Consider the following 72089-nt stretch of genomic DNA (forward strand, 5'->3'; position numbering starts at 1 on the left):
CAGTTTCTCTGCCTGTAAAATAGGGGTTAATAATACTTACCTTAGATGAAGATTAAATGAAAAAATCTGTGAAAAACATTTAGCTTGGGTGGTGCTCAGTGCCTAACATAGAGGAAGCACTCAGTTACTACAGTTATTATTAACTATTTTCCTTTACATACGACCATAATCTTGGCTCCATTCACCTGCTTCAAGTCTCAGGAAGACATTTCATCCATACCTTGTTGAGTCTTTCCCAGCCCTTTCTATGGATGTACACAAAGGCATTCAGGGAAGATAGTCAACTATTGAGTTCATATATTTTGGTTTGAAATTTTTAGCATGAAGACAAGTAAAGGAAGAAATAAACCAGTAAACCAAACCTGGCTTAATGAGTTGGGTTTTTAAATGATAGAAATATCCTGTTGGAGCAGAACTGGCCAGTGCGGATCCCAGAGGCTGGAGAAGGACTACAAAGAAATAACCTGGAAATTGCCAACTGGGGCAGTGCTAGCACAGTCAGACTGGAGCTGGGGACAGCAAAATAGCTGGTTGGCAGTGGCCACTGTTATGAACCTAAACTCTGCCTAAGCTAGTTGCGGTTCCTTCCAGAGAGTGTCTAAGGGGCTCCCTCCTTTCCCCATCCTAACCTTAATGGAGATGGAACCTTGGCAAAGGGCACAGAATGTGGAGTTAGGCGAAGAGATGGATATAGTGAGGAATATGTCCCACCTCAATAGAACTGGTTTGTAGATGAGGCTTTGTTTTTCTTGGTTACTGAACCTAGATGCTCAAGAAACTGTCAAGAACAGAAGTAAACCCTGACTTTTTGGCCCTTTTACATGAACTGTGTCATCCAAGTGCCCGGGCTTTCCCTTCCCCTCCCTAAAGGGTCTAATATGTCATACTTATTAGTAAATTAGTATCATCCACCAAGGTAGACAGTGTTTCTTGGAATGGTGCATTATGCTATATATTTGGATAGAACTAGTGTAGCAAGTTTAAGTGAAAGAAGAAAACAGAAACCACAACTGGGCGCATCAAATAACTCAAACACAGTCCCAGTCTCCACAAACTAAAATCTTCTCTTAAAACTCATATTCTGTTAACATAGAGAAAAACCAGGACTATTCTTGTCTTTTCCATAGTGAAAAAGAATTTGCTATAATCTGGATGTCAACATTTTGAAAGCTAAAAATAAGACATCTTTCTTTTATAGTTAACTTGCCCCCAAAGAGTTAAGACACTGAAAACAATGTTAGATACTGAGCACGAGCCTCATTTTTCAAGAGAATCTCTCAGAGATGAATCTCGATATATTTGGGACATAAAAAAATAACCCACTTTCTCATCATTTTTAGACTCTTACTTCTTTAACCACCAAATGATCAATGAACTTAACCTAACTGGAGATAGCAATGATATAACAGACTCTGACAGATAAAGAATTTTACCTCTAAGTATCTCTTTGGACACTGACTACACTTCCTGTAATTCAAGTTCACCTGGCATTCAATGCTTCCCTGGAATAGAGTTACCAAATCTATGAAGACAATTATAGGAAAGAAAGATCTTCATATTTCTATTTCTTTGAGACCTGGAAGATCTATTTCCTGAATTCCTATGTTTCCTTCCCCTTCCCCAAACACTTAACAGATTTGGGGAGGAACTTAACTGGTCTTTACATATCATAAAATGCAGTTCTAATGTGTGCTATTCCCATTACATGAGGAAATGTCTACCACAATGTTGTATGTGCAAAGGAAAGTGTGTATATGTATGTGGTGGTCATATGTCTAGTCCCACTCTCTCTTTTCTTTACATATTAAAACACATAGGTTTTATATACAAATATGAGATTTGTATCAAGACTGACCCTTGTATCAGCACATTCATTACAGTGAGTCGCAGCCTTTTATGCTATTGAAATTTTCCTTATTCAGCCTTCTTCACATATATTTATATATGTATAGATACATATATGCATATACATAGAGTACATTATGTAAAGATATGAATCTGTACACACATACATATATATGAGGGTACTTCAAAATTTTGTGGAGAAATAGAATTGAAACATAATACAAATCTTTCCATGAACTTTTTTATGTACCCTCATATATGCTGAATATACAAGTGTGTGTGTGTGTGTGTATATATATGTATATGTGTATATGTATATGTATATGTATATGTGTATATACATATGTGTATATACATATACATATATGTATATGTGTATATATATATACACATATATATATATCAGTCACAAGTGGATAGAAGTGTTAGGATTGATGAGAAAGTGCTCAGACATTAAGAAAAGGGCAAGCTGCCATTTAAGGACAACTGCTGGTTTGGGGCATCTTTTTTGAGCATTTGTTACACCTTTGCCTAGCCCAAAGCTTGCCTGATCATCACCTAGGACTGAGGTGACAAGAAAGCTCAAAAGTCCTTGGCAGAATTTCGGAGCAGCTTTCTACACCACAGGAAGCTGACACCTGCAGTAAATGCTGAAATTCACCAAGTAATAAGTATTCCTGCAATGGTTTGAAGTGAATTCAACTCCAAGGAAGGATGTCTCTCCACGTAATTGAAATCCTGTCTCTGAAGTGAAGGGCTGCTAAAAGAATCTGAGAAAAATAGAATATTTCCCTAGTAATTCTAAATTTTCTAAGCTAATCCACTTAACATGTTGGGAAATCTTTGACTTTTATTGCAAAAGTTTGGATGTGGCTTATTAAGTAAGACAGCATCTTTTCTGAAAAGTGCACAATTACAGAAAACTATAACCCAGGACAGTTTTAAATGTGAAAATTAAAAGTGGGAAAGGGAAGAAGAGGAAGGAAAGCATAGGAGAACGTGAAAGAAAAGGGAGAGTAGGAAACTCAGCCAGTGGTTAGGTTCAAATCTCATTCACTGTTTTCACTCTTGGATGCTATGAAAGCCAGGGACACTGGAATCGCCTTAGACATGACGATACCATTTCTCTATTGCTCAAATTTCTTTTTCTAATGAAAGATTTCTTGCAGAGAGGATATGTTGAGAAAGAAAAGGGAAATGAAAATTAGAAGTTTTTTCAAACAATAAAATGAGTTTAAAACTGTGTACTCAAAGAAATGCTTGTACTGGAACTGCAGCTGTAAATTTCTGTTCCAGTAGAAAAAGAAAAAAGAAAAAAGAAAAAAGAGAAAGCGAGAGAGATGTTCAGTTAACCCAGTGATTCTCAAACAATAGTGCAGCAGCAGCATCTGAGGGCTCGTTAAAGCACAAATTGCTGACCCAATTTCCAAACTTTCTGAATCAGTAGGTCTGTGGCGATGCCAGAGAATTAGCATTTCTTACAAGTTCCCAGATATGCTGATGATGTTGGTCCTGAGACCACACTTTGAGAATCACTGAATTAACTGAAGGTCTGATAAGTGCTAGGCTCTATGTCAGGTACTGAGGATAACACCAAGATGGGTCCTAATGGAAAGGTTGTCCTTGGCATTAAGGATCTTTCCTTGAGTTGCTGTGAGTCTTTATTAGAAATGCCATAAGAGAGGGCCGGCCCGTGGCTCACTTGGGAGAGTGCGGTGCTGATAACACCAAGGCCCCGGGTTCGGATCCCATATACGGATGGCCGGTTCGCTCACTGGCTGAGCGTGGTGCTGACAACACCAAGTCAAGGGTTAAGATCCCCTTACCGGTCATCTTTAAAAAAAAAAAAAAAAAGAAATGCCATAAGAGAGATCCAAATACAGTGCTATGAGAATTCCCTAGGGGGCAGGGGTGGAGGGTGGGGAGATTACTTCCATTTAGAAGATATTTCCATCCCTTCTGTAAACAATTACTACAGCCTTTGCACATTATCTGCAACCAATCCTCTCTTCCCACCACTCTGTAAGCAACTCCTTATGAAAGTCTTAATAAATTTACCCATGCTGTTCCAGCTGTTCATCTCCCACTCACCCCCCAACCCTTCTTAGCTAGGCTTCCACGCCCCAAATTCCAAGTAAACTGCTTTTGCCAACACCACTGGGGACAACCTTGTTGCTAAATCCTATAGACATTTTCAGTTCTTATCTAGCTTAACCACCCTGCATTATTAGTCATTCCTTCCTTGCAACCATCTTTGATTTATTTCATTAATACTCTTCTAGTTTTCTTCTCAGTCCCCTTTGTAAGCTGCTCTTCATTCCCCTCAAACCTTAAATTTTGGTATTCCAGGGCTCTTCTCTATGCACACTTGCCTTGGTCAGTTTCATCCACTTGTAGGACTCCCATGACCATTATGCTGATTGATAATGCTCAAATCCATGTTCCAGTTCTCCCGGACCATATTTCACCTCAGCACTATTAACCACTGAGCATTGCTCTTGAAGGTTCCCCCATGTCCAGAACTTCAGTCATTCTCTACCCTGACTGATCTTCTCTGTCCTTTCTGACCCACACCATCATCTACTCCATTAGCCAAGCCTGACCCTGGGATTCAGCATTGGTTCTGCCTCTCTCGTGTACCACATCCAATGGGCCATATCCTCCTGTCCAATCCTCTGGCTGTAGGTCTGATTGTAAGCATTTCTTGCCTGGATTACTGCACCTGCCTCGAACTAAATCCTTTTAGTGGCTCCAGGATAAAGTCCAAACCTTGTAACATGTCTTATGAGAAGCCTTAATGAAATAGCGCACCCACCTGTCTTGTGTCTCAAGGCTCCCATCTAACGGCTACCTCAGCTACTGAAGCACTTGCAGTTTATCAAAATGCTGCTCTTTCATCTCCCCATATGCCTTCACACATACAGAGTCTTCTACCAAGACTGTCTTTTCAATCTCTTTTTTTGGCTAATTCCTACTCACCTACTCATCTTTAAAAATCTCAGCTCAGATACTTTCCAAAAAGCAATCCCTAATAATCTCCCATTTTCAACTCAAATCTGTGTGAGGTATGAATCCAATATGCCCTTGCAGCAACATGTGTCTAATTATTATAACATTATTATATTGTAAACACTAATTTTTGTGTCTTTCCAATAGACTGTGTGTGTGTGTGTGTGTGTGTGTGTGTGTGTGTGTGTGATATTTGTTTGCAGAATTCAAATACACTACCCTGAAGGCTCCACCACAATCTCTGCAAGCGGGGGTGGGTATGTGTCAAATTGAAAAGTTTCCCAGGTGATTCTCATCTGATTCTTCCCTGTTGAGAGGGACAGCCACCATATGGGAGAGACAGCCCCAGCACCTAGCACAGAACTTGGCACATCATAGGTGACCATTCATTACATATTGGATGATGCTGAAGTGAAAAGTCTGTTTTTCCTTCAGTAGATAGTAAGTAGACATTTATCATTTGTGAATAGGCACTCAGCATTATTGGAGGAATGCATTAAGAAACTGATGTGTGGATTAGATTGGAGGAGAAAGACAGAGATTACATATGTCATGCTGAATCCTGGATAAAAGGTTGCAGAGATTGCAAAGGATATGGGACTACTGGTAAAACTGCCCAGAATAACCTTCAGACACCAGCCAGAAGCACAGATAGTCTTTAAATGAGGCTCTGGGGAAAGGACCTAGAAGGTCATCTCCAGGCTAGAGAGTGGCATAACTGCCCTGTGTTCTGCCTGACAAGGCCAGGCCAGTTCTGGATATGGGGATCCAGACTGGAGTGGATAAGGGAGTACGAGTCTGGGAGAACTGTTCCTAGGCCCAATTTAATCTGGAGTAGTACTGTCCACAGGAGGGGGACCACTCTAGAACACATTCAATTCCTGACTTACCTACTCCCAGACTGATTCTAATGCACTGTATCAACAACTGAGTCCTATGCGAGAGTGAATATACCATCACATCCCACAGCATTTATTCAGTCAGAATTTTGGAAAAGGTGAAACTGCCTTTCAGGCTTTATTTATTTCTGCTGATTTATTTTGTCTGGTAACAGTGTGCATTTAGAAGATGCTTATCCTTCATTTTCCAATCTCCTTTTAGCCTTTGTCAGTAGCCTTGCGGGCTCTCCACAGGTGGTTCCGTTTGTAATCCATTTGACACAGCAAGACTATCATAATTAATGAAGATCCCTATAGCACTGCCAGTGACCCAGAATGCAGGACAAGAGGGGCACTGAAGCAGTGGAAGGAACAGTGGGCTGAGAGCGGGAGACCTGGACGTTGTCCGGAGCCTATGTGAACCTCAGCAGAACCAGTGTGACTTGCTCTTCTGCACACCTCTTTGTCTCCAGCCTTAAACTGGAAGGACAGAGAAGGGTCCTGTCTAAAATGCAGGCATAATCACTAACCATTCAAATTCCTGCCCTTGGCCACCATCCTTTCTTTTCCACTGAAAATGAGTTAAAGTAAACTTAAGTTTTGATTGTAGGGGAAGATATGATTAAATCTTTAAATGCTGAAATAAAAAGGGAACAGATTCTGAGTTGAGGACTGAGATGGAGCCTGGGAAATAGGGGAATCTGAGCTCCAGGATTTTCATATGGTCAGGGTTTGAAGTAGTTAAAACAGGGACCAGGAGTGGTATCTTTTCCCTTTTTTCTCTGTTTCAAACACACATGTAAATGGAGTAAAAAGAAAAAGGAAATAAGAAGCCAGAAAGAAAACAGATGGCTTTTTATAATGGTTTTCATCCAGTTAGAATGATGTTTTGACAATAAGGTCCTAGAGAAAAAAACTGGAATAATTTTTTTCCACATTTCACCCCACACCATTTCCTGCAGATATTATCCTAGACATGTATAATAAACAAATTGCCTGAAAAGAATTCCTGGAAGGTCATGGGGAATCCTCTATGGTCTCAGTATTTGTAGTCAGAGAGATGAATCTGGATGATTTATTTATTAAAACGGTGCCTTATGCATCTGTCAAAAAATGTTTCCAGAGGGACCCCTAGAGACCTGCTCTCCTGCCCTCAGGCCCTCTCTGGAACTTCCAGCACAGGGTCACATCCCCCTCCACAGTGGTTGGCTGCCAGTGACAGCATGCTGTGAGTGCATGTTAAACATACACAGAACAGAAATGTATCTTCACATGCTAAGGGTTCCCACTTCTCCCTGTGACAAAGAAATCCGAATTCCCAATCCTTCACCTCAATTATTTTATTATTAAAATCCTACTACAACATTTCTTTCAGAATAAGTCCTTGCATCTCCTTGCTTTTTCCTTTTCATTTTCCAGGGGATCTAGGGTTCAAGTCCTGGTTATCATTCATTAGTATCAACCTTTAATTATTATTATTACATTTTAAAAATGCATTTAAAATTCTAATTATTTTTTCTGTTTATAAAAGTAATACAAAGTTATACAAAATATTTATAGCATACATTTTATGATTATAAAAATGACCTGAATACATAAAATAAAATTTCTGATTTTCCATTAATGCACAGTTCAGAAACTGCTGGATAAATTATCATTAAATGTGGAAGGAATATTTAGGATGGTTTGATTTAAAAGACAGGTTACATGGCTTCCATGAAATTCAGACTGGGGGGCTCTGGGCAGTGCATCCTCCCGGACAGTCTTATATCAGGTACAGCAAGAGGCCTGTGTGCTGCTGATGTGGGAGACTTGCCAAATCTATTAAGACACTAAGGACAGCTTCAGACACAAGCTTCGAATCTTCAGTCCCAGGGGCCAGTGCTGTGACCTGCAGGCTCACACCCAACCTCTCATGGACAAGAAACATAGTTGGCCACAGAGTGAGTGGTAGCAGGGATTGTTCTATTTGATGGTGACTTGGGGTTCTCCTGAGCAAAGTTGGGTGGACCAGTTGGTTAATAATAATTACAGTAACAATGATAATAATGACAATAAAGCATGTGTCAATGTTTGCTCTCTGGAAGGTTGATAGGAGGCATACGACACATTGCTTCATGCAGACCTCACAATAGTGCTCTGAAGTAGGTGGTGCTATTACCCCCTTTTCAGGGATGAGAACATTGAAATTCCCAGAAGTTAAACAACTTGCTTCAGGGTGCAATGCTGAAGTAAGGGTGCAATGGTAAGTGGCAGGGCCAGCATTTGAACCCAAGGCTAGCCTTAATCCAAAGCCCTTGCTCCCAAACACCATGCTTGTGTCTGGCAACAATCTTCTATGTTGTGGTCAGAGCAATTTCTCATCCCTACAACATGTTGTCCACTTTCTTGAAATAGTACAAGACACTACATCCATGGCTCAAGCCAGTTGGCCTTGGTGAAGCAGACCCTTCAAGGGGAGCTTTGCGTTACCTGACGGGCCGCACCACCTGCCTGTTATATTCTAACCCTGGCTCCTGCACAGCTCAGGCCATGCTACTCTTCAGCCTCCTTGTCTGGTGTTCTCACTTCCACCTCTCCACCTTCTGCCAAGCTGCTCCCTGAGCCAAGAGGCACTGCAGCTCCACTGCCAAATCCTCCTCCTCCTCCTCCTCACTCCCAGGCAAGCCGCAAACTGTCCTCCCTCCTGCCCAGGCTTTGCTCAGTAGAAATGAGGAGTTTCTTTTTTGCCTCTACAAAGCCTTTCCCCACCCTTTATGTATCACTCCCTGAAGCCAGTGCTTCAACCACGTCTGCTCTAGCCATCTGTGCTTAATTATTGGTCCTTTGTGTACATCTTCAGTCCCTGAGACTGCAAAGATGGGTGCAGATCCTACAAACATTTATTGTTCATGGCAGGTGTTATTCTGCTATGCCCCAGGCTCTAGACACTGGGGATGCAGTGGTTAACAAAAGCATACAGAGGCCCTTCCTGTATGCCAGTGAGTATCTCCCTTCCATTCCTGTGTTATGGTTTATACTTCCATAGAAAAAAGTTTTGAGATGTTGACTGTTGAACCTGAAAGAATTAAGTTTTACAGAAGGATTCAAAACTTTGATAAAAATATTAATTAAAATGAGCTATGTATATGGTTTAGGCTAAGTGGATAAAATAATATATATTTATTCAGTTTATCAACTTTTAAACTTCATAAATCCACAAGAAAATATGTCAAAGCAGAGGGAATAAAGAGGTTTATATTTAGTTAGTTGAGACATTAGTTATGTCTAAGGTTATGATTTCTTTCCTCTTTCTTTCTTGTCTTTCTTTCCCACTCTTCCCAGTCTCATGCATTTAACACCGAGAGAAATTAATCAGGTGGTTCTTCATGTACCAGGCTTTGAATAGCATAATGGAAAGCTTAGATAGCAGCATGACAAATCAGGCAGAGGTATTTTTCCTATGACAGTCTCTTTCATGGATCGTTGATGAAAGTCAAGGGTCTAACACTATAGCCCTATTTCTGTGAAGAAATTTCCATCATAATCTAGAGCAACATGATCTGAGATGTAGCATTCTGGGACTCTGTCTTTTTTTTTTTTTTTTTTTTTTTTAATTTTATTTTGTCGATATACATTGTGGCTGATTATTGCTCCCCATCACCAAAACCTCCCTCCCTTCTCCCTTCCCCCCTCCCCCCCAACAATGTCCTTTCTGTTTGCTTGTCGTATCAACTTCAAATAATTGTGGTTGTTATATCTTCTTCCCCCCCCCAGTTTGTGTGTGTGTGTGTGTGTGTGAATTTATATATTAATTTTTAGCTCCCACCAATAAGTGAGAACATGTGGTATTTCTCTTTCTGTGCCTGACTTGTTTCACTTAATGTAATTCTCTCAAGGTCCATCCATGTTGTTGCAAATGGCAGTATTTCATTCGTTTTTATAGCTGAGTAGTATTCCATTGTGTAGATGTACCACATTTTCCGTATCCACTCATCCGATGATGGGCATTTGGGCTGGTTCCAACTCTTGGCTATTGTAAAGAGTGCTGCGATAAATATAGGGAAACAGGTATACCTTCGACTTGATGATTTCCATTCCTCTGGGTATATACCCACCAGTGGGATAGCTGGGTCGTATGGTAGATCTATCTGCAATTGTTTGAGGAACCTCCATACCATTTTCCATAGAGGCTGCACCATTTTGCAGTCCCACCAACAATGTATGAGAGTTCCTTTTTCTCCGCAGCCTCGCCAGCATTTATCGTTCATAGTCTTTTGGATTTTAGCCATCCTAACTGGGGTTAGATGGTATCTCAATGTGGTTTTGATTTGCATTTCCCGGATGCTGAGTGATGTTGAGCATTTTTTCATATGTCTGTTGGCCATTTGGATATCTTCCTTAGAGAAATGCCTACTTAGCTCTTTTGCCCATTTTTTAATCGGGTTGCTTGTTTTTTTCTTGTAAAGTTGTTTGAGTTCCTTATATATTCTGGATATTAATCCTTTGTCCGATGTATATTTTGCAAATATTTTCTCCCACTCTGTTGGTTGTCTTTTAACTCTTTTAATTGTTTCTTTTGCTGTGCAGAAGCTCTTTAGTTTGATATAATCCCATTTGTTTATTTTTCCTTTGGTTGCCCGTGCTTTTGGGGTCGTATTCATGAAGTCTGTGCCCAGTCCTATTTCCTGAAGTGTTTCTCCTATGTTTTCTTTAAGAAGTTTTATTGTTTCAGGGTGTATATTTAAATCCTTAATCCATTTTGAGTTGATTTTAGTATACGGCGAGAGGTATGGATCTAGTTTCATTCTCCTGCATATGGATATCCAGTTGTCTGGGACTCTGTCTTGATCCAGGCATAGAACTTAGAGATACTTGTATTCCTAGGCTCTCTTGAATGTAAATTATTTTAGCCAAGCTTCTAGTGACAGGTAAAGCTTGAAGTGCCCAAAATGAACATCCCTAGCAGGTACAGTAGAAACTCTTAACCCAGGGTCACGGAGACTGGTTATGGGGTGGTTAATAAGTCAACTATAACTATGTATATTAAACTGATATTTTAAGCTGAGACATGTAATTGTGGATTTATCTACCAGTCTTGTAAGGTCTTCCCTTTGAGTGTGGATCCATTGATAGGAGCGCTTCATTTAGCAAAAACACACTCATAATACATCGTCTACAGTTTCCAGTTTCAGTTTCTTTAAAGTACATTAAGAACTTAAAGACACCTGTGATGCACACTGAGTGCACAATCCTTCCAGAACTTTATGATTGTATTTCATAGCCTTTTATAGTTATCTTGTCCACAACAAATCTGATAGCACTTTTTTTTTTACTATCTCATCAACTTAGTTTTTATAACAAAAGCTCTTTTTGCCCTCCTATTTCATCAAATTACCTAATCAAAGTAATAGCATAAACAGGTTTGGAAACCAACATAACTGACTCTTGATAAGCATACCACTCAACTGGTAGGGCAGAAGTCCATGGCTGTTGTTAGAAGTAGCTGTTAACCTGGGCATTAGCCAGCAGATTTAACAAAAGGAATGGGAAGTTTTCCTTAGTCCAGTGGCTCAGGTAAGTGAAGGTCAGTTAAAAGAATACCTAGAGTACTTGAAATGTAAGTATTCTGTGATATTGATTGACAGACTGCATGTACGCTTTATGTACATTTTGTTTTGAAAAGTAAAGTGTGTGATGTGTGCACAAAGCTGAATTGCAGATATACGTGCAAACAGGATCAAGATTTTCATCCTACAACAACTACTACTATTACTACTATTACTAAATATATTTGGATTTTTTGTTTTGAATGTTTGTGGCAATAAACATCAGAAGGAATATAGTCACCCCGGTTAACACAATTTCTTTTCCATGCTCCACCACCACCCGATCTGAGATATCTGATGCCCACTGGATTTCTCACATGGTCCGTCTCAGAATTTCCTACATGCTCCCCACATCCTCACCATGATCACCACCCTTTGCTCCCAACTGAGGTCTGCCCACAGAAATCAGAACTATCTTCCTTTTACTGCAATGGCTACAGGCCTCTGTCTTCAAACTTGGCCCTGCCCCAAGATTGTGAGCCACTTTTTGGCTCTTTCTTGAGGCCTAATGAGAATATTACCTACCCAAAGAGACTTCCAGTCTCTAGTTTTGAAAGCCCTGCTGTTCAGGGCAAGACTATTTTTGACTTTGAGAGTTACAAACTATCCTTCTCAGCAAAATAGAGATTCTATTGGCACCTCTATAATAATTTATTTCAATAACAACTGGACCCCAAAGGGCTTGTCTACACAGATACTCAGATAACTAAGTCTTTTGGAGACTTTTTGTGTTATCCATTTTGTGTTCTAAGATTCTCTTCCAAAAGAGCAGATTTTTGCCTTTTTCAAAACTTATATTAAGCTGTTCCTTTGACATTAAGTGGTCAAACACATTCAGTTTCTTCTTGAGGCCATAACCTAAAAGGTGCTGGCAGGATTATTTAGTCTCCATAAAAGAGGATGTGTGTCTTCCTTTCTGCTATGGAAGGAGATTGAAAATCTAGTTCAGCAAAAAGTTATATGAATTTATTCAGGTTTTAAGTCTAAATGAATAGGAATGTGAAGAAGTCTTACTTTATGCTGTTTAAGATTGAAACCCTCTATATTGAATAGCCTTTCGTGTCATTTAATAATAAACCTTTCTTGATTTATAGCCATTTTAAGGTGACCATATATTTGCTCCTTGATTATGATGATTAGCTGGAGACGCAGGGCTGGTAGGAAGTATCCTCCTAGCAGTTATTCACGCATAGGGTGACAGCAGAGCCTCAAGCACTCATTTGTCTCCTGTGGCCGCTGTGCCAACCAGGGGAGGCACTGAACATGTGACATTGGAGCTCATATCAGGCATCTAATGTATCCACTTGTGTTATGACAAGAAAAATGTGCACGTTGTAATAGATCTGTCTATTCAGAGGTCTACATCAGGACAAGGAATAAGCACATGCTTCCAGGAACAGCAAAACTTGGTAGGCATGTCAGTGGCCACCGTGTCCACTTTCTCCCATCTCACTGTCTCTTCAACCCTCCAGTCTGGACCTCTGTCCCCAATCCTCCACTGGCTGCTCATGTCAAGGTCACCAAGAACCTCTCACACAAAATCCACTGGTCTCTGTCCTTATTTGACATTTTGGCAGCATTTGGCACAACTGTCACACCTTCCATCTTGAGACACATTTTCTCTTGACTTCCAGGGCCCTATAGCCCTAAATTCCTGGCCCCTGCTCAGTTTCCTTTACTGGATCTTCTTCTTTTCCTAAACTTTGAGTACCTCAGTGTTCAGTCCTTAGCTCTCTTCCATCTTCCATCTACATTATCTCCCTAAGTGAACTCATCTAATCCCAAAGTTTCAAATACCACCCTCTATAGAATGCCTTCCAAATTTAAATTTATAGTTCTGACCTTTCCTCTGAGATCCAGACTTGTCCTAATGGACATTAACTTCTAATAGATATTAATGGATGCGTAAAGGAATTTCCAAGTGATTATGTTCAAAAAGAGCTTTTGATTCTAGCTCTCTCATCCCCCAAAGTGCGCCTCACCTAAACCTCCTTGTCTAATGACCTGGCACCTCCATTGAGTCAATTGCTCAGGCCAAAACAAAAAACTCATTTTTATTGTTCACTTTCCCTCATCCCTTTCCTTCCCCGCTAACCCTCAACCCATCTGGAAGTCCTGCTGGCTTTACCTCTAAAGCAATGCATCTAAAGTAAACCACTATCACTCAAGCAACTGATTCTTCTCTTGCCCTGTACAGTCTTCACCGACACATTTTAAAAACATAAATCTCCTCTTCCAATGTCTTTTCACTGCATTTTAAACCAAATCCATTCTTCCTTGTGACCTAACGAGACCCTGCTGGGCTGGTCCCTAACTCTCAGCTGACCTTGTCTTATCCTGCTCTCCCACCCTCCCCACACTCCAGTCTGTCAGGTTCTGGAACTCGCCAAGTTTCTTCCTGCCTCAGGGGCTTCACACTTGTTCCTCCTTCTGCCTGGCATGCTGTGCCCCAGATCTTCACATGGCTAGCTCCTTTTGCCCTTCTGGTCTCACCTCAAATGCTACCCCCTCGGAAAGGATTTTCCCGGCTACCTAAATGAGCCGCCCTTTCTCTGCCTCCAAGTGCAGCACACTTGCTCTTGTATTATCCTTTTTTATTATTGTCTTTTATACACACCACTTTTGTAAATGTCTCATTCATTTATTTGCTTTCTTATTTATTGTATATCTCCTCTAGCAGATAAAAATTCCATGAAGGTGAAGCTCACCTGCTTTATTTCCTGGGGTACCTCAGTGCCTGGTACGTAGTAGGTCCTCAGTAAATCTTTGTTGTATAAATAACTGTAGCTCAAAAATAGCCATGGAGGGAGAAAGATTGGAGTATTCTACAAACTTCTAACAGAGTTTTACTTCAATGTATCTAAATACAAAGAGGCATAAAGCTTTGAGTGTGTCTAAAATTGTTCTTCAAGTCCAGGTCTCTTATAGGTACATAAGTTCGTTTATGGAAGAAAATATATCAGGTGATGATCTTTTTGTTTAATTCCCAACACTGCCACTTTTTAGGACAGTGGTTCTCAACTTCAGTTGTCCATTGGAATCACCTGGGATGCTTGGGCCCACCCCGCTCCACCTTCCCCTAGAGATGCTGACATAATTGATGGTAGGTTGTGGCCTGAGCATCAGGAGCTTTAAAAGCTTTCCAGGTGATTCTAATACACATCCGAAGTTAAGAACTCCTTTTCTAGGGAGTATTTTTGAACCTCATGAAATATACTTCCCAAAGCTCATGGAGAATGGAAAATACTGTTGGAGCCATTTGTCTGAAATCCTAGTATTAGTAGTTTCCACAGCTTCTGATTCATTAAGATAGCCAGGGTTGAAAAGACCTAACTCATCCTGGCTGAGGTTCAATATCACCGACCACTGTCAGTCTCTCTAAAGCTGAGAAGGCTCGGTGGAGCCAGACAACAAAAAGTCTGGTGAGAAGAGAACTGAACACCGGGAGGGGTGACAAGCTACTCCTGAGGAAAGAAATGAAGGGGCTACACAAGTGGTTCAGTCAGGAAGTTGGCATATCACCTGGGCCATAGCAATAGCTGGAAGAATTCTCAGGGATGGCATCCAGAGGATGCTCGGACAGGAGGGGAGGTTGACTGGGAGCAGCAGCCTTGTGTAAGCTGGGAAATGAAGGCACTAGAGAGGTAGTCCAGATTCCAGTCAGTGTGTGTATATGGAAGAAACTGCGAGGAAAGAGGACCTGAAACTCAAGAGCCAAAAACAGCATTGGAGGGGGCAGTCTGGTCACATCAGCGATTCGGGCTGCAGCACGGGCTGACTCAGCAGTGAATATGGGACAAACCCCCTGCTACACAAATACTAGAGCAGAATGGCCTGTCAAGGGGTACATGGGGGCAAGGGGAACACAGTCTCTCCAAAGAATATGGGATGGGGGCTCAAGCCATTTTACTTAGGTACTACATGTAAGAGTAGTCCTCAGGAATTGAAGAATTAAGAGAAGCTTTGTTTCATTATTTATAGATGTATTTGAGCAGCTAATGCTTTTACTTTGTGAAGTAGGAGACTAGATCATCATTCTTCTTACTTGTTTTTAAATGGAAATGGGCTTCCAAATACCTAAAAAAGCCAACATAGAGGCTCTTACATTCAACTTCCAGAATTTGACACTTGAAAAGGTATTTACACAATTCCTCCTAAGAATAAATGCTCTTTATAAAGCCCATTCTGCCTTTTTGTGCTTTACTGATTAAGCTTTATTGTTCTAGGGAGCTTTTTCTGTTTTGGTTTATGAAAACAGACACTAAGCTGATACAACCCAGTACAGCTCTAAAAAGGATATTACAACAAATTGTGGTGGTGCTTGCACTGTTTAGAAAAAGATAAACAATGATAACACGAAGTCATTGTTCAGCTGTTCCCATATACTGCTCTGGCTCAGTTTTTATCACCTAAATTAGTCCACGTTTAAGTATAAATCTGTCTTTGGTGAGCTCCTTCCTTTTTATTTTTCTGAAAGACAGTAAGCATGCCAAAAGATTTATGAAATAAAGACTTTCAAGACCTAAGATTCTCTCTAAAAATAGCACTTACTGATAAACAATGAGCAATTCTTACTCTTTAGTTTTGCATGTATGCAGATAGCAAAAGAGAGGGAAAAAAACCTAGCAGGTAGGAAACTAGAGAATAGAGCAGGAGGTGAATTTCCAAGATGATGAAAATTTTAACTGTCTACACATATTAATAGCTCTGGCACTCCAGTGTTATTAATAAAGGGGTTCTCTAAATTACTTAAACCGCTTATGTAGTTCGAAAAATTAAATTATCTCTAATTCTTGCATAACAACATACACACACTCAGAATCATACAAGGACAAGCCCACCACACCATGCACAAACAAACTTCTTTTTCCAGGATCTGTAAATTTTTATCTTTGTATTCCAGAACCAGTTAAGGAAGACCTTAGTGCTAGCACACAGAATAGTGCATAATGAATGTAGGATGAATAAATGAATGAATGAATGACTGAATGAATGAACAAACAAGGAATGTGTTTCCAGATTCCTGCCTACAACAGCTGTGACTCTTGTATGGGGCAACTTCTTCATATACCAGAGCTGGTATAGAAAACTAATGAGTGTAACCCCACAGACCTCCTAACTTGGGAGATGGCAAATGAACCCCCCAGGAGCAGAGCTTTGTTTTCTTTTCAATGTGCAAATCGACTAATGTCTCCAATGACTTTAGGTTATTAATCATGGATTTTTTAAAAATTAAAACAATGAATAAAGTATTATTTCTATAATAGTTTGTAATTTTCCTTGGAAGTTTCTCCTACGAGATTTTGTAATGCTGCAGAAAAGTAAAAAGAAGAATATAGACATATCTTTTTCAACCCATGTTGCTCTTCAGGGGACATTTCTTTGGCTGTCCAACATTCAACCCTTCTACCGGTTGAGAGATTTCCTTTTATTGGTGGTACTGAGGGTTCACAATGTCTTCCATGGAAGCTGAAATGGGGAGAACCTCTCTTCCCCTTCTCCCTGCAGTCAGAATGCTGCACATGACCAATCGGGTATTCCTACCAGAGCTTTGGAGCTAGACTGTGTGACCCAAGAGGGAGGGATGGTTAGGACACATTTGTGGTGGCAGCATCCACCAGTGGCATTGGCTAGGGCAGTACCCTGGCCAGCCTGTTTCTGTTATGTAGTCTCTGCAGTCTCCTCGGTTCATGTCCATTTTCCAAGCCCTTTTCTCCTATTCCCCCATTTGATTGTATGATCCACCATAACCATCCAATAACTCCTATTTGCTTAAGATATCTAGAGCCAGCAGCTCTTACTTGCAAAAACCCTAATTGACACATCTCAATTACTGATCAATAACAGAGCTAAGCCTATTACTGGCAGTTATAAATAAACTGAAAGGAAAATCAAAAAGTTTGAAATTACATAATAAATTTGAACCACATTCAGACACTGTGTTCTTCCAGTTGTGGGGCAGTGGAAAGTCTAATGGCCTTTGAGTCAGGAGGATATGAGTTCAAGCACTGACCCTACACCATTTATTGACTCTGTGACCTCGGGCAAGACACTTAATTTCCATGAGCTTGTACTTCCTCATCTATAACATAAGGATAAAAATATCACACATGTATGTTCCAAGGACAATGTGAGACTATTTTTATCATGAAAGCTCTTTTAAACCTTGAAGCAATTTTTATTATTCCAGGCCAACAAAATCTCTTCTGTATAATCTCATTTTGTACACAATCCACATCCATTACATATTTCCTAGTGTCTTCTTCAGATAAAGCCTGGGAGGTGAAATACTTCTGGCTTCAAATTCTAGTTATAAAAAGGTCCTTATATCATTACTTCAGGGTAAGCAATAAAGTTTAAACTATGTTGAAAACATGAATAGATGATTTGCTTCTCAATTCAAAAGCTAAATTCACATTTGACCCAACTTATCCCACTCTCCCACTGGCAGGCACACATATATAGAGCAGTTCAAACTTCAGCTCCTTTGCCTGGTGATCTTTCAAAGCTACCACCTGAACATTCTTGCTTCTACCTAAAATTAACAAGGTTGAAACATGTTTTCCTGGTTTATTGATATCACTTATTATAGAATTAAAGTCCTACCCATGGAGGCTCATAAGTGGCCATAAATAGAAATGTTCTGGTAGTGTGATGCAGGCACAGCTAAAGGAAGGTTGTGACAATTGAGGCAGCAATGCAGAGAACAGGAGGTGGCACAATGTTAGCATAGCAAGGATTACCATCTGAAATCTGGTCATTGGTCTTAGATGATATAATGTAATTGTTTCTGGGCAGTTGATGTAACTCTTCCAGCAGAGGGTAGGGAAAAAAAGGGTAAAAGAAAGAGGGTCCCCATGTGGGGGCTGCTCTCCATTGCACCCTGGGAACATCCCCTTGAGGAGAGAGGTATGGAAGCATCCCTCCTGGGGGGCTGTATTTGCTCAAATGGATCCTTTGTCTATGCCAGTGGTTCTCATCAAACTTGTCTGCACATCAGAATCACCTGTGGATATTTTAAAAATTCTGGAGCCCAGGTCATGCCCCGGACCGAGTAAATCAAAATCTCTGAGGGTGAGACCTAGACACTGGAATTTTTTGAAGATCCTCAGGTGATTCCAATGGGCATCACTAGCTTGGGAACTGCTGACTATGTAGCTCTCATAACCTATTTATTTCAATAAGCCTGTGAATTGAAACCATCAGTTATCTGAGAATTTCCTTTTCCCCTTCTTCTACACAGTCCTGGTTCTCCTAAACCTTGAACCTACATAGGTGCATAGACTGTGTTAATTTTGAAAACATTTCTAAAGGCCTAATCATTTTTATAGCAGAAAAATACTTGCTTTAAACCCAAAGTCATTTTCTAGTGCAACTGCCTTTATCAGTGCCTCATCATTCTTTCTGACATGAAATATTCTATTCTTGGTGTCAGACCTCAGAAGGACTATTTTTGAACACTTGAAATAATTCTTTTTTTTAGTACTAAAATGGCAAAAATTTACATTTTTCTAATCAAAATATAATCTCCCAAACTACTGTTATCATTCCCATCCCCAAATTGTTAAAACTATAAACTACAAGTTTGTACAATTCTCTTTTTCTGGATTACAATTAAACTGTTATCAATGCCACACATATTTTTGGTTAAGGAATACTGGAATAAGTTGTAATAACAACAGCTGGCATGTATCGAACACTTACTGTGTATTCGATGTTTTGCTTAGTGCTTTACCTACATCAGATCACTTAATTCACACAGCAACCCACTGAAGTTGGTGCTATTATTATCCTCACTTTTTCAGAGGTGGAAACTGAGGCTTGCAGGGGATAATTCTCTGAGGTCACACATTTCTTAAGTAGCTGTTATGTCATTCATTTTATGGAGGAATGCGTGTGTGAATGAAAATTTATTGAGCAATTGTATGCCTAAATGTGTCCTAATCCCTTTCACTGATGTCTCTCATTTTACTTTCATAACCACCAACATGCCAGGCAAGAAACACAACAGGATGCTCTAGGGAAGAAAAACAGATCAAGATCCTTCTCTCCTGGCACTCTGGCCTCCTGACTTTCTCACTACTGCTTTCTCTCTCATTATCCTCTCCAATGAAATGAGGGCAGCCCGCCAGGACCCAGAACAAATGCTGTGGGAGAAATGCCTTCTCCTTCTCCCTGGATCTTCAGTCACCAAGTTAGGAGGATGAACACATCTAAAGCTAGTACATTTTTGTTGGTAACCTAGAGGACAAGCAAAGCAGCAGGGTTTTGCATAGAGCTGCATAATAAATATAGAAGCTAAAACTCTATGTACATAAATATATTTGAGATTTTCCACAACTGTATTCAACACTGATATTCAAAGCTCGATGTGTGAGTAGACTTTCCCCCTTAATATTTAATAAAGAATATTTAGAAAATACAGATATGTAAAAAGAAAAAAAAAATGAAAGTCACTTGTCCAGAGTGGAGAAACTGTGAAGATTTTGGTATGTATTCTTGCAATTATATATATCTATACATCTATACACAGACACACACACACACACACACACACACACACACACACACACACACACACACAATTTTTCATTTGTTTCAAAAGTGGGGTCATAGAGTAAAACTTTTATAATCTGCTGTTTCATTTAATATCATTTTCAATGATCGTATAGTATTCTAGCACCTGGGTATATCATTACCTATTTAATTAATCGTCTTAGATATTTAGATCATTCCTCATTTTTCATGATTATAAGCAATGCTGTTATGTACATACAAATTTTTTCAGCCTAAAGGAAACTTAGAGATGATATGAAAACTACAAACCAGAGTTGTGAGAATTGGTCACAATTACTCAGTTGAAATGCTTGGTGGAAACTCTAAATAGGGTCTTCTGATTATCACTCCTGGCCTCTTTCCTCTATTCCAGTGGTTCTCAACTCCTACTGCAAGTTTTCAAATCACCTGCAGGGATTTTTTAAAATATCATGTCCTTGCCTCACCCCCAGACATTATGATTTTATTGATCTGGGGTGGAGCCCAGGTGTCAGTATTTCTAAAAGCTCCCATGGGGCTCTAATGTGCCACAGGGCTGAGAGTCACTGCTTCATACCAGGCAGCTGCTAGAATTGACACTTGCAGAGAGGTGTCCTGGGATTCTCTCAGTATTAGCTTCTGCAAGTTAGAGAGGCAACTGTGTAATAGAGCCACTCAAAACATCTTACAATTACTCTTCCTTGAGCTAACAGCACCTGAGTATATTACTCTGGTGACTTCAGTCAATTTTCATGGTATTCAGTTTTGAGAGCTGGAAGAGAAGTGTGTGTTCTTGTAACTGCTCAGGTTTTAGAGAGCTTTGAATATTTTCTTTAGAGCTGGTAAGCAGGAAGGGCTGGAGGGCAAATGAGGAGCTGCAGCTTAAGGGAAATAGGTGTGTCTCAGGCTTTTCCCACTTGTACTCACAGCTACAAAGCACTTTAGCATCAACCCTCAGATTTCAATGGCTCTGAGCCCCCACTTGCTTGGCTACAGCCAGCCTCTCCAGACATCTCCAGGAACATTAGCGTTGTATTTCTGTAAAATACTGGTAGGTATCTAAGTGGTCCCATTAGTTGCTCACTATTACAGTAAACTGGCCTTAGCATCTGCAGCCTCAGGCCCCAATTGTCCACAGAGGTGTCAATCAGACTAGAACATGGCCATCAACTGCTATTTTCCAGGCCAGAGACTACAAGTTACAAAAAGACTGCTTGCTGTATCTTCCACTTTTTTGGAGATGTGTCTGGAGGCAAAGTTAATTGGACTGCAAAGCTCTAGGATTTAGTGACTCAGCCTTGAATTCATACCCATAGGTTGACCCCAGGGCCTCAGTTGGGAAGAGTTTAGGGTCCATGCTATACCCAGAGCACCACTCTCTTAGAGACTATAACAGAGTGCTAGATGCCTTCTCTGCTCTTGTGGTGGATTTGCTCCTGAGGATTCCCTGCCATCCCTCCTGTGATCTGGATTCTTCGTATCGTTATAATATATCAGAACACCAACTGAAGGTAAATGAGGGAGTAAAAACAGAGATGTGTTTCCATTTATAAGAGACAGAAGAATCTTCTTGATCTCAGCTCTGGTTACTCAGAAATTCCTTACAGACCAATAACGGGATGAGTGGAAGGGGCACCTATGGGGTAGTAGGCAAGACTGTGGGCTGGCAGTTAGGAGACCTGCTTCTCATTCCCACTCTGTAGCTGCCAGGCTGTTCCTGAAGGAGAGTCACCTCACTGCTCAGAGTTTGTTTCCTCATACGTAAAATAGGGATAATAATTCCCAGCTCATGGGGGTGTAGAAAGGATTAAATGACATATTTGTGGAAGCACTTTGCATCCTGTAAAGCAAAGAATATCCATAATGATAGTGGATTTTATTTATTCATTAAAGGGTAAATGGACCTCTCGAGGGGCTCAAAAGCTCCAAGAAATTTTAAAAAGTACCCAGTGCCCAGTTTGGGTGTAAAGATGTAGGCCCAAATGACCCCTGCGATGGTAGGGAGGGTGAAGGGACTGCATGAGATACCCGGGAAGGAATATGAGCCCCCACAGCTGTTCTTCCAGTTATTCACTTGACTTAGATGGGTGAGCTAGGGTGGAGATGCTTCCAGATCAAGAACACCCTCATCTCTTGCTCTTTTGCTCTCCCCCTCTCCACCTCGGTCACCAGTATTTGCACCCATGGATATGCTTGGGGGCATCTGTCTTATCCCTGGAGGAGGGAGGAAGTAGATTTGAGGGGGCAATAGGCCCAGGAAAAAGGAATTGAACTGTGATGGGTTGAATGGTGCCTGTTTACCACCTGGACCCTAGAATAAACTCAAACCTCTGTGACAAGATGGCGTGAAGGCAGAAGCTTCAGTAAATACTGTCCCTCAACAGTTCATGAGTGGAGCTTTCTCAGGCCCCAGCTGACCAAGGATGGCATAGAGCTGGAGAGGAAACCGTTCTCTCACCTCAGTATGAAACCCAGTACCACTCTGTCACTCTAGGGACTGGAGCTTTCAGAGCACCTCAAGACAGCCTCCTCACCTGGGTTTCTCAAGACAATGGCATAAAAGCTGTGTTAAGGGCCTTGTGGGCAGTGGGCACAGACAAATGTCAGCTGAAGCAGGACAGGGAGAGCAGGGCTAGAAGTTGCTGCATGAAGCCTGTGGTTGCAGACTGGTTAGTGGGCTCATGTGCACTATCTCTTTGGGGACTAATAATAAGCAATAATAAAAATTTTTAAAGAATCCTGAAGGCTTAGGAGTTGGGGACCCTACTGACCTCAAAAACTCCAGGAGGTATATAATTGCATTAGCAGTAAATACTGATGTTCAAAACGTTGATGCTGAATCACATATATAGTGCTGAATCTATAACTAGAAAAAACTATCAAGAAAATGTTAAATTGTTATAGAATTCCCAGATCTTAGAGTTTTCATGAATTTACAAGTCAGTCATTTGATGCAGCTTCCCTCCAAGTACACAAATTTCTTCTCTGAACATTTTCCCTCTGCAGGTAACACCTATGGCTTTCCAGCTCTATCCAACTACTTTATTGGGGGAGGGAGCGGAAGGCAGGGGGAAGGGCAAGAGAAGAATATGATTCACTGGGCTACATAAACTCTTGAGTCTTAGAATAGGTGCATATTGAGTATTAGAAAGGAAATGCTTGATGTAGAGTTCACACTTGTAAGCAGAAAAAATGGATCATAGAATGAACATTCTGCTGGGGATTCAAAAATAGCTGCCTAGAAACGGCCATAACTCTGTGTAGATTGATGTTTGTCAGTATTTTGTATACAGTGTTCTCTTTCAGTAAAATCCTACCAGGGAATCAGGTTAAGAGATTTTTCCCTTAGGATCTCATTTAGATAAAATAAAATATGTATGCCCATTATTTAGCATGCATGTGACCTCAGACTCTGTTATGTACCTGACAAGATATTTGTCTTGATCTTGATCATAATAAGATTAATAACCCCTGTTTCATGCAAGAGAGTAATATGTGAGCTATATGATAATTTAAATAATTATCTTCTTGGCAAAAGGGGTCTTTCAAGCAATTTGACTTTAGGACAAATGTGCAAGTATTACTCCTTTCCTTAGGTTCATTCCCAGAAATGTTTAACATGTTTCTAAGTCTAATTAAATAGGTTTGGGATTCACTAATTAATAATTCAAAGCCAAAATATATTTAATATATTTCCCATTTTTTTCTGTATTTGTTAGGTTTTTTTTTTTAATGAGGTGACAGGTATTGACAAGTTTTTAACACTCCACAATGTGCCATTCTGAAAGCATCACAGAAAAGAAATTAAGAAGGTGATAAAACTCAGTTACTAATACAAACACGACGAGAGCTCGTGAAGGCAGAGCTGGACTCTCGTCTCTAGGACATAACTACAGAATAGCCGCAGTCGCGGCGGCCTTACTTTGCGGGAGCTACATCCCCCCGTGGGCGGAGAGGAGCGGAAGAACCCAAGTTCTGCTTCAGTTGGAAGGGCAGCCACCGGGTCCTACTCGGGCTCAGCGCCAGCCTCCCAGTGGTTCCGCCTCCCGGGGACCTTCCAGAGTAGTCGGCGCTTCCGCGACGCAGCCCGAAAGGCGGGGACCAGCGCAGGAGTGAGTGACTTAGGCATCCACCGCACTGCCTGACTCAAAGCGCGAACCCGAGTTGTGCCCAGCCTCCGACCATGCGATGGAAGCGTGTCATAGAAGGCTAGGTAACCAATGGTCGGCGGCTGGCCACGGAGGTGGGTCGGGAGCGCCGTGCAAGTCCTCGAGAACCTCTGGGCCGCCGGCGCTTGTCCTGCCCTCCCCTTCCGTCTCCTCCCTGTAGTGCGTAGGACGCGTGAGGCGAGGCCCTCGGAGCCATCGCGCTGGGGACTATGTTGCTTCCGAACATCCTGCTCACTGGTTAGGGCACCCGGCCGGGAGGGGCTGGACGGCGGGCCAGGCAGGGAACGCCGAGTGCGCTGGGGCCTCGCGCGCCCCTGTGGGGGGCCGCCCAGTGTTCCGCTTCGAGGCCTGTCGTGGGCCGCGTGGCGTGGCCGTTGTCAGGACCTCGCGACATTTGCGGGGGGACGGGAGGCGGGGGGACGTGACGCGGAACGTTAATTCCGTTGGCCACAGGCTCCTCGGTGAGGTGGGGAGAGCTCGACAAATCCAGCTCCCCTTTCTGGCAAGCTACTTAATCTTGCTCAGTCTGGTTTTTTTGTGTGTAAAACGGGCCGTTGATTCTTTGTTAGGGTTGGCTTTGGGGTTTTTAGAGGGATGATTTCAGGCAGTATCTGGACCTCGGAAGATGAGCTAATGGTGGACGCCGACCCCTTAGGTCTCCCTTGGGCCGTCATTTATTTTTCCTTTGCATTTTAGAAATGCCTCCTAGATCAGATCTGTAAATGAGTTCGGGTGTTTGTGGCAGGGCATGACTAATTTACTGCTTAGTAAATCGTTGGTTGAGTTGGCAGCCAGAGGCTTTTATTTTTGTAAGAAGGCATCCATTGAGGATTTCTGGTCGTGTCTCGTGTAGGAATTCTGTGAGGTTCCGGGGCTGATCGTGGGGCTGTCCTGGATCTGGGGAGTCAGACTTAGGGTGCATGTTATCAGGGAAGGGAACTAAAACGCCGCATAATGATTTTAAAGAATATTATTGCCGATCCCCTTACCGGTCAGCGTCTGGGGGAAAAAAAGATTGTTATTGTTGTCATTTATCCCTGAGAATGTTTATTAAATTGTAGCAATTAATGGCATGATAGGCCATCTGTGAGAAAATCTAATGGGCGCAGCGTTATCACAACATGTAGAAAGATTAAGATGATCTCTGTGGAAATAGTTTTGACAAAACCTAAGCTTGTTGGCAGCGGACAGGTCCTGTCTGTTTCTGAGTGCTGGAGATTACTCAACAAGTGAATACTTAATCTTTAAGATTCCTTAAGGGGAAAATTTTACATCTGATTTGCAAGGGTCAGACATAGTGTCCTAGTTTTTTTTTTTTTTTTTTTTTTTTTTTTTTAATATTAAGCTATCTTGTAAAAAATCTAGAGTGAGCATTTTATTAAAAGCAGGTTGAGTCCAGGGTTTGGACTTGGTGTATTATAAAGGACTTGAGGTGAATGTTACTCTGCATGTGGAGACTTGATTTATTCCTGTTTTCTTTAACTATAATGCTTAAAGCTTAATAATTTCACTGCTGTTAAATCTTGAACAGCTGATAATTATTTGGAATGATTTGAAAATTATTTGAAAATGCATTTGGTTATCCTGGAACACATACTAAGTATAAAAAAGGAAAGGTAAAGAACAATGTGTAGTATTGCCATTTTTGTAAAAGGGAATATATGTTGTATGTGTTTGTGTACACCGTATGAACATATATATGTGCACACATGAATAGGACTTCTTCAGAAAGATATATAAGAAACCACTTTGTTGTGGTTGCCTCTAAGGAAGGGGATGGGGGTCAGTAGTAGTAATGAGATATCTTTCAGACAACTTAAATTTTTTCTGTGAACAATTTCTTCTTTAATTAAGCAAATAAATGATGGTAATTGATTTTAGGTGGTTAATCTTATCCTGGGCAGTTCTATGGTGCTGGTAGGCACTCTGGATTGGCATCAGAATCGCCAGATCCCACCCCTGGAGAATCATACACACTGGGGGAGATTCTGACATCGAGGTGGCTTTGGGAAATTTTAGTTAGGTTGTAGTGTATATTCACATATGATTGCTAATTAGGACATTTTTCATTTCAGTTGTTAAGAACCATAAGAAGGGTAGAAGGTAGCTGGAGTCAAATAAGTAGTGTTTCACAACAGTATTTTTCTGTGACTTGTCTTACAGGTACACCAGGGGTTGGAAAAACCACACTAGGCAAAGAACTTGCGGCAAGATCAGGACTGAAATACATTAATGTGGGTGATTTAGCTCGAGAAGGTAAGGGACACTTTGGTGTTAGATTTGTTTTTAAAAAAAAAAAAAGTCAGATAGTAGAGTATTAGTGGTAGCTATTGTGAGAGGGTACAAAGAGCAGAGAGAGATTGCCATTACGGTATTTATGCTCTGTTGAGGACCCACAGGAATAGAAAATATTGAGTGTCCAGTGCTGTGTCCTGATTATTTTGACCATTTCCTCCTCCCTCCCCCAAAATGGCTAGCAATTCTTTCGAACAGTAATAATTGGGAAGGCTTCCATGAAGAAATTGGACTTAGGATAGGTGGAATCTGAATATGAGGAAGAGGGAGAATGGTTTTGAGTTGGGCAAACACAAAGATTTGGGTGGTGCTAAGCAGGTATGAGGACAGTGAATATATTGTTCTCACCGGAAGGACAGATTAGATTAGTTCGATAATTGCATGCCTGCACACAATTGCATATATCCTAAAGTGGTATATATTTTTTACTTACTTTTACCCTGTTTTCCCCTAATCTTTTATATTACTCCCTTATTTGTGTCTTCATCTTTTTATATTTTATAATGATGTGTACAGCATAGGAATTCAATACATTTAAGTAAAGGGAACTTTAAGCATGCCTCATTAAAATTAAAAAGGTTTAACATTTGGTTTAAACTTTAAATATATTTTTTACAACTTAACATATATTTAAAAAATTTTTAAGTTCCTGACAGTTGCTACTAAAGTAACAATTTTGGTTTGATCTAATGTACATATTTTTTTCAAATGATCTAAAGTCTGATCACCGGATATCATGGAGTCTGGCAAGATGGCATCTCCCAAGAGCATGCCGAAAGATGCACAGATGATGGCACAAATCCTGAAGGATATGGGGATTACAGAATATGAGCCAAGAGTAATAAATCAGATGTTGGAGTTTGCCTTCCGATATGTGACCACAATTCTAGATGATGCAAAAATTTATTCAAGCCACGCTAAGAAAGCTACTGTTGATGCAGATGATGTGCGATTGGCAATTCAGTGTCGTGCAGACCAGTCTTTTACCTCTCCTCCCCCAAGAGATTTTTTATTAGATATTGCAAGGCAAAGAAATCAAACCCCTTTGCCATTGATCAAGCCATATTCAGGTCCTAGATTGCCACCTGATAGATATTGCTTAACAGCCCCAAATTATAGGCTTAAATCTCTACAAAAAAAGGCATCTACTTCTGCAGGAAGAATAACAGTTCCACGGTTAAGTGTTGGTTCAGTTACTAGCAGACCAAGTACTCCCACACTGGGCACACCAACCCCACAAACCATGTCTGTTTCAAGTAAAGTTGGTCCTCCAATGTCCCTCACAGGACAAAGGTTTACAGTACAGATGCCTACTTCACAGTCCCCAGCTGTAAAAGCATCAATTTCCGCAACATCAGCAGTTCACAATGTTCTGATTAATCCATCATTAATTGGGTCCAAAAACATTCTTATTACCACTAATATGGTGTCATCACAAAATAATGCCAATGAATCATCAAATGCATTGAAAAGAAAACGTGAAGATGAGGATGATGACGATGCGGATGATGACAATGACTATGATAATTTGTAACCTAGCCTTGATGCATGTAACATGTATACTTCGTCTTAAATCCATTGTACTGAATTGAAAATGCATGTTTAATGTTTTTAAGTTGTGTTTTAGAAAACAAAGTATTTAATGAGTAAATATAGTTACTATATATTTCAATTGAAATGTTGGATTTTCTTTGATAGGGTTAGTAATGGTTTTTCTTCAGCGTTTAAGTGTAAAAAATAAAATTGTTGTTCATCAATTTGATTGTTGGTACTTTGGCAATTATACTTAAAAGCAATTTTCTCCCTCATTGTCACCAACAGGAATAACAGTTCCAACAACTTGAAGTTGTTGCAATCTATTATTAACCACTAGACTGCCTTCAGATATTTAGATCATAGTATGATCTCTGGTGTGTAAGTCACTTTTATGGTCCTTTCTCTTAGATTGCTGAAGTATAACCATGACTCCTCTCTGGAAAGATTACTTGGTCAGGATTTTTGTTCATGGTGAATCCTCATCTGCTTGGATTTATCCTCCTCAATTGCCCAACTTCCCATTTTTCTATCCCTTTAATTAAGAACACTTGACAGCTCCTAGTATCTCCCCACTTTTTAAAAAAATAATTTTTTTTCCAGTATCCCCTTTTTTGTTTTTGTTTTTATTTTTTGACAGCTGGCTGGCAAGGGGGTTCAAACCCCTGACCTTGGTGTTATCAGCACCATATTCTACTGAGTGGGTTAACTGGACGGCCCTCTAGTATCCCTTTTTGCAGGTCACTTGAGCATCTTTGTCATATTCTCGATACTATAAGCCAGTAGCATTCTTACTTTTAATGCAGGTCTGGGGTTTAGTTTTATAATTTCTAAAACTTAGATCTTTATTTGATATTGTACATCTCTGTTTTATACCTATATGAAATCTGGTTTTGTTCCTCACTGTTGAACTTTATTTGTCCAGTGATTTCAGAGTCACATGTAGTACATTTCAGTCATGTATTTCAGTTTTATTCTCACGCACTCAGTTTAACATTTCTTTTTTCTTTTTTTTTTTTTAATTTTATTTTGTCAATATACATTGTGGTTGATTATTGTTGCCGCTTACCAAAACCTCCCTCCCTCCTCCCTCTCCTTCAGTTTAACATTTCTAAACTTAATGAAGTTACTATGTAACCTTATGAATAGCATTGAGAGGAACAGTAACACCAGACGAAGGACAATCCAGTATGAGGCACTCGTCTTCCTCTTCATTGGGTCCTTTCCTATCTGTACTTACACTCTATTAGTCAGTTGGGTATAGTCCCAACCATACTCTTTGGAGTTTATTGGTGAATTTCATGGTATGGCATCTAAGCCTTAAAAGTGCTGATTTTTCCCTTTTATAATGCATGAAGATAGATGAGGTACTTTTATTTTTTATTTTATTTTATTTTTTTTTTTGTTTCGTCTATTTATTTATTTATTTATTTATTTATTTATTTTTTAAATTTTATTTTGTCGATATACATTGTAGCTGATTAATGCTCCCCATCACCAAAACCTCCCTCCCTTCTCCCTCCCCCCCTCCCCCCCAACCATGTCCTTTCTGTTTGTTTGTTGTATCAACTTCAAATAATTGTGGTTGTTATATCTTCTTACCCCCCCCCCGTTTGTGTGTGTATGTGTGTATGTGTGTGTGTGAATTTATATATTAATTGTTAGCTCCCACCAATAAGTGAGAACATGTGGTATTTCTCTTTCTGTGCCTGACTTGTTTCACTTAATATAATTCTCTCGAGGTCCATCCATGTTGTTGCAAATGGCAGTATTTCATTCGTTTTTATAGCTGAGTAGTATTCCATTGTGTAGATGTACCACATTTTCCGTATCCACTCATCTGATGATGGGCATTTGGGCTGGTTCCAACTCTTGGCTATTGTAAAGAGTGCTGCGATGAACATTGGGGAACAGGTATACCTTCGACTTGATGATTTCCATTCCTCTGGGTATATTCCCAACAGTGGGATGGCTGGGTCGTATGGTAGATCTATTTGCAATTGTTTAAGGAACCTCCATACCATTTTCCATAGAGGCTGCACCATTTTGCAGTCCCACCAACAATGTATGAGAGTTCCTTTTTCTCCGCAGCCTCGCCAGCATTTATCGTTCATAGTCTTTTGGATTTTAGCCATCCTAACTGGGGTTAGATGGTATCTCAATGTGGTTTTGATTTGCATTTCCCGGATGCTGAGTGATGTTGAGCATTTTTTCATATGTCTGTTGGCCATTTGGATATCTTCCTTAGAGAAATGCCTACTTAGCTCTTTTGCCCATTTTTTAATTGGGTTGCTTGTTTTCTTCTTGTAAAGTTGTTTGAGTTCCTTATATATTCTGGATATTAATCCTTTGTCAGATGTATATTTTGCAAATATTTTCTCCCACTCTGTTGGTTGTCTTTTAACTCTTTTAATTGTTTCTTTTGCTGTGCAGAAGCTTTTTAGTTTGATATAATCCCATTTGTTTATTTTTCCTTTGGTTGCCCGTGCTTTTGGGGTCGTATTCATGAAGTCTGTGCCCAGTCCTATTTCCTGAAGTGTTTCCCCTATGTTTTCTTTAAGAAGTTTTATTGTCTCAGGGTGTATATTTAAATCCTTAATCCATTTTGAGTTGATTTTAGTATATGGTGAGAGGTATGGATCTAGTTTCATTCTCCTGCATAACGATATCCAGTTATCCCAGCACCACTTGCTGAAGAGGCAGTCCCTTCCCCAGTGAATAGGCTTGGTGTCTTTGTCAAAGATCAGATGGCAGTAAGTGTGAGGATTGATTTCTGGATTCTCTATTCTATTCCATTCGTCAGTGTGTCTGTTTTTATGCCAGTACCATACTGTTTTGGTTATTATAGCTTTGTAGTATAGCTTAAAGTCAGGTAGTGTTATGCCTCCAGCTTTATTTTTTTTGCTGAGCATTGCTTTGGCTATTCGTGGTCTTTTATTGTTCCATATAAATGTCTGAATAGTTTTTTCCATTTCTGAGAGAAATGTCTTTGGAATTTTGATGGGGATTGCATTGAATTTGTATATCACTTTGGGTAGTATGGACATTTTCACTATGTTGATTCTTCCAATCCAAGAGCATGGGATATCTTTCCATCTTCTTGTATCCTCTCTAATTTCTCTCAGCAGTGGTTTGTAGTTCTCATTATAGAGATTTTTCACCTCCTTGGTTAACTCAATTCCTAAGTATTTTATTTTTTTGGTGGCTATTGTAAATGGGCAGGCTTTCTTGATTTCTCCTTCTGCATGTTCACTATTGGAGAAAAGAAATGCTACTGATTTTTGTGTGTTGATTTTGTATCCTGCTACTGTGCTGAAATCATTTATCAATTCCAACAGTTTTTTTGTAGAGGTTTTAGGCTGTTCGATATATAGGATCATGTCATCTGCAAACAGGGACAGTTTGACTTCATCTTTTCCAATCTGGATGCCCTTTATTTCCTTCTCTTCTCTGATTGCTCTGGCTAGTACTTCCAACACTATGTTGAATAGGAGTGGTGAGAGTGGGCATCCTTGTCTAGTTCCTGTTCTTAAAGGAAAAGCTTTCAGCTTTTCCCCATTCAGGATGATATTGGCAGTGGGTTTGGCATATATGGCTTTAATTATGTTGAGATACTTTCCCTCTATACCTAACTTATAGAGGGTCTTTGTCATGAATGAGTGCTGAACTTTATCAAATGCTTTTTCAGCGTCTATAGAGATGATCATATGGTCCTTGTGTTTGAGTTTATTAATATGGTGTATCACATTTATTGATTTGCGTATGTTGAACCAACCTTGCATCCCTGGGATGAATCCCACTTGATCGTGATGAATAATTTTTCGTATGTGTTGCTGTATTCTGTTTGCTAGTATTTTAGTGAGGATTTTTGCATCTATATTCATCAAGGATATCGGCCTGTAGTTTTCTTTTTTGGTTATATCTTTACCTGGTTTTGGTATCAGGATGATGTTTGCTTCATAGAATGAGTTTGGGAGATTTGCGTCCGTTTCAATCTTTTGGAATAGTTTGTAAAGAATCGGTGTCAATTCCTCTTTGAATGTTTGGTAAAATTCTGCTGTGAATCCATCTGGTCCTGGGCTTTTCTTTGTTGGGAGCCTTCTGATAACAGCTTCAATCTCCTTTATTGTTATTGGTCTGTTCAAATTTTCTACGTCTTCACGGTTCAGTTTTGGGAGCTTGTGTGTGTCCAGAAATTTATCCATTTCCTCCAGATTTTCAAATTTGTTGGCGTATAGTTGTTTATAGTAGTCTCGAATGATTCCTTGTATTTCAGATGAATCAGTTGTAATATCGCCTTTTTCATTTCTACTTTTTGTTATTTGAGTCTTCTCTCTTCTTTTTTTTGTTAGCCATGCTAATGGTTTGTCAATTTTATTTATCTTTTCAAAAAACCAACTTTTTGATTCGTTGATCTTTTGAATTGTTTTTTGGTTTTCAATTTCATTCAGTTCTGCTCTGATCTTAATGATTTCTTTCCGTCTGCTAACTTTAGGATTGGATTGTTCTTGTTTTTCTAGTTCTTTAAGGTGAAGTGTTAGGTTGTTCACTTGCCATCTTTCCATTCTTCTGAAGTGAGCATTTAATGCAATAAATTTTCCCCTCAATACTGCTTTTGCAGTATCCCACAGGTTTTGGTATGATGTATCATTGTTTTCATTAGTTTCAATAAACTTTTTGATTTCCTGCTTGATTTCTTCTTGGACCCATATGTCATTAAGTAGAATGCTGTTTAATTTCCATGTGTTTGTATAGTTTCCAGAGTTTTGTTTGTTATTAATTTCTAGTTTTAATCCATTGTGGTCTGAGAAGATACATGGGATAATTCCAATTTTTTTGAATTTATTGAGACTTGATTTGTGACCTAATATGTGATCTATCTTGGAGAATGATCCATGTGCTGCTGAGAAGAATGAATATTCTGAGGTTGTTGGGTGGAATGTTCTGTAGATATCTGCCAATTCGAATTGGTCTAGAGTCTTGTTTAGATCTTGTGTTTCTCTACTGATTCTTTGCCTAGATGATCTGTCTAATATTGACAGTGGAGTGTTCAGGTCCCCTGCTATTATGGTATTAGTGTCTATTTCCTTCTTTAGGTCTAATAGAGTTTGTTTTATAAATCTGGCTGCTCCAACATTGGGTGCGTACATATTTATGATTGTTATGTCTTCTTGATGGATCAGTCCTTTTATCATTAAGTAGTGTCCCTCATTGTCTCTTTTTATGGTTTTTAGTTTAAAGTCTATTTTGTCAGATATAAGAATAGCTACTCCAGCTCGTTTTTCTTTTCTGTTTGCATGGTAAATCTTTTTCCATCCTTTCACTCTTAGTCTGTGTGAATCTTTATGGGTGAGGTGGGTCTCTTGTAGGCAGCATATAGTTGGGTCCTGCTTTTTGATCCAGTCAGCCAGTCTGTGTCTTTTAATTGGGGAATTTAAGCCTTTAACATTAAGAGTTGTTATTGAAAGGTGTTGATTTATTCCTAGCATTTTATTGGTTGTTTGGTTGTCTTAGGTGTCTTTTGTTCCTTGCTTTCTGATTTACTGTTTGGTTTCTTTGTTTGTTGGTTCCTTAGGTTGTAGATAGTGTTTTTGTTAGCTTGTTTTCTCTTCATGAATGCCATTTTTATTGTACTAGCAGGTTTAGATTTTTCTTAGGTTTTTATGGCAGTGGTAGTTATTTTTCAGGAACCAAACCCAGTACTCCCTTGAGGATTTCTTGTAAGGGTGGTCTTGTGGTAGTGAACTCCCGCAGTTTTTGTTTGTCTGAGAAATATACTATTTGCCCCTCATTTCGGAAGGATAGCCTTGCAGGGTAGAGTATTCTTGGCTGGCAATCTTTGTCTTTTAGTATTTTGAAAATATCATCCCATTCCTTTCTAGCTTTTAGGGTTTGTGATGAAAAGTCTGATGTTAACCTGACTGGGGCTCCCTTATAGGTGATTTGACGCTTCTCTCTTGCAGCTTTTAAGATTCTCTCTTTGTCTCTGAGTTTTGCCAATTTGACTATGACATGTCTTGGAGAAGGCCTTTTTGGGTTGAATACGTTTGGAGATCGTTGAGCTTCCTGGATGTGAAGATCTGTGATTTTTCCTATACCTGGGAAGTTTTCTGCCACTATTTTGTTGAATATGTTTTCAATGGAATCTCCATTTTCCTCCCCTTCTGGAATACCCATGACTCGGATATTTGAGCGCTTGAGGTTGTCTGATATCTCTCTCAGATTTTCTTCCATGTCCTTGATTCTTTTTTCTTTCTTTTTGTCTGCTTGTGTTATTTCAAACAGCCCATCTTCAAGTTCAGAGGTTCTCTCTTCAACTTCGACAAGCCTGCTGGTTAAACTCTCCGTTGTGTTTTTTATTTCGCTGAATAACTTCTTCAGTTCAGCAAGTTCTGCTACATTTTTTTTCAGGACATTGATTTCCTTGTATATTTCCTCTTTCAGATCCTGTATACTTTTCCTCATTTCATCATGATGTCTAGCTGAGTTTTCTTGTATCTCATTCAGTTTCCTTAGAATTATCACTCGAAATTCCTTATCAGTTATTTCAAGGGCTTCTTGTTCTATAGGATCTAGAGTATGAGATTTATTAACTTTTGGTGGTGTACTTTCTTGATTTTTTGTATTTCTGGTGTCTTTTTTTTGGTGTTTATTCATTGTGGCAGGGGGTTTCACAGTCCACCGGTTTAAGACTAATGACTAACTAGGATGTTGCTGTGGTTGCCAATTTGGTATGGCTCCCGCCGTGGCTGCTCAGTTGGCCTCTAGTGTCTTGTGTGTGTGGTTGCCTCGGGTCTTGGGCTTCTCCGGGGATCCACCTTTCTGGTCAGCTTGTACTCTGCTGGGCTGGTGGATCACGTACCACAGGGTGTGTGATCTCTGTTGAGCTTTCACTTTCTGTACAGGACTTCTCCCCGTTCAGTGTGCTCTGGCCCAGGCTGTTAGATCGTGCAGTGGCGACCCCACCGGGTGTGTGGTTTCTGTCCAATCTCCGCCTCCCTGGCCGCACGTCTCCCCCCTCTGTGCACACTGTGCTGGGTTGGGGCGTGTCTTCTGCACCCCTCCTCTATCAGCTGGGCCTTCAAGACCCTGCTCAGCACCGCCTCGCCCAGGAAGTCTACCAGGTTTCTGCTAGGCACAGACGACCAGTCTCTCTGGGTGCCTTTGTAGCACTGTGTAGATCTTTCTCGGGTCTTGTTCACCTTTGTATCCCCCCGGTATAAACCGAGTCTAGTGCCCGCCTGCAGCCTGCTCTCCGGCAGGTTCCAGCAGACCTGGGAACTCTCCTACCACACTATTCCCAACCAGAAATTCGTTAGGCTTTTTTCCAAACTGGTGGTCGCAGAGATGGTATCTGCCTCCCAGTAACAGGAAGTTTACCGGGGCCGGAGACCAGGGTGTGGTGGAGTGACAGTCGGCCCGCCCGTACTTCCTAGCCCTCCCAAAACTGGTCGGGACGCCCCACACCCCCATCCCTGCCAGAGAACCGTGGAGGGAGTGGGAGAGGAGGTCGGCCCGCAGGGTCCGGAAAGCCCCGCGCCAGGCCAAGCAAATGGGCTCAGTGATGGCCGAGCAGGGCGGAGCTGCCCGCACCTGGGAAAATGGAGGCAGCACCGGGGCAATGAGTGGCCTGGTGGTGCAGGCGGGGAGCCGCGTGGGCATCCACCCCCCGAACAGAGCTTTGCCAGGGATCACTCACAGTGCTGTGCCAGGTCGGGCGCTCGCTCTGTCTCTGGTTTGTTGCCTTCCGTGTTCTCGGCGCTGCCGCCTCGGGCTGTTCAGTCGCGGCGCCGCTCGGGCGCTCCCAGGAGTCTTCTTTAATGCCGGCCTGAAACCTCGAATCCTGAATAGGGCAGCTGGCCGCCTTCAGTGCGGCCCCAGCCTCCGGGATCCTGGCTGCATCCACAGCAGCCCTGGCGCCGTGTTCCCTGTTTCAAGACTCGCTTTTGCAGCTAAGAATCAGTTCTTTTCCTGCTCCACACTTCAAAGCTGTTGCCTGTAAATGAGGCAGCCTCTCCTGCCGGGGGCAAAGTGGCGTTGAGCCCCCACGACCGGCCAGCAGCAGCAGTCCTCCCTTAAGAGATGGCCAGAGAAAGGTCCACAAGTTTCCCGGCTGCCTGAGGCCCAGTGGCCACCTTTTCCACCTCAGCTACTCCGCGCCAGCCGCCGCAGCCGCCGCCATCTTGAAACCTCTGTTCTAGATGAGGTACTTTTAGAAGGTTTCTCATAACGTACCAGATTTCCTCCCTCCACCCCAGATTCTATTTGAATATATCTGAAAAATCTTACCTGGAAAATATTCTGAGGCATATGACCTCATTTTTCTCCCCCAAATGGTTATATATTTTAAGGGAAACCAGGCAATCATCTGTAAAGCAGTACTCAATTGGGGTGATTTCAGGGGACATTTGGTGACATGTGGAGACATTTTTGGTTGTCAAAATTGGGGTTGGTGGGGTTAGAGTTTGCTAGAGTTTGACGTCTAGTGGGTAGAGGCCAGGAATTCTGCTAAATGTCCTACAATTCACAGTACAGTCCCCTCAACAGAATTGCCAGGCTCAAAATGTGAGTAGTATCGAGGTTGAGAAACCCTTCCATAAAGGAATGAGGCTTCCGCATATGTGTCAGCAGCAAAAGGAAAAAAAAAAGAAAGAAAGAAATGAGGCTTAAGAAACAACCTGGTGTTAAATATTTCTAAATGGGGTTTATTGTCATCCTCGTAATCATGTTGAATTGCTCTATTAATTTGTAAGAGATCATCCTTAACTTTACTTGGAACCAAGGCAGGACAAATTAGGTGGGGGAATTCAGCTTAAAAAAACTATTGGAAGTCCTAAGTGTGGTGTGACTATAAGAATGCTTTTCTTGCCTCTGTTCTCCCAGTCTCAGATTCTGGCTTACTTGATATCCTTTCCCATATGCAGTCATTTAATCACAATCTTAATAGCATCCTTAATTTTTCTTCCACTGGCTTACCAGTCTTCAGCCTCTGTTTCTAAGCCCCAGATGCCCATAAGTCTGGACAAAGTAATCATTCTGACACTGGATTCATTTCAAACAGAAGTTGTAAAGGCTCCCAACACTTAAAATCTTGATGTGTCTCTAACCCAGGGGTTGGCAGGTTACTGTTGTTTTTGTATGACCTGTGAGCTAAACTCTGACCTGCGAAGCCTATACACTATCTGGCCCTTTACAGAAGAAGCTTGCTGATCCCTGCTCTAACCTCTTCTGAATCTCATTTTTCCCTTATCAGCTACCACCAAAAGCCTTTGAAACTAACTCCTCCATTGGCCTCTGTGACACTGCTCTGTCTTAATCTTAGCATCTCCCACCTCTGCTTCCCCCGTGATTTCACTGCAGCCATCTTGTAAGTTTGCCCCTCTCACTAGTAATCTGGTTCACTTAGGACTAGTCACTCCCTTGTGCTGATGACTCAAATTTATAATTAAGACAGACCAATTTCTAGATACCTAGATATAACCCTGACATACAAATATATTTCCAAATTAATATGTCTAAAGCACATGCTCTGAAGTCATCCTTTACTTGCCCACTCCTGATTCCTACCTCTCACAAGTACACATTCACTCTCTCCACACAGATCCACTTGCTCTCTAAATCTTGATAGTTTCTCTGAAACATCCCTATAGTACCCCTAGCCCATCCCCAAGACCATTGGTTCTGTGCCTATAGACCTAAATCAACTCAATCTCCTTAGTATCTCTTCTCTCCCACTTCTACACTATTATTTTCTTAAGGGGTGGGGGAATGATGTGATTTGAAAAAGTATTGAGAGCAGCATCAAAATATCTAGCATCCCAATAGGATTAAAGAACAGCTTTCACTTGAGTGTACAAATTCTATGTGAAATCTATATATGAAATCTATGATGGCAGTTAAAATGTGATTTTATAGTTTGACTAACAGCTGGGAATGTCTTTTAAGGTAAGAATTAGCCTTTTAACTCACCCCACAATTGTTTTTCTCTGCAAATAGTATATCTTTACCTGGAATTTCTTTAAATAACCGTAAAACTTTAGGAAATTGATTTAGTTTTGTAATCTTTTAGTAGTTTTGTTAAATCAAGCTTTTTTATCTTTGCTGTATAGACAATTAAATTTGGCTTCCAATTAAAACTTTCTAAAGTAGCATAAATTTTTCCCTTTTTTGAAATCAGAACTTAAGTTTAGAATCCATCCATTTTTCTCCATCACTAAAGTCCTTACTCTGGTACAGGCTATAATCAGTCACCTTAAATTCTGCAGTAGCTTTGATAAGGTATCCCTGCTTCTTCTGGATTTGATTCCTTCCAATTGTTCTCCACACAGAAACAAAAATGATTTTTTAAATGATATTTTATGCATAAAATGCTTTAATTTTCCTTTGCCTTAAGATAAAGTCTGAAGTCCAATGCAGCCTTCAAGGCCCTTTTTGATCAGGATTTGGCTCACCTAACCCTACCACCTACTTTCTTATGGTTCTGAAAGACTTCCCTCTCTTGGAAAAGTTTGCCCTCCCTCATATCTCTACCTTTGAATATCTTGTTTTCTCTGTTTAGAATAGTCTTCCCTACCTTTTTTCCCCCTAAGTGACTGCTTCAAGTCACTGCTTATAAGTCACTTCCTCTAAGAAGCCTCCCCTAATATCCTAAGGTTATGGTAGGTGCCCATCATATTGCTGCCGTGGCACCATGAACCATAACATTAAAATACTATAGTATATAGCATCCTATTTTGGGTGTTAATAAAAAAAGAAAAAGAAAAAAAACACTATTATAGTTTCCAGATGATGTTTGTCCTCTCCTATTTCATTATACAGTCTTTGAAGGAAGAACTGTTTGCTTTTTGTTCACTATTGTCATTATCCCTTTGGTCCCTGGTACATGGTATTTGGTAAATGTTTTCTGAAATGGATGTTTAAAAGTTTGGATTACACTTTTATTAAAATACATTAAAATGATTTAAGAAATTCTGTGTTTCAGCATTGCAGCATAAAGATTTTAATTTTAAAAGTTTATATTGCCATAGATGTCCGTTATTAAGATTTCAGTAGTCTTTTAAGAGTCAAGTATTTAAAATGTGAAAGAACGCCAGCATTTATTTGCTTAAGATTATCACATAGTACAGAATCAGCTGTAGGTATTAGATTTGGGGGCATTATAAAATACAGTATCATAAAAATAGTATATGGAAAAAATATTCCAAATCCTTATTTTTATCTTTTGTTTTCATTATAATCTTTGTCCCTATTGCAGACAATTTTGAATTCTGCTTTTTACGCTTTACACTTGTATACATGAGCATTTGTCACGTTGCTACGTAGTCTGTACTGCATAGTATTTTTTAACTTTATATTTATTCACTTTAATTAAATAATAGTTCATCAAGTTGGTAAACCAAGATTTAAGTATTTCATTATTGTTGAACTTTTTTTTATAATTTATAATATTTTCCAGTTAGAAGTTAAATGGTAGAGGAAATCTCTGAATGGATGACATATGACAGGCATTAAAGGGCTTATTTTCAATTGCATCTCTTTAGTAGCTATGAATGTCCAACATTTTTTCATGTGTGTTTACTAATGGTCTTTTCCACTTTTCCATCCTGTGTGAATTCTTATTATTTCTTTATTAAGCTACCTATTGTTATTTTGACTTTTAGGGTCTTTATATAATCTATATTTCAGTCCTTTGTCATACTACAACTATTTCTCCCAGTCTGATATTTTTCTTTTTTAAAAGTTTTATTATTTTCATTGAAGAGAGACATGTTATATGATTGAATCAGTCTTTTTATTTCTTCTATCACTCAACAAACTCAGGTGAATTATTCCTTTATAGATTCACTTTCCACTAGTTTTCTCTGGATTTAAATTAGGTCTTTGAGGTTGCTGGTTAGCTCACTTGGTTAGAGCTTGGTGCTGATAACACCAAGGTCAAGGGTTCACATCCCCCTACCAGCCAGATGCCAAAAAAAAAAAAAAAAACTCTTTAATCCATCTGGAGTTGGTGGTATAAAGTAAGGATTTAGGTGCTTTTCTAAATTGTTAACCAGTTTTCCCCACACCAAGACAGTTTAATTTGGGGTGCTGATAGAGTTTCTTGTGTAAGAGCACAAGGAAGCAGAAGCCACACTATGGTGCTGAAGAGGTAACTCACGTGCACAGACCCTCCAGGCAAGACAAGGAGTTACAACTGCCTCTGTGCCTTTCACTGGCCCTCAGACTACCCTTTTGTCACTTCAGAACTCATGCTCATTTTACCCTAATTTCAACCTGTCCCAAAATATTAAGGGGAGAGAGGTGGGAAGACTACTATGTATCATTCTCTCAGAGATGACTAAAGAATAATCTGATCCTGCCTTAGATCGGGAGACTCAGGGTAAGGTGGGAATGGTGTGCCTTACTTCCTGAAATAAGTATTCCTTTGAAAGCCAGCTCTACTTTGTTCGAAAATTCTTATGTTAAATTTGCTGCCTTTATAAATTTGCCCATCATTTCTTGTTTTGCCTTCTGAAATAAAACTAACTCTTGTGAGGAATGGCTTTTGGGGATGCTAGAAATCTAGAAGTAAAGGTACTGTTCAGGGGTGTCTGGGTAATGCCTCTTCCCCAACCCCCATGAAGATGTGAGCTCAGTGACAGATCGTTTGTTTCTGGAATCAACAACATGTTGTTTCTTTTGATAAGTTTCGTATCCTTTAGCCTAATAAATCTGGAACTTAATCTTTTACTCTGTGTGTGTGTTTGTACCAGGGTACTTGAAAAAGTTCATGGAAAGACTCATATTATCTTTTATTTTTCTGTGAACTTTTTAAAGTACCCTTCTATCTACCCATGTGTTTCCTCTTCCCACCAATCTGTAATTCAACAAATATAATGTAGTCCTTTTTTACTAATAGCCCCACAAATTCTGAAGTTGGCTATTCTTTCAAGTTGGTTTCAACTTTGATATTTAGAAGTTTCAGGTATGAGGGTACTTAAGAAAGTTTGTGGGCAAATAGAATTAAAAGATAATATGAATCCTTCCATGGAGTTTTTGAAGTCCCCTCCTATACTGCTATCCAAGTTTCCCTCTAGACAAAATTCTAATTTATCAGTATTGCTCTTTATATTTGGTGTCCATGTGACATTTATTGTCTTAGTGCCCTCCCTTGTCTCTAAAAGAATAATTGATGATATATTTCCTTTCCTAGAGTCTAGAATTAATTGAAAATTACTGAAAGTTACTTCAAAAATATTGCTTTAAATAAAAAGAAACTACAACTTATACAAGCTAATCTAAATCTCTTTTAGGGCAGTTGTATGATGGCCATGATGAAGAATATGATTGTCCCATTTTAGATGAAGATCGAGTAAGTGTGACTTTTTCATAAAGTATGCGTTTGTCAATGTAATAGGAAAGTTGACCTCAGTTTTCTTAAGGAGAATTAATCTTTTTTTTTTCTCTCTCTAACCTTCCTCACAGGTAGTTGATGAGTTAGATAACCAAATGATAGAAGGTGGAGTTATTGTTGATTACCATGGTTGTGACTTCTTCCCTGAACGCTGGTTTCATGTAGTTTTTGTGCTGAGAACAGAAAATAGTGTTTTATACAAAAGGCTTGAAACAAGGTAAGAGAGGAAAAACATTGTTCTTAAAGCATAACATAAACTTTTATTCAGATTCCTGAAATTAGCCAGTACTACTGTGATGAAGGATTCTGCTTCAAAATGTTTGGCTTCTTGTTATAAACCAAGTCTATGTGGTACTGAAATTCTGAATCTAAGACAAACAGGCACATTTATAAAACATAGGCAGTACTTTCTGAGTAAATATCTCAACTGACAATTTGATTCAGTAAAATGTACCATGTAGAAACCCTATTTAGCCATGCTTTTTCCTTGATGTAAACCCTTGATAGGAAAACAGCCAAGCCAATAACATATTCTTTGCTTACTGAATGAACATTACCCACTCAAATTATCCCCACATCAGGAATGGGAAAGCTTCTGAAAAGCTAACAAAATTAATCAGCATTTCACAATCTTTAAAATATATTTGAGTTAATCTCACTAATAGAGCATTGGATTTAATCTAGAAAAAGAGAAATTTTTAAGGAAAACTTCTTTCTGCTTGTCTTTTGATCCAAGCTGTGGGAAGATGGGGATTCAAGAGGAATTTGGAAGGCTGTCTCAGAAAGGAAAGTACCAGAATTTTGCCTAAGATTAGGTTCAGAATTTGTGGTTCTCACTGACTGGAGTCAGCCCCGGCAAACTGCTACTGGATGGTGTATTAGTCTGTTTCTGTTGCTTTTAACAGAAATACCTGAAACTGGGTAATTTATAAAGAAAATGTATTTCTTTCAGTTTCGGAATCTGGGAAGTCCACAGTCCAGAGGGCACATGTGCTGGGGGCCTTGTTGATAGATGGTGACTCTTCATAGCAATGCAGGGTGTCACGTAGTGAAAATGGCAGGAGAAAGAGAGAACTTCTTACTTGCTGTCCTTTTAAAGTCATAAGAACCACACCATTACTCCAGTACTAGGGCACAGTCCTCACCTCTTAAAAGCCTCGCCTTTCAATTACCATAATAGGATTTCCCACCCTCTTAACATTGTCACTGTGAGAATTAAGTTTCAGTGAGTTTTGGGGGACATTCAGTCCACAGAAGATGGGATACTTGTAAAATCTTTGAACAAAGGAATACAGTAGCAAATATATAGCAAAAGTTAGGTTTGGGCTAGACCTGCACTTTCATATTCTTTAAACAGTGAAAAGCCACTAAAAGTTTTTGAGCCGGAAAGTAATAGAGACCATGTGTAGCATATGTACATATAAGTACATAATGACTTTTGTCAATCAAGACAATTTAAAATTTTTATTAAAAAATTACTGTTTTATGTAAATAGCCAAAGATTGACTAAAGTTTGAAAAAACTGAGAGATCTAGTTAGTATTTTTTAATTGAAACATAGTATTTTTGTTTTTTAAACATTGAAAAAGTTATAAAGTTAATTACCCTTTAAAAAAAAACAGCTTTATTGAGATATAATTCATACAGTGTACAATTCACGCATTTAAAGTATATAATTCAGTTGTTTTTAGTATATCACAAAGTTGTGCAATCATTACCATAATCAACCATAAGCAATTTTAGAAAATGTTTGTCACCCCGAAAAGAAAGAAGTCACTCCCCATTTTCCCCAAGTTTCCCAGCCCTAGGCAACCAACAGTCTACTTTCTATCCATATGGATTTGCCTATTCTAAGCTTCTTTCACTTAGCATAAAGTTTTCAAGGTTCATCTGTATTGTAGCATATACCAGTACTTCATTTGCTAAATAATATTCCATTGTATGGATATATCATCTTTTTTATCAGTTTATCTAGGGTTGTTTCCATGTTTTGGCTATGATGAATATTGTTGCTATAAACATTCATGCACACATTTTTGTGTGACCATTATGTGTTTATTTTTCTTGGGTATATTCCTAGGAATTAATTGCTGGGTAGTGTGGTAACTCTATGTTTAACCTTTTGAAGAACTGCCAGATTGTTTTCCAAAGTGGCCGCACCATTTCATATTAACACTAGCTATGTATGAGGGTTCCAATTTCTCTCCATCCTCACCAATGCCTGTTATTGTCTTTCTGGTTATAATCATTCTAGTGGATGTGAAATAGTATCTCACTGTGGTTTAGTTTGCATCTCCTTGATAGCTAATGATGTTGAGCATCTTTTCATGTGCTGATTGGCCATTTGTATATCTTTGAAGGAATGTCTGTTTAGATCCTTTGCCCAATTTTTAATTGGGTTACATGTCTTTTAAAGTTATAAGAGTTCTTTATATATTTTAGATGTAAGTTCCCCATCACTATATGTGATTTACAAGTTTTTTCTCCCATCCTGTGGTTGCTTTTAGTGAAATTAATCATCTTTTAAGATGTTCAGTTTAATTTGTTATAAGGTTTAACTAACTTGAATTTGAATTTTTAACTTTTTAATTAACTATTTTGTTGGCTAATTTATATATCTGCCTAAAGATTATATGTTAATTTTTTCTGTGTCTTTGGAATTGGTACAGATACATCTGTGTGATCAAGTGTCCAATTCGTATATGATATTCCTTTTATACATTTCATTTTACATATGCCATCTATTTGTTTTATCAGTTTATATGTTAACTCTTTGGAAATCTCGGGCTATTGCTACAGATCTTATTTATCTCATAGCTAAGGTAGGTTGATACTCATATTTTTGCTAATTGTTAATTAATTGAATGGCTGACAAATTGCAGGGGAAAAAACTTCAGACAAACCTAAATGTTGGTTTTGTGATCCTTAGTTTAGCTCTTGTGTCAAGGAGGTCTCAAGCAGAGGTGCCAGTCTGCTTTCTCTACATAAAGAGACTGTGAGAAATATTTTTGTGATTGATTTTTCATATATTCCAAAGTGTCCAGTTTCTACTGTGTTCCTAAAACTCCAATTAATGACATTCAGTTTGCTTTTTGTTTGCTTAACCTCTCTTTGCCTTCTAGGGGCTATAGTGAGAAGAAACTAAAAGACAATATTCAGTGTGAGATTTTTCAAGTTCTTTATGAAGAAGCTATAGCATCCTACAAGGAAGAAATTGTGCATCAGCTGCCCAGCAATAAACCAGAAGAGCTAGAAGATAATATAAATCAGATCTTGAAATGGATTGACCAATGGATCAAAGATCATAACTCTTAACATATAAGACTGACCACTTTACAATTACTCTTGTTGATATCTCTCTGCCCACATCATAGAAAATGTTTTAATTAAAATTGTGTTGCAGGACTAGTAGGTGGATAATGTGAAGGTTTATGCCTAGGTTTCTTTTTCTCCATGAGAGAGCTAAACAACCTAAATTTTATGAATACAATATTATTAAGGATGGAGAGTAAAAAGTGTCATTGTTTAATGCTTCAATTGCTAAAGAATAAATAAATCTGACCAAATGGGTGGATATCTTTTAAGTTTGCAACAGAAGAAAATACAGATGAACTCTTAAAATAAAACTAAAGACTAAAGATAAAGCATCAGAGTGTTCCTTTTTTTTTCCCCCTTAAATTAAAAAAAAAAAAAAAAATGAAAGTGGTAATACCTGTACTCAATACAAAATTCAAATACAAAAGAATATACTGAAAGGTAGGTTTCCCTTCCAGGCCACCCTTGTTTCCAGGCACCCCAGGTTCCCTCCCTTTAGGAAATAATGTTACTGGTTTCCTATATATCTTTTCAGAGATTTTATGCCTGCAAAGCCTGTGCGTATGTGTGTGTACTTTTTTTTTTTTTAAGAATATGGTAGTATGCCATGCACTGTTCTGTACCTTTCTTTTTTCATTTAGAGATTATTGCAGAACATACAGACCTCCCTATTCTTTTTGAGAATAATTTCATACAATAAAATTCACTGTTTTAAAGTATATGATTCACTGGTTTTTAGCATATTTGCAAGGTTGTGCAACAATCACCCCTAATTTCAGGACTTTTTTCAACATCCTGTCTCCCAAAGAAATCTCATGCTCATTACTCTCCCTTCTCACCTCCAGGCCTCTTGCAGTCACTAATCTACTTCCTGTCTGTATGGATTTACATATCCTGGACATATCATAAAAATGGAATCATACAATATGTGGCCTTTTGTGTGTGGTTTCTTTCAAGATTCATCTATGTTGTAGCAGGTACCAGTACCTCATTTCTTTTTATGGTTGAACAATGTTCAATTTTTATACCACATTTTGTTTATCCATTCCATCAGTTGCACAATTGGGTTATATCTACTTTGGGTATTATGAAGTAGAATGCTATGAACATTTATGTATAAGTTTGTGTGTGGATGCATGTTTTCAGGTCTCTTGGGTGTATACCTCATAGTGAAATTGCTGGGTCATAGGGTAACTGTGTTTAACTTTTTGAGGAAATGCCAAACTTGTTTTTCAAAATGGTTGTACCATTTTATGTTCCACTATCAATGTATTATGGACCCAGTTTCTCCACATCCTTGCCAACACTTGTTACTGTCCATCTTTTTATTATAGCCATACTAGCAGGTGTGCAGTCATATCATTTTGGTTTTGATTTACATTTCTCTAATGAATAATGATGTTGAGTATCTTTTCATGTCCCTGTTGGTCATTTGTGTGTGTGTGTATTTTTTTTAAAGATGACCTGTAAGGGGATCTTCATCCTTGACTCGGTGTCGTGAGCACCACACTCTCCCAAGTGAGCTAACTGGCCATCCCTGTATAGGGATCCAAACCTGTGGCCTTGGTGTTATCAGCACCACACTCTCCCAAGTGAGCCATGGGCCGGCCCTAGGTGTTGCAATCTTAAACATGGCATATGTTGTTAGTGCATTTCCACTCTGAGAGTTTTTCATGATGCTCACTATGCTGTCAGGCAACCCAATGAGTTCTAGAAAAGGAACGACATTGACTCCTTTTATGGCTTCATAATAAAATGTTCCAAGCCAAACACCAGAAGTTATGAGGTGCACTGGAATCAAAATTTTTCCATATTGTCTAAATGTTTTCTCAAGTCATCGGTACAGATTAATAGATTTGTCCTGTAAAGGATCAGGCTCTTCTTTTTTTTCTGAAGGAGTTCCTTGGGCTGTGGCATTGGAGGATAAAGCCTTCTTGGGTGAAATGTCTTGCTCCCATCATTTCTGGTGGAGGACCCCTGACTGGGGTGGATGAGCATCCAGTGACTTTTCCTTTGCAACACAGTGGGTAGCAGGTAAGTGCAGCCACTGCTTTTGAGGATCTTGTCCCCAAACCACTTTGGATTCAGCATCACACAGAAGTAATGACCCCTTTATCTTTTGACAGTGTCTAAAAAGACCAGCTTCATGCAGTTCCAAGCATGTCTTGTTTGCCAGTTGGGATACAGTCCGTAGTACATTCCATTGCATTTTGAAGGATCGTGATAGGTTTCAGCTTCTACAAAGACTGGCTTCCGAGGAAGGGGCGAGCAGAGGGGAAGTCTCCAGGGCAGTACTGGCCAGGACATGGCCCGACCAAGCAAAGCAGGGTGGCCTCCCTCTGCCCTGCCGCCGCCTGTGCTCCCACTTCCACGCTGGGCCGCCGCTGCTCCTTGGGGGCCGCGGCGGGTCACTGGGTCAGGTGCCACCACCCGTGGGGCTCAGGCCGACGGGGGCCACACGCCGCCTCAGCCACGCCAGCCGTAATGCCCACAGTATGCTTGTGGCCGCCCTGCCCCGCCAGGCGACTTTTTGAAGAAGGGCTCCTGTGATACCTATAATCCCTGAATGACTTTTGACACTCATTGGGTGATGTCTGCCAGTTGCTTTTTACACTTTAACAACTTCGCTGCAAATAATATTTCAGAATTACACCTTCCTTTCAACACCTGTAGAGACTACTCAACTATTTTCGAGCAATAGATAATTGCTTTATAGAACTGTAAGGATAGCTTAATGTTTAGCACTTGTAAGTTACTTGCTGCTTCTCCTGGGATGCCTGAAGAATTTTGTTTATCATCTAATGTCAAGAATGTAATGGGGATTATGAGTTTCTATAACTTGTCCGCTATCATTTTTTTCCCAAAAACTATGCACCCTTTTCATTTGTGATTTCAGTTCTTCCCTCATTATAAGGATCTTTTATTGTATTATATATATGGAATAATTGCTGGGTTTACTTGTTAATTTCTACTTCAGAACCCCTAATTGCTGTTACATGGTATCATTTGACCTTTCTTTTTTTAATCTATTATCTTCTAATTAATTATATCTTTGTCTCCTTTCTTCACACTTATCTTAAATATAATACCAATTATTAAAGTTTAAGCTTTATTCTGTTTATGGTTCTAATTTGTTTATTCTATTAGGACCTTGCTTAGAATCTCCATTTTTTTCCCTCAGCCCTAAATTCTCCATTTTTATGTTTGTGCATTAACTTGTCGTCTTGTCTTGGTGTTCTTGTGTATTGAATCTAGTTGCCAAAGTTCTATAGCTCAAGTAATTCTCATGTAGTTGTCCTGTTCCTTTGGTTATGTTTCATCTCAAACTGGAGTTTTTGTTTTTTTATTTCATATTGCTTTGTTTTAGTCAGTATGTTTACGTAGTTGCTGTGCCATTGTCTATTGGTTTTGCTTAATTTGGGATTTCTATTCTCAGATCACTTATTTTACTATAGGTGAATTCTCTCTCATACTCTGCTTTTGTCTTGGTGTGGTAGGCTGAAAAGTGCACACTTCCTCTCTTCCCCCCAAAATGTCAACTTCCTAATCCCTGGAACCTACGAATATATTACCTTCCATGGTAATAAAGGACTTTGCAGATGGGATTAAGTTAAGGATTTTGAAATGGGAAAATTATCTGGGATTATGTGGGTGAAAACAATGTAATCACAAGGGTGTTTATGGTAGGGAGCCAAGAGAGTGCCAGTCAGAATGAAGGTATAACAGTGAAAGCAGATGTTGGAGTGACACTTTCTGAAGATGAAGGAAGTGAACATGAAAAAGTGCAGGCAGCCTCTGGAACCTGGAAAAGGCAAGGGACTGATTCTCCCAAAGAGCCTCCAGATAGAACCAGCTCTGCCAAGACCTTGATTTGAGGACTTCAGGCTCATATAGTACTTCTAACCTCCAGAACGATAGTAAATTTGTATTTTAAACCACTCAATTAGCAGTAATTTGCTATAGCAGCAAAAGAAAGCTGATACAGTAAGAACAATCTGTTCTCTTTGATCTAGACCTAATCATAGCCATTTTTACTTTGGGGGGAAATTATTCCTTTTTTCCAGTTTAAAAATTATAGACTATTGAATTCATAATACCCTCAGTCATTAGCCTATTAAAGAAACCACTTTTGGTTACTTCATTGAGTTACATTTTCTCTTTTATCTCTAACCACCAGTCCCTTCCTGATGCTCCTCCCCACAGGTGTATATTTTAGTTGACTTGACTTCTTCTTGGAAATTAATTCTATAGTTTGTACCTACCATAATTTATCTTTTCTTCTTGAGTTTGAAACTGAAAATTCCAACTCACTGGTAGCATAAATAATACTGGGAACATCATCCTTGTACATATACCTTTATAGGGTGAGATTATAAAGCCATAGGTTACATGCTTATTTCATTTTATAAAATTTTGCCTAATTGTTCCCCAATTTGGCTATATAGGTCAATACTTGACTTTTGTTTATAAAGATTCCTCTTAATCTCTACAACCATTTGGTATATTTTGGCCCTCTAATTTTTATCAATTTGATACATAAAAGATAGTATCTATTTTTTGCTTTAATTTTACTTTTTTCTGATAGCTAACAAAGCTGAGGATTTCTTGATAAATGTGCCTGTCATTCAGTGGCCATGATGTGTGAAGGGAACATACAGAGGCAGGGTCTATTGCAGGTAAAGGACACTGAAGGGGTCTAGGTTATGGCCTGGTTCTTATGATAATTACTAACATTGAAAGTAAACACATATTGACCCTAAGAGATGAGGTGTGCTCTGTGGCAGGTTGGAGGAAGAATGGAGCTGCCCCAGAGTTCAAGTCCTATACAAGAACCAGGTGTTTTCAGAAGACATAGTCTGGGCCCTGAAATAGAAGCCTGGAGAGTGAGACCTTCAGACTTGAGAAAAGCAGAATTCCTGACAAGGGCCAAGAGTTGTAAAGCCAAAGGTCATTGCTTCTTCCAAACCAATGGGAAAGTGATGGGAAAGAGTGGCAGAAGAGACATGTCTCTTTATGAAGATATAAATTATTCTCAACAGCAGAGGAAATTCAGTAAATGTTATCGTATGAATTTATGACATGTTCTCAAATACACATCTGTATACCAACATACATTTCACATATTTATGTTCATACATAAGTAAAATAGTACTAATAAGATATACTATTTATTATTTGAGACGAGCATTGTTCAAATACTAATCCTGTCAGTTACTGCCTTATCATTTCCACCAGAGAGATTTTGTAATGCAGTATTCCCAGACACATTAAAGAATTTCCTTTGTTTAATACAAGTCACCTATCTTCTAGTTTTGGTGTCAAGTGCAAAATATAGAAATTCAAGTTAAAGATAGAGTTTGCAATGTATAAAAGGAATCACCATAGGCAGTGGATTGTAGCAATCCTGTAGTAGTCCTATGACTACTAGCTGAGTCTTTAGAATGCAGTGATGTCATCCATAGGTCACAATGTACTGCCGAGGCCTTAGTGATGACTTGCAACAGACCTGACGACATACTGAACACTAGTCAGGACAGTGATTTGGTGAAGAGATAGCCTATTGAGTGATTTATTATTATTGAACATACAAATTTCATTCTTTGCCATCATCAGGTGTCTCTGAGATAAGAGATTCAGAAAGAAAGGTACCTGATTTGAGTAACTCTCCAAAGAGTTGAATTATGGAGCAGAAAGCAAAAAGGAAACATCTGGAAAGCATACACTCCCTCCAAACTGCAGAGATGTCAACAGGTATGAGTTAGCATATTCTCTGGGAGAAAGCAGGAGTTGCCTCCAAAAAAGGAGGAAGCTAGGCTTCCTAGATGTGGTAGAGGAGGAGAGGAGAGAGAGAAAGAGAGGGAGAGAGGAAGTGACTGAAGGAGGGAGGGAGAGATGTATGCTTGTATGCTGCTCTCCCAAAGGTCCAGGTAGTCTGAGAGAAAAGAGAAGGTTCAGATGACCCAGGTACTTGTCTCAGTGTCGTAGGGCCCATGCTACCTACATAAAGTCATTCTGTGTGACTCTGACACAGACACAGTGATTGGTTAGTCTAGACTAATTTTTCTTAAAAAATTCATTTCTCTTTATTTGACTTCGGAGGGTATTGAGGAAGTAAATGATGTTATGATAAGTTTTCTCCTTTTAATGAAGAATGTGGCTCATAGAGGTGAGGGAAACATTGAAAAAGCAAGTTTGAGCACTTAAGTACTACTTGTACAGGGAATGGGAATATATAGTCATAAAGAATTTACTCAGTAGTAAAAAACAATTGTTTTGTTTCAGACTATAAAGATGTAAATGCGAGGCTCCTATGTAAAACGTAAGAAAGAAACGACACACACACACACACACACACGGCACACAAAACACCATTTAACTGGGATGGTTGAATCAAGGAGATGGGTTTTGGCTCTTCCTGGAAAGTAAGAAATCAGATAGCTGTGGTTGCCGTGGAGATTAAAACAAGTTACTCTTATGAGGGAAGACAATTGCTCTGTGGTAGGAGGGCAACAGACTGGAGCCAGCCCCAAAGTTCAAAATAGTGGCTTATGTTCCTGAAGAGAATCTGATATTTCCAGCAAAGTTTGGAGGCTCTGCATATTTGGATAGTCGCTTGGAGAAAGGCCTGGAGTGTGAGGCTGTCTTCATTCTGCCATCAATAACATTAGTGAATATTCAAATATGTTATTGAGTGTAAACTATCAGACATGCAAAACACATACTCACACCTGTTTATGTATACACACATAAAACATAAATAAGCCAGAGGAAGGTAAATATTAATATCTAACATAATTGCCCACTTACTATGTACCAGGTCTTATTTTTTGCCTCTCAAAACACACCACACCCCAAATTTTTAAAAAATTGTAATTTATTTTAGATTGTACATGTTTATGGGGTACAGTTTATTATTTCAATACACGCATATATTGTATAATCTAATCAGAATAGTTAGCATATCTATCACCTAAACATTTATCATTTCTTTGTGGTTATAATATTCAAAGCCTCTTTTCTGGCTAGAGAATATTCCCACTGATTACATTGCACAGCAAAACCATATAACAATAAACAGCAAAATACACAAATCCATAATCACAGGACATGCAATGGACATGAATAGATATGTTTCCAACTAAGACACAGACATAAAACACACATACAATTCCCACTCAAACAAAACTAACCCCATATTCCCATTTGCAAACACCAAATCAATCACCCATTAAACTCTAAGCCAATTTTAAACAACACATTATGAATTTATACACACCAAGCACACTGCATTCACCACACAAAATTTTACTGCAATGTGTGCATAATACACATGCCAGACATATTCACAATACTTGATTATTTTGAACAGTTAAATGATATTGGTGGGCCTCATTAAGGTTTGAAACAGGGACAGTGACATAATAAAGTTATGAATAGTTTCTTCAAAAGAAAAATACCACTTGTTTTCTTTGAGGTTGTGAAACTCTAGGATCTGGGATGCAAAGAGTGAAAGTGTGAAAAATGTAGAGGAAGGCAAACTACCAAAACTCTTAAGCAAAGCTGGTGGGAATGAGGAGACTTGAGGGCAAGATCAAGATATAAGAACAGCATATTGAAGTATACCAGTTCCCTGCCCAAGAGAGGGATAACTGTTCACAACAAAATAAGTATTCCTGTGTGTGTGTGTGTTGGGAGGAGGCAGTCGTATGTTGGAGAGAAGAATGGTAGGAGGAGAGCAGAATGGAAATTGCGGTTTTAGCTGTAAGCTCTTGTCTCTGCATGGAACTCTGTAGGTTCCTCAGGAATTTTGGTTCCTCAGGAATTTTGGTTCCTCAGTGTATAGAATTATACCCTGGACACAAAGAACTAGATTGTGAGAAGGTCTAGGCTCCATATGAGTGGATTTTCAGAAGAAAAGTTTGGCAAAATAATGGAAGTCAATAGTTCTATCACTTCATGAATCCTGACACAATCAGGGACACAGCATTAGTGGATGGTATGCAAACTAATCCAAATGGAGGATGTCTAATCCAAACTCCAGCACTCTGATGATACAAATGTTTTCCTGTACATGTGTGTGAGGGTTTTTAGCAGGATATAGATTTTATTTTCAAAGAACTCATAGGTCATGTCTGTTCTTAGAGCTAAGCACATAATTCAGAATATTTGTCAGTTGAACAAATGAATGAAACAGACACCCACTAATCTTTATAACCATTCTTTCATTTTATGGGAATCTCAAACATACACAAAAATGACAAACAATCTGGGTACTCTTTGGAGGACAATACACTGGTCCATGAGGCAAGAGATAAAAATTCTCAATAAGAGTATTTCTCTTGTGACTCCTCTTTACCCATTCCTTCTTATGCTGGTAGGGAGAAAGGTAGATTGGTAAAGACTAGGCAGATCAGCAGAGTAGGAATCTGAGCATACACAGAAATCCAGCAGAAAATCTCTGCTCGGACACTGATAGAAAGGAAGGTATACTTTGGACACAGTCATAACCTCCCCCTCTCCTCCTAGCTGAAAAATATGAAGGTGGAATTAAAATAAATGAGGATAAAATGTGAAGGTACGATGTATATTGAATTCAAGTTTCTGAAAAATAAAACAAAATAGTCAGACAGACATGATCAAAGAAATAATGGTTGAGAACATTTCAGAACAGTTAAAATTTTTAGATTTAGGAAACATAAGCTTACGGTGAAACAGGCACAATAAATCCACACCTAAGTTTGCCATACCAAAAATATGTAAACCTAATAACAAAGACATTAAAACAACTACAGAGTAACATGAGAATATCTTCTAAAGAGTGATTTGTCACACAGTAAATTATTCAAAAACAATCAAAGAAACGTAATGACAACAGTATGAAATAGTGTGCTGACAATGAAGGACAGTCTCAATCATACACAAATAAAGATGAAATAAAATCATTTGAAGATAAAAACCAGAGAAAGGGGTAAAAAGCACTAATGGAAAGAACCTAATCAGAAAAAGTAAACTGAGCACAGAAGAAGCATGACAGCCAGGAGCCACTGGTGAGCTAAAACACTGGTAAGTCTGTAACTGAATATAAACAAGCATTCATGATTTAAGCACCAAAAAATAATAATCGCTTACTCAGAACTGATAAAAGAGGTGTAATTTAAGTATTGGATGAAATGAACATGAGACAGTGAATGGAAGTTAAAGTATTCTCAGCTGCTCATTTTGCTCCAAGAAAGGGTAAGGCCATTGACCCAAATAAGCAACTCTGCACTCAGGAAAGTAGGGAAATTAGGTAAGTAGGGCCTACTCGAGAAAACCCCTAGCTCAATAGAGAGTATGTGGCAATCCTTAATTTAAGGTTGATGTGTTTACTTATTTGCTATTAACTGCTATAACAAATCACCACCAGATGAGTAGCTTAAAACAACATGAAATTATTCTCTTACAGTGTTGGAGGTCAAAAGTCCAAAATACATTTTATGTGGTTAAAATCATGGTATTGGTAGGGCTGGTTTCTTCGGATGCTTCAGAACTTCCTTACCTCTTGCAGCTGTGGGGGCTTCTTGCACTCCTTGGTTTGCAGCCCCTTTCTCTCTTTACTTAAACCTATTGCTTCATGTCACATCTGTTTTCCTGCCTTTGGCCTACTTGCCCCCCTCTTATAAGTATTCTTGGGATTACATTTTAGATCCAGCCATATAATCCCAGATGATCTCCCCATCACAAGACTCTTAATGTAGTCACATTCGCAAAGTCCCCTTCGGCATATCAAGTAACAGTCACAGGCTCTAGTGATTAAGATATGAATATCTTGCCAGGGAGGGGGGAGTTGTGTGTGTGCCATTATTCAACTTTCCATAACTTTCAGGCAATATGTTAAACACAACAACATATGTATAGTCAGCTAAGCAAATATTAAAATATGATGTTAACTGCACTCTACGTGACATCGTAATTTCAACATACACACTACAAGCAACTTCATAAAGACAACATACGTATATTGTGTCCTTCCAGCCTCTGACACCTGGGTGATACTAAAAATTATTAAGTAATTATATTTTGGAGTTTTGGCCAGGAAATGGACTGTGGTCTCCAAGCATGTCTGGTACATAGTGAATTATCAAGGTTGAACAAATGGGTAAATTATAGTAGATATGTCTTTATTTTCCATTTGATTTGACAGAAATCGGGCATTTGCAGACGGATGATACACACCCTTGTCGTATTCCCCAGAAAGAGCAGAAAACCAATTTTAGCTCAAAGTTTTTTTCCTTCTTCTCCTCGGAGCCTGAGAATACTCGTAAGTAGAGATGTCTAAACTGGAGATAGGGTTGGAGAGTAGGGAAAGGAGATGGAAGCATGACTGTGAGATCTGGCTGAGATCTCCTCTCTACAACTTGATGGGAGATCTAAGTTGATACAGTCCATTCCCAGACCACAGCAAAAATACAAATTCTTCTACTTCTCCTTTGGGAGATGCTCATTATATCTACATAAAACAAAGTCTTGAGATTCAAGAGAATTCTTGAAAAGGACAAGTGTCCAAAAGTGCAAGGGTGTCAGAGCAGGGATGCATTTAAGAACACAGAACCCTTCCAGAATGACAGTTCTTGTCAAAGAAACAGGGAAGACTCACTCAGTCTGAACCTCAGAAGTATAACACTGTAGGTCACAAGTGTGGGCAGGTCTCTGACAAAGAGAAAGGTGGAGACTGCAGTATCTAATGAGGAACCAGTGGATTCTACATTTGCCATCAAAAGGCGGGCAAAGCTCCCTAGCTCATGTCCCCTCATAAGGCAGAAGGTTTGAAAAGGGACCTTAAACTCTGGCCTCTTACAACCTCCTACCCTCATTAACACACATGAATTTTACCCCGTCATGTCCAATTATCCTCAACACCATATGACCTCAGGCTTATCTCTGCAAACTCTCATCCCTTCATTCTCCTTTCCTTACTCCCATTGCTTTATACTCCCAGATAGACTTGTAAACTCATGTCCTCACACAGTAAGCCGTCATACCCTCATTTCTCAGCACATGTATTATATTCCTCAAATTTGCTTTCTCGTAACTTCATTTTTACAATATCACAATCTCTAACTCACAGAAATAATTCACTTGTAGAACTCTTGATTTCACATTAACAAAGCATGAAGGTATCGCAATCTTATACTCCTTTCTGAAACTCCTTTCTCTTCCCAATTCCTTGGTCCCTTCACATAATCACACTATCTAGGAGCTCACATGATCTCCCTTTATTCATATGTGACATAACCATTTATAACAATTCCATTGTCTCTTCAGCTCTCACAAAATTACTCGGATCCACACAGTCCCTTATATAAACCAAAAAGCTATTATACAACTGCTTGTATTTAAATACCACATGACATACAGTTCACATAACACATGGAAGATGAAATACCTGTACATACAGAAATGTTGCGAGTCACCCAAACACATCACACTCGTGCTACCTTCATTTACTATGACAATTTGACCCCCATACTGACTACATGATATTTTTTAAAAAAACATACTAGATATACAGACATGTATATACACCAGACTCTACTCACCAAACATGACACTCTAATTCTATGTAGAGCATATACCACATGTACTGAATGTCACCATCTCCACACCACAATAACACACCAGACACTCTATAGTAACCTAAGAGGCAAATCGAATGTATTTTGAGAAGTAAAAGTTTGGTTATAGACTTAATCAAGGTTTTTAAACAGAGGATAGCACTTAATGTGTTTATGAGTTATTTGATCAGGAACTAGAATTTGCCTATTTATTTACTAAAGCTTGTGAATTCAAAGTTACAGGCCTTTCCCTTGGAAATATAAAGAGGAAGTAAATGGCAGTATTTCATTCATTTTTATAGCTGAGTAGTATTCCATTGTGTAGATGTACCACATTTTCCGTATCCACTCATCTGATGATGGACATTTGGACTCTTGGCTATTGTAAAGAGTGCTGCGATGAACATTGGGGAACATGTATACCTTCGACTTGATGATTTCCATTCCTCTGGGTATATTCCCAACAGTGGGATAGCTGGGTCGTATGGTAGATCTATCTGCAATTGTTTGAGGAACCTCCATACCATTTTCCATAGAGGCTGCACCATTTTGCAGTCCCACCAACAATGTATGAGAGTTCCTTTTTCTCCGCAGCCTCGCCAGCATTTATCGTTCAGGGTCTTTTGGATTTTAGCCATCCTAACTGCCATTTGCAACAACATGGATGGACCTTGAGAGAATTATATTAAGTGAAACAAGTCAGGAACAGAAAGAGAAATACCACATGTTCTCACTTATTGGTGGGAGCTAAAAATTAATACATAAATTCTCTCTCACACACACACACACACACACACACACACACACACACACAAAAACCGGGGGGGGGGAGAAGATATAACAACCACAATTACTTGAAGTTGATACGACAAGCAAACAGAAAGGACATTGTTGGGGGGGAGGGGGGGAGAAGGGAGGGAGGTTTTGGTGATGGGGAGCAATAATCAGCCACAATGTATATCGACAAAATAAAATTAAAAAAAAAAAAGAAAAATAAAAATAAAGAAAAGAGAAAAAAAAGAGGAAGTAAATAATAAAATGGAATTTTCATATGTTTAAATCCATGGTACAGGTAGAGTTGATTCAAAGAATACACAGATTAGGGAAAAAGAAAACTGCTCAAATGACTCTGAATATACTTATAATTGGGAAGGTTCCAAGATAGGCTTTGAATGAAGTGAGTAGAGATTTAAAAAAAATAACTTAGTCGGGGGCCCTGTGTGAGCAGAGAACACTAAGAAGGGTGACACCACTGGCCAAGCCAAGTGGTAGCTGTGCCAGTTAAGAAGTAAGCACCCGAGAAAAGAGCTGTGACCAACGTTGGGAAGTACATTCTGGAGCTGCCCCAGAGATCCCAATGGAGTCTTCTGCTCAAGCTCAGAAGTAATAAGTTATAACAAGGCACAGGTCCTGCAGAGCTCTAGCAAGAGACGCCAAAATAGCAAATATCTGGGAGAGGATACTGCAGGCAAGAAAGGAAAGCCAGTGGGTTTTTTTTTTCCCCTGTGGAAATTCTATTTGAGAAAGCAGCAGGACTTTCATAAGATAATCTCAGGTGACAAACTGAAGCATTTTACCTACAACGTACCACAAAATTATTCTTCGTGTAAACAGAAGTAGTAATAACATATATATGTGTACCTTCCCATGTGCTGGACAAGATTGTGAGCCTCTGATTCACTGCACAGAACAAATACACCACTCATGGGTGATCCAGCCCACCCAGACACATCATTCCAACAAATATTTTTGTATACCTAGATTTTGGAAATTTGAACAGTAACTAGATTATAACCTTTGTGAGGATAAGTACCATGTGTTATTGTACATGGTACTTCTTGAGTGTTTGTCAAATGCAAAAAGGTACCACACATCTGATTTTCCCTCTCTTTCCTAGGAATCATAGACTCAGATGAAAACACTCTACAGCCTGGACCCTCTGGGTTGACCCAGGCCCACAGCCAGACAGCAGAGGACTCAGACTCAAAATACTTATCCTCTGCCTCTTTTGAAGACAAGCTTGATCACAATGGTATGGGGGTAGAGAAGATGGGAAGCTAAGAAGGAATCATGTAGAAAGAGGACAGAATAATGACCTAGAATTGGAGCTAAGCTCCTTTGCTCAGCAATCCCTTCTCCCAAGGACTGCCTAGGGTCTGTGTTTCCAATCAATGGGCAGAAATGTACCATGTACTCTTTCTCCTTTGGAAAAGGCTCCTAAATGATATGGACAGGAAGATTAGAAACCCAAGGGAAATCAGAAGCATATTTCCAAAAGAGGAGTCTGGAGCAAGTCTGTGAAGTCTTCATTTGAACACCTCTAGCATCAGGCCCATTTTCTAGGGAGCCCTCAAAAAAATTTCATCTTTGCATCTGTATATCTAACTATCTAGCTACCATCTAACTATTTATATCTGCACCTCTCTCCATATATACCTTTCTATCAGTGTAGATATCAGTATAAACAAATAGATACACATACATAATTCTTCATAAATTTGCACTTCATATCCCTTATTTGCATAATTTCCCATGAATAAAATTGAGCCAATAATAATAATAGCTAAACTTTAGTTACTGCATATTGTATTTTAGGCAAGGTTCATGGTTTCCAGTATTCTGTACACATCCCCAAAAATATCACATACAAGATATCCAATCCCACTGACATCCACCACACATACATTTTTAATAACTGTTATTCACTCATATTTTGGAGTTTTGAATGGGAAAGTCACCTAAGTTTCTGTGAAAGCAAGTCCCATGGGCAGTAATGATGCCCTACACAATATATCCACTTAACATATCTTTTTTGTGAATGTACAAAGACCCCAGATTATCCCTATCTCAATGTTGTTTTCTGCTTTTTAAACTTTATTCCCCAGAATCCTGCAAGTCTCAAGAGAATGTTCCTGAGATAAGTGTGGTGGTCCCAGCCCAGGATCAGGAAGCAGGCAGAAATTCCTCTGCTTCTGAACATTTCTCCTTTCTCTCCTCGGCAAGCGAGCTCATTCTTGTTGATGAGGATGGTAAGGGAGATGCAAAGGTGGGATCTGGGCTTGGGCAGGAGATGCCCTGAGCTGCTCAGCCCAACTCCTACTTCACTTTCCCCTTAAAAACGGGAAAGGGCTTTGGGGCAGAGGGTCTAGGACTGAAGCCTCTGAGGAGGGACAAATACAGAGGGAATGTGCCTTCAAGAATAAGACAAAGCTCCTCAGCACAAACTTCCCACAGGTGAACACTGGGACAGCTGTGGGTGAGGCAGCAGGCAGGGCTGACAAGTGCACGGGAACTCGATCAGAACCTTCTGCCTCAGATTGGCACAGACTCAAGTTCACAGACATACTCACACACACTTCTTCATACCGAGTATGGCCCGTTTCTCCTTTCCTTTTACTTATTCTGTCAAATACACATCCCTTCACTCTCCATCTTTCTCATTCTCCAGTAGGGTTACAGAGATACACCCTCAGCTCCTCATTCCTGCCCACAATCATTCTCACACTCATCCCTTTATACACTAATCCTATAAATACTTCACATTCCCTCTCACATACAACCTGTTTTAACTCCCCCATGCTAGACCAGACTCTAGAAAACCCATATGCCCTGAAGAGAAGGCACTTTCATGCAGTGCTTCTCACCCATGTCACTCTATCCACAAGGCCCTAAGAACCTCACAAAGCAGCACATCCTGACAGGAGCATGCACCACTCCTGCACTTGTTCACATGTCCTGTCACACCCCATGACACACACACTCATCACCATCCACTCTTACCAGCACCGTAAACACTCCCCAGATATGTTCTAGAACATATACACAAGTCCATGAGACTACACCACACACTTGTTATCTACACAGGTGCACTGAGTTCACACCTCAAATAGCACATAGCACATGCAGAATTCTGAGATATATGCATGTGCTTCTGTTCCCCATGTCCTTACATGGGATATTCTCATGGCCATCTTAACTGCTGCAGATTTCCCACATACTTATTGAAGTTTTCTTATGTTTAAAATTTTATTTCCTAGGAATTCATTAATTACCTCAAGATGTCTCCTGCCTTGGATCCTCTGAGATGTCTCAAACCCAGGATTTGGAGCAAAGGGAGACTTACTCCCCCTTACCATGTATCTCTGTTCTTTCCTACTTAACCAATATGCCCTTTATGTCCTCAGAACATAAGGAAAACAAAAGGGCCATGAAAATTTCTACATGCATGTCCCAATGAAAAGGGGTGTGGCTGTCTTGTCAGATACAGAGGAAGGACTGGAGCCCCCACAAAAGACAAGAGTAGAAGAAATGACCTTTCCTGAGAATATCAGTACAAAAGTCACCATCTCTGACATGTCTACAAAGGAACTCTTAACTGACAGTGAGTGCAGCGTGGACAGCAAAGCCCAAGAGGAAAGGGAGGAGGAGGCTGACAGCCCAGCAGAGCCTCCAGCTCTGGAGGAGAGTTCCAGGTCCAGGACACTGGAGATGCTGGACAGTGCCTTCAAATGCACGGCCTGCTGCCGGGTCTACCCCAGTTTGGAGGTTCCACAGGTGCACGTGGACCATGGGGTCCACGATGGCGTTAGCTGCCACACTTTCCATCTTGCCTTAGCCTGGCTAAAGAGGAAAAGGAATGGGAAAGGGAAGGAGAACAAAATCAAGATGACATCATCTGTATGCAACAGGGAAGGACACGTGGATGTGGAAACATCCTCATGCACATCAACAGACTGATTTCAGCCCCTAAAAGAGGTGAAGCAGCCCAGACCCTACTGAGGGAGCTTCGTCTTCCCTAAGCAGCCATATTACCCACTTTATTTCCACATACATACCTCCCACCACACCACCAATAAGATTAGAGAACCCCTTTTAACAATATCCATGCTCTCCCCAGAAGGAAGGACAATGTGACAAACCACACCATGCAGAAGAGCAAAATGTTCTCTTACAAATTAAAGAACAATGAAGACCAGTGTTTCATCTTTCCCACTAGAGTTGAGAAAGGGAGACTCACTGAAAATCAAAACTGCCATGGACTGTGCTACAGGAGAGGTTAAGGCCCCAGGAGTAGGAAAGAGTCTCAAAATACTTGGGATCCAGGGTCCTGAAAAAAGTTGGGATCGGTAGCAAGGAAATTGACCAGAGATACCTCCCAATAATCATTGTGGTGAAGAATTTCCTTCAGAGGAATATACACGTGGATGTGAAACACTTGACTAATGACAATGTAAGGAGAATGGGTCTTACCCATACCCTACAATGGGAAAGGAGAAAAGGCCTGTGAAGCAGTTCAGCAGAGCAGAGGAGTCTGGCCCCACCATTACTGGATAAAACAAAGTTCACAAGACTCACAGACCCTCTAGAAACCTGGCCTGAATCCCTTCCAAGAGGCACAGGACAAGGCAGAGACAAGCCTCTGTCCCAAGGATGGGTTGATGTGCAGGCCAATCATGGTCCTGCCCTTTCCCTTGAAGTGATTGAGATATTGCTGTCAATTTCATAATTTTCCTGCTTAGGAGAAGATTGCTGAGAAGCTTCAAATGAGTCCACAAGGAGTGGAATTCTTTTTTTTTTCCCCCTTGGGAAAAAATTTCCATGGTGTACTAAGAAGCAGGAGTGAAGGCTGTTTCCTCCCTCCCAGGATATTTCCCACGTGATGACTTTCATCCTCCTGGGTCTTGAAGGGACAAAAAATTCCTCCCTCAGCAGCTTTCTTTTTCTGAAGGCAGGAAAGCTGAAAAATGGTGCAGGGACACAGCAGTACCTCTAAACAGGACATACTTCCATTTATTGTAGTATAAACCATGCATTGCAAACTCTCTACAGCTTTGTTGATGTTTAACTCCTCTCTGCTCTCAGAACAAGACATTTGATGCTGTAACCAAAAAAATAATAAGATGTGAGAATTGTGAAATTTTTTAAAAGTACACGGGTATCCTCCAGGAAGCAAATCATGTCAAAAGTTGCCAACAATGGTCCAGGACAGAAGAGTAGCTCCTATTTCTCTCCTTCCCCAGTAATACTTGACACCTTTGAGGAAACAGCCTTCACTCCTGGTTCTTAGTATATCATGGAAATTTTTTCCCGGGGGGGGGGAAGAATTCCACTCCTTGTGGACCATTTGAAGCTCCTCAGCAATCTTCTTCTAAGCATGAAAATTATGAAATGGACAGAGATATCTCAGTCACTTCCAGGGAAAGGGCAGAACCATGAATGGCCTGCACTTCAACCCATCCTTGGGACAGAGGCTTGTCTCTGCCTTGTCCTGTGCCTCTTGGGAGACAGGCCAGGTCTTTGCTCCTCACACCAGCTGGATATGTGGAATCTGGTGAAAATGTAATGAATACAACTTATGTTTTCTCCAGGAAAAATCATAAAAGGCCCATTGCTCATCTTTCATGTCCTGGAAAAGCAACACTTGCTGTTCACTGATGTCCAGTCCACTTTAAATTCACGCCAGTGGTAGAAACAGCCACACCTGGAGTTGGTGAGTCTGCCCTACTGCCTGTTATTTGCTATGGCTTCAGAGGACTCTTTGCTTCTATATGACACCCAGCAGCCTTTCCCTTTCGGTTACATGTCTAATATACACTGCCACACCCTGAATGATATTTCATGGCCCAACAACAGGGCCTTCCTGGACATTTCATCCATGGATGGCTATTGTTCATTTGTGACATTTGAGAAAGATGAACTTGGAATTCCTTTGAAAGAGAAGCCAGTTTTGAGCATGAGAACTACTGAGACAGCAAAGAGAACCAAGAGTCAAGATGCACCAAGGGTCTTTACTGGCACCCAGACCAGTAGAGGGAAACCCCACCAGCAGAATACAAGAGCCTAGCAGTCCCTGCACAACCCCTCCTCCAGCCAAACATTCCCCAGCAGCAACCAAGGACACTCAGTCACTCCCGGTGTCAAAAACTGCTTGACAGGGCCAACAGAGGAGAAGACTCTGTAACCCAGTAGTCAAAACACAAAAGCCCACCCATCCTGCAGGTTACTCTGAACACATTGTAAGCCTGGAACAAGACAATGCCCCAGAGAATAAACTTAATACCCCTAAAGACAGATAATTCACCAAATTCTGTACCACTCAGCATAATTCCCAACCCGTCCACAGAAGAAATTCAGTCAGAGATGTCTGGAGACCCTCAGGTCAGTCCTCCAGAGTTGAAACAGCTCAGACTCAGTGAAAACAATGGAAGTGCCCAAAGTCTAGACCCTTGATGGGATCTCAGCATCTTGAAGGCCTGCCAGGTCTCAGAGCCCCCCATGAGCAGGGGGAGAGCTGAGGCCGAAGGCAGAGGCCCAAGGCCAGTCGCATCCCACACAGCAGAACAGACATTGTAAATTGATTTGTGTAACAGAGGATACACATGTACTGACTTTTCTCCAGAAATATGTATGCTCTTATATTCAGTATCCATCTTAACTTGGGATATGAACATTTTAATAGACTAAATCTTTTTGATGAGTTTCTGAAACTGGAGCAGTTCAACATTATCTAATGTGAAAATCAATAAATCCTCCCTTGAACTACTCATGAAAGTACAGACACTATATGGGTGGATTCCTTTGAAAGTTAGGATTTGTAACCCCATTTAGGGGTACATTATCTAAATTGGAGTTTGGAATTTGAAGAGAAAATATATCATGGGCATTGTTTGAAAATTTCACAAATGTACTGTGTAAAAATAGGTTTGCTCTTGATGTATGAAGAACTTAAATGAATACATATGCACACTCAGGCACATTGATAATGTCCTTTCACAACCAAACAAAACAAGCTCTTGTGGGATAACTCGCTGTGTCTTCAAATCCACTGAAAATGTAAACACCTAATAAGATTTAAATGTTATTAGCAGGTCATATTGTCTCAATAAAAAGCCCATGAAAAGTAGTTTAATTTCCTTTTATGTGACTAAGTTACCCTCAATAGTAGAGTAGAAATAGGCATCTACCTTTTCTTGCAGAAAAATATTATGAATGTAATAAAATCTAGTCAGAAATGCAGATGTTACCTTTAAGGCACAGAGATGATGCCTTTCACCAGCAGCCACTAGAATAATGGCACCTGAGCATATATCATTGGTCACATAGTCAATACCAGAAAGGAATTTCTCTCTTCATTTGTTAAGCCCCTTCTGAAATATCTAAAGAATAACATAACACAAAGTACAAGAATACACAATTTTCTATCAATGTATATAACCCCACTTTACTAAAATATACTTGAGCATTTTTCTCATATAATGAAGTTTATGATCATCAAAATAGATTTTGTTATTACTAAATGAATCCACTATTTTCTGATATCCTCTTTATTTCAAAGTCACAAAAAAGATGAATATTTATTTTTTATTTTTGTGACTGGTAAGGGGATCACAACCCTTGGCTTGGTGTTGCCCGCACCATGCTCAGCCAGTGAGCGCACTGGCCATCCCTATATAGGATCCAAACCTACGGCCTTGGCACACCCAGAGCCTCTGCACTCCAAGCGCCACACTCTCCAGAGTGAGCCATGGGTTCAGCCCAAAAGATGAATATTTAGATGAACCGAAAGTCTTAACTTTCTCCACACTTAAGGAAACAAAATTTATCAGATAAACACCTCAGTGGTTCTGGGATGAATGTTACCATAGTCTTTTAGGTAATAGTAACAAGTGACAGAACATTACCTTAGCAATCAAGAATTGAATACTTATTCTGGGAAATAGGCTCTCACCTGTTTTCTTCCTTTATCCTTTTAGCATTGTCATTCTTACACTAGATAAAGGCAGGACTCTGTTTCCTCTTGATGATAGCTTTACAAATTGCTGTAATGTTTCTCAAGGTGAATGCAATGGTAGTAAAATTTTGAAATTACTAAAAAGAATAGTGCAGTCTCCACCTCACCCTTACCCTCACCCCAAAGCACAGCTGTTCCATTTAGAAAAGAGGAAAGGCTGAATACCAATATAGGAAGAAAGAAATGTAATTTAAAGAATTTTCTGACACAGTAGAAGGGGCAGAAAGATTGGTGGAATGTTAATGGAAAGAGGAAGGTCAGGAATGGTAAAAAGGTCAGCTCCCAATGTTCCTGCCTCCCTCATACCCACATTTCACAGGGTGTGGTCTTATCATGCAGAAGTGTATGAAGAAACCAGTAATACTATTGGTTCTCTTTATAGGGGTAGAGAGGACTGGGGGTTGGGAGTTAGAAGCAGGGATCGCAAGTCAAGATCTCATTTAGCTCTGTGCTCCATTCAGCAGCAGGATGTGTGAGTGATTTTGCATGATTTTAGCAGAGAGGTGTATAGGTCAATTATCAAAGTTAATTCAGTTTATTGATATTACAAATAATGCTTTCATAAACAAACGTGCATATGTTATCTCACATTTGTAAATGTGTATTTTCAGATCATTGTCCTGGAAGTTCAAACACATAAGTTCATCTCTAACTTTATTTGACATGACCAATTTACCCTGTTTAGAGGTTGTACTGTTATGAATTTCTGCCAGTAATATCTGAAAGAACTTATTTTTCCCAGTCTCACCAGTCAAGTACTTTGTCAGACTTTTGGATTTTTGCCAGTCATGTATGTAAGATATGACACATTTATAGTTTTAATTCACTTTACTATTAGTGAGATGGAATATATTTTCATTTCTTAAGGGTCATTTGCATGTCCTTATTTTGTGAACTATACATATCTTTTGCCCAATTTCCTTTGAAGATTCTTCCAAATTTTTAAGAATATCTACATTGTATAGGAAGTTTTCTTAAGATTTGTTGCTTGACTATTAACTGACTATGGTTATTTTATTCTAAACAGAATTGTTTCAATTTTACAGAGATAACAAAGCTGAACTTTTTATTTTATTGCTTCTGGATTTTGATTCATAATTAGAAATATTTCTGTGCTACTTTGTTTAAAAGTAATATATCTATTTTTTTCATGGCTTCTGTTTTTTTCATTTTTTTACATTAAAGCATGTAGTGGTCTGAGATGTTGATTCAATTTTACCTTTTATTCCAAGAAATTCCCCAGTTACCCTGATTTCATTTATTTAAATGTCCATCTTTTCATCAGTGATTTGCCACTTTCCCAGAATTGATTTGCCATCCTTATCATATGCTAATTTCCACATGTACTTAGGCCTAAAGCTAGATTTTATTTTATTCTATTAATATCTTGCTCTCTCCCTCTCCTTCCTCTGTGCATGCCATTACAACACTGACTTAAATACAAAGGCTTTGCAGTATACTTTAGTATCTCATAGGCTCAGACCCTTCTCACTGTTCCCCCTTGCCCTTCGAGGTTTCTTGGCTATTCTCGCTTGTCAATATCTCCACGTGAACTTTAGAATCAGCTTATTTAGTTACAGGAAAACCAAAAAATAAACCCAAACAAAAAGATTCATTGGTATTTTAATTGAGATTGCATGACATTTTTGTTTATTTGGGGGAACATTGGGGTCTTTATTATACCAAATCTATCATCAAATAGTGTTTTGTCATTTGTTAAGTGTACTTCTGAATCTTTCAAGAGTATTTTAAATTATACCCTAAATTTTTATGTTTCTTGTTAAGGTTAGTTTTAGTCATTTTTTCCTAAGTATTGTAAATGGAATTTCTTCTATTATGTCTTCTTGTATCTAATGTATCTAATGTGTTTAGGTATAAAGTCTGCTGATTTGGGGGACAGGAGGGAGAACAGTGATTATAGGAAAACCACATGTTTAAAATTTGGTTCTTTTGGACTTACTTATTTCACCCTTTTTTTCTCTTTTTCAAAAGTGCATTGTGGACAGCCAGCTACTTTCCCCTTAACGAATGCTTGCTCTTTTGATGAGACATTATGGCAATATTGAATTGTTGTAGCATGGCAGAAGTGGAAAACATATTTTAGTTTTCTTCTCCATAAAATCTCTCTCTCTCTCTCTTTTTTCTCAAGCCATTGTAATTGCTTGTCTTATCACCTTTGCAAACCTTCACTTTTTATGAAAATGTTTAATGTCCTGAAGTAAAGTAACATGCATGAACTCCTCATTTTTGACCACATCAATAGTTTTCCTCAATTGAGTGTTCCCAGAAGAAGTATTATTTATTTCGTCAATTGTACCAGGTAGATTTTCTGCAAATCTTCTTGAGTAGAAATTGGATATGTCAACTGCTGAGGTTTGGTGTTTTACTCACTCATAAGGCTGCACTTCAGTTTCACAGGTTCCTGCTGTTTACTGGAAGAATGGATCACATCAAGTTATTCACTGTAGGTTTTATCTTGCTTTTCATGGTAAAGGATTCTAGACTGACAGGTTTTCTTTCTCAGTGCTTTAAAGATACCGCCCTACTGTATTCTGCCTTGCATTGTTGCCTACAAGAAAAGTGCTTTCATCCTTATATTTATTCCTCTGTACATGTCACATTTTTTCTTCTAGCCATGATTTTTCTGTTTAGCAGTAGCAGTAAGCAATTTGATTATAATGTGCCTTGATGTAGTTCTTTTTATGTTTTTTGTAAGTGGGATACATTTAGCTTCTTATATTCACATATTATACACTTCATCAATTTTAGAAAATTTTCAGCCATTATTTCTTCAAATAGGTTTTGTCATCCTATCTCACGTTCCTCTTATTTAAGAACTCCTTTTACACATGTACTTGGTTCCTTGAAATTATTTATGTATTTATGTGTTTGGTCTTTTATCTTTGTGCATTTCATTTTAGATTGTGTCTATTGCTACATTTTCAAGTTCACTAATTTTTTTTTCTGCTATGTCTAATCTGCTGTTAATCCTATCTTAGGTACTTTGTTAGTTTTTATCTCAAGAAGTATGATAATTTTGAGGTTTTTTTTACAGATATCTTCTATGTTTCTATTTCAACATATTCAACATTTAAAAAATTTTTTGAGTACATGGAATACAATGATGGTAACTATTTTAATATCTTTGTTTACTAATTTTCTTTGTGGTTCATCTATTACTAGGATCCAGGGAGAGCATTAATCCATTCATGACTGAAACAGCTTCCAGCACTGCCACATTGGGGATCAGATTTCTGCATGAGTTTTGTAGAGACAACACATCCAAACTCTATTAAAACTACAACATATGTCACCCTGTGCTGTTTAAATGAGACATGCCAATGTGAACAAAACAGGCAAATGTCATCCTGTCATGGAGCTTGCATTCACCAGTATTATCACTGGGGATATATCTCAGAAGTTAAAATTTCCCTGAAGATGTGGCTGTGACACGCAGTAGGTTCCCTTGAGCCACCACAGCACCATCACCCACCATCATTCAAAATATAATCTTGGGGCAGCCTACCTCAGAATCACTTGGGACACCTTAAAAAAATCAGAACCAGACTCTTTTAAGGAAAAGCCCAGAAATGTGGATTTTTAACAAACATCACAGCTGCTTCTTCAACAGAGCAAAATATTTGAAGCCATAGTAATTTGTAAACTTTGTGACCATAACCAAAATTGGTGACTTGAATGAAAGCTGCATTCTTCCCATGCTAACACTATGTATTCAGAAAGAAACAGTTGCAGTCTGATGGTACTGATGATTTCCAGAACATGTATTGAAAAATTAAATAGAATGTGATTAACAGGATGTTTCAATACTCTAAAAAAAAATTAAATGAGACATGCCCAAAATGAAATGGCTCATGGGATTTTTAAGATATTAGCAGAGAAAAATATAGATAGAACAATGTTCACAAAGTAATTAATTGTGGAAATACTAATATTAATATAGTATTATTAATTGCCTATACAACAGAGCATAGAAGAGGAACTAGGATTCTATCCACAATTGAGTGAAAGCCCCAAAACATTGTACAATATTCTTAAAAAAATATGCATGCCCTATTTTAAGAATTAACAAAACTTTACTGAAGTAAATAAGAAAGGATTTGAATAAATGAAGATAATTATGGTGCTACTTATTAGGAGGGGATTGAATATAATAAACCTCCCTAATTTCATTTATAACTTCCAAACAAATATCAACTTTACTAACAGTCTAATGAAAATCAACCAATTCTAATTCTTTTTTAAAAAAATTTTACTTTGTCGATATACAATGTGGTTGATTATTGTGGCCCATTACTGAAACCTCCCTCCAACCTCCCCCTCCCCCCTCCCACCCAAAAATGTCCTTTCTGTTCGCTTGTCGTGTCAACTTCAAGGAATTGTAATTGTTATGTCTTCTTCTCCCCCCCGTTTTTCTTTGCGTGTGGGGGGGTGAACTTATTTATTTATTTTTAGCTCCCACCAATAAGTGAGAACATGTGGTATTTCTCTTTCTGTGCCTGACTTGTTTCACTTAATATAATTCTCTCAAGGTCCATCCATGTTGTTACAAATGGCAGTATTTCATTCTTTTTTATAGCTGAGTAGTATTCCATTGTGTAGATGTACCACATTTTCCGTATCCACTCATCAGATGATGGACATTTGGGCTGGTTCCATCTCTTGGCTATTGTAAAGAGTGCTGTGATGAACATTGGGGAACAGGTATACCTTCAACTTGATGATTTCCATTCCTCTGGGTATATTCTGAGCACTGGGATAGCTGGGTCATATAGTAGATCTATCTGCAATTGTTTGAGGAACCTCCATGCCATTTTCCATAGCGGATGCACCATTTTACAGTCCCACCAACAATGTATGAGAGTTCCTTTTCCTCCGCAACCTCACCAATATTGATAGTTCAGGGTCTTTCGGACTTTAGCCATCCTAACTGGGGTGAGATGGTATCTCAGTGTGGTTTTGATTTGCATTTCCCGGATGCTCAGTGATGTTGAGCATTTTGTCATATGTCTGTTGGCCATTCGTATATCTTCCTTGGAGAAATGCCTACTTAGCTCTTTTGCCCATTTTTTAATTGGGTTGCTTGGTTTTTTCTTGTAAAGTTGGTTGAATTCCTTGTATATTCTGGATATTAATCCTTTGTCAGATGTATATTTTGCAAATATTTTCTCCCACTCTGTTGGTTGTCTTTTAACTCTGTTAATTGTTTCTTTCGCTGTGCAGAAGCTTTTTAGTATGATATAATCACATCTGTTTATTTTTCCTTTGGTTGCCCGTGCTTTGGGGGTCATATTCATGAAGTATGCGTCCAGTCTTACTTCCTGAAGTGTTTCTCCTATGTTTTCTTTAAGAAGTTTTATTGTTTCAGGGTGTATATTTAATTTTTTATTCCATTTTGAGTTGAATTTAGTGTATGGTAAAAGGTATGGGTCTAGTTACATTCTCCTGCATATTGATATCCAGTTCTCCCAGCCCCATTTGCAGAAGAGGCAATCTCTTCCCCAGTGTATAGGCTTGGTGCCTTTGCCAAAGATCAGATGGCTGTAGGTGTGTGGGTTGATTTCTCGATCCTCTATTCCATTGTTCGGTGTGTCTGTTTTTATGCCAGTACCATACTGTTTTGGTTATTATAGCTTTGTAGTATAGTTTAAAGTCAGGAAGGGTTATGCCTCCAGGTTTATTATTATTTTTTTTGCTCAGCGTTGCATTGGCTATGCATGGTCTTTTGTTATTCCATATAAATATCTGGATAGTTCTTTCCATTTCTGAGAAAAATGTCTTTGGAATTTTGATGGGGATTGAATTGAATTTGTATATCACTTTGGGTAGTATGCACATTTTCACTATGCTGATTCTTCCAATCCAAGAGCATAAGATATCTTTCTATCTTCTTGTATCCTCTCTAATTTCAGAAGTGGTTTGTAGTTCTCATTATAGAGATTTTTCACCTCCTTGGTTAACTCAATTCCTAAGTATTTTATTTTTTTGGTGGCTATTGTAAATGGGCAGGCTTTCTTGATTTCCCTTTCTGCATGTTCACTATTGGAGAACAGAAATGCTACTGATTTTTGTGTGTTGATTTTGTATCCTGCTACTGTGCTGAAATCATGTATCAACTTCAAGAGTTTTTCTGTAGAGGCTTTAGACTGTTCGATATATAGGATCATGTCGTCTGCAAACAGGGACAGTTTGACTTCCTCTTTTCCAATCTGGATGCCCTTTATTTCCTTCTCTTCTCTGATTGCTCTGGCTAGTACTTCCAACACTATGTTGAATAGGAGTGGTGAGAGTGGGCATCCTTGTCTAGTTCCTGTTCTTAAAGGAAAAGCTTTCAGCTTTTCCCCATTCAGGATGATATTGGCAGCAGGTTTATCATATATGGCTTTAATGATGTTGAGATACTTTCTATCTACACCTAACTTATAGAGGGTCTTTGTCATGAATGAATGTTGAATTTTATCAAATGCTTTTTCAGCATCTATAGAGATGATCATATGGTCCTTGTGTTTGATTTTATTTATATGGTGTATCACATTTATTGATTTGCATATGTTGAACCAACCTTGCATCCCTGGGATGAATCCCAGTTGATTGTGGTGAATAATTTTACGTATTGTTGCTGTATTCTGTTTTCTAGTATTTTAGTGAGGATTTTTGCATCTATATTCATCAAGGATATTGGCCTGTAGTTTTCTTTTTTGGTTATATCTTTCCCTGGTTTTGGTAACAGGATGATGTTTGCTTCATAGAATGAGTTTGGGAGATTTGCGTCCATTTCAATCTTTTGGAATAGTTTGTAAAGAATCGGAGTCAATTCCTCTTTGAATGTTTGGTAAAATTCTGCTGTGAATCCATCTGGTCCTGGGCTTTTCTTTGTTGGGAGCCTTCTGATAACAGCTTCAATCTCCTTTATTGTTATTGTTCTGTTCAGATTTTCTATGTCTTCATGGTTCAGTTTTGGGAGCTTGTGTGTGTCCAGAAACATCCATTTCCTCCAGATTTTCAAATTTGTTGGCGTATAGTTGTTTATAGTAGTCTCAAATGATTCCTTGTATTTCTGATGAATCAGTTCTAATATCGCCTTTTTCATTTCTAATTTTTGTTATTTGAATCTCCTCTCTTCTTTT

At 39.3% G+C, this 72089-nt stretch overlaps 2 protein-coding genes and 2 pseudogenes across 4 annotated transcripts; 3 read left to right on the top strand and 1 right to left on the bottom strand.

Annotated features, from left to right (window-relative positions):
* The first annotated feature begins 23967 nt into the window (after positions 1-23967).
* LOC134370206 (adenylate kinase isoenzyme 6) lies at positions 23968-44888 on the top strand. Of its 3 annotated transcripts, none has more exons than XM_063087250.1 (5): positions 23968-24068; positions 26188-26280; positions 41145-41203; positions 41317-41462; positions 44367-44888. In XM_063087250.1, exons 1-5 carry the CDS (start codon positions 24044-24046, stop codon positions 44557-44559), a joined length of 516 nt encoding a protein of 171 aa, XP_062943320.1. In that variant the 5' UTR covers positions 23968-24043; the 3' UTR covers positions 44560-44888. The 3 variants fall into 3 exon arrangements, with proteins under 3 accessions (XP_062943320.1, XP_062943318.1, XP_062943319.1); XM_063087248.1 differs by having other exon boundaries at positions 23998-24098; XM_063087249.1 differs by lacking the exon at positions 23968-24068 and adding an exon at positions 24135-24261.
* Positions 26191-27922, top strand: LOC134370205 (transcription initiation factor TFIID subunit 9-like). Its single transcript, XM_063087247.1, has 2 exons — positions 26191-26280; positions 27039-27922. Exon 2 carries the CDS (start codon positions 27056-27058, stop codon positions 27851-27853), a length of 798 nt encoding a protein of 265 aa, XP_062943317.1. The 5' UTR covers positions 26191-26280; positions 27039-27055; the 3' UTR covers positions 27854-27922.
* On the bottom strand, positions 44707-46768 carry LOC134370537 (protein FAM210A-like; annotated as a pseudogene).
* A 15601-nt stretch (positions 46769-62369) lies between these two features.
* On the top strand, positions 62370-63521 carry LOC134370538 (chromatin assembly factor 1 subunit B-like; annotated as a pseudogene).
* Positions 63522-72089: the final 8568 nt, after the last annotated feature.

Source organism: Cynocephalus volans, chromosome 2, assembly GCF_027409185.1.
Source record: "Cynocephalus volans isolate mCynVol1 chromosome 2, mCynVol1.pri, whole genome shotgun sequence".
NCBI lineage: Eukaryota > Metazoa > Chordata > Mammalia > Dermoptera > Cynocephalidae > Cynocephalus > Cynocephalus volans.

What these genes read in the sequence shown, in the direction of transcription:
- LOC134370206 (XM_063087248.1), top strand. Translation starts at nt 24,044, where the DNA reads ATGGAAGCGTGTCATAGAAGGCTAGGTAACCAATGGTCGGCGGCTGGC. An exon ending in GTCGGCGGCTGGCCACGGAG is followed by an intron (nt 24,099 to 26,187) that starts GTGGGTCGGGAG and finishes CTTGTCTTACAG; the next exon opens with GTACACCAGGGGTTGGAAAA. An exon ending in GGGTGATTTAGCTCGAGAAG is followed by an intron (nt 26,281 to 41,144) that starts GTAAGGGACACT and finishes AATCTCTTTTAG; the next exon opens with GGCAGTTGTATGATGGCCAT.
- LOC134370205 (XM_063087247.1), top strand. Translation starts at nt 27,056, where the DNA reads ATGGAGTCTGGCAAGATGGCATCTCCCAAGAGCATGCCGAAAGATGCA.